General features: G+C 36.1%; 1 long non-coding RNA gene across 2 annotated transcripts; it reads left to right on the top strand.

Annotated features, from left to right (window-relative positions):
- Positions 1-15,858: 15,858 nt before the first annotated feature.
- On the top strand, positions 15,859-25,586 carry LOC137476081 (uncharacterized). Of its 2 annotated transcripts, none has more exons than XR_011000240.1 (3): positions 15,859-15,934; positions 18,792-18,878; positions 24,576-25,586. It is a non-coding gene; the product is annotated as an uncharacterized lncRNA (long non-coding RNA). The 2 variants fall into 2 exon arrangements; XR_011000239.1 differs by lacking the exon at positions 24,576-25,586 and adding an exon at positions 21,473-21,820.
- The last annotated feature ends 41,723 nt before the right edge of the window (positions 25,587-67,309 follow it).

Below are 67,309 nucleotides of genomic sequence, written 5' to 3'. Positions count from 1 at the left end.
TTCTACTTCAAATCAAGGAGGAGTAATATTTTACAAAGCCTTCATTTCCCAGGAAAGGGTTAAAAGTTCAGACTCTCTGGATGGCTGAAATCTCTGCCCAGCAGCCGATTCCCAAGGCCAAGGCTGGGCACCTTCCCCCCCCTCCTTCTCCTCCACACCGGCAAAGTTACAGGTGCCGTCCGGACTTTCTGTCTCATCCCTCTCGGGGTGGGGGGACGACAAAGGCATCTCCGCTTCTCTCCACCCTTCCGTCCGCAGGAGCTAGCTCGGTTCCAGTCCTTCAGCCCCCTCAGCTCACCTCGACCAGGCCACATGGCTTCCCCTCCCCCACCCAGCCCGTGGCTGGGCAGGGGATATCTTTGGTCCCTGACCAGAACCAAAGAGAGCGAGCTCTTGGGAGTTCTTGCTTTTAACCCCCTGTTGTTCTCAGAGGCGTATCCACACCTTCAGTGGCCACTTTAGGTGCCAATATCCAAACTTGACCACTGATTGGTTTGACCCAACTTCCTGAAATAATTTACTTCCATGTCAAACCACGACAATATGAAAAGTTTAATGAAGTTTTTGTCTTACAGGATCTAGTAGGTCTACAGTGACAACCTGTTGCCAGTCATCTGTTGGCTTTCTCTTTCACTAGTGATTAAAGGTCACCAAATGGATAGCACTAGAAAAGATTTTCAACATCAGGAGTTCAGGCATACTCCCTCCAGTAGAGGGCATTGATACTTGAGCATATAAACCTGAATTTTTTGGGAATAATGTCACTAGCAGGAGATAATCATGGCAACAGATCTTTCCCTCTACTGTACAAATCCAGAAATGAGCGTTGTTGTATTTGTAACCATGTTTTTACTCAATCTTGTTTATCTCCCTGAGAACAGGAGAAACAATTGTTTTCTTTTTCAGCTATCCATGTACAATATAAGGAATCCATATACAATAAGGAATTTACAGCAAGTGCCAATGGTAAGCACAAGAAGACACTTTTGAGGACAACTGCACTTCAGAGACTAGGAGTAAAAGAGAAAACACTGCTTGGTGTCTTTCTATGTGCTCAGTAAAAATTGTGACCTAGCAATGGAGCAACCTGCATGGAAGATGAGAGATATGGGGCATGTCAAGAAATATCTTTAGGGTCATTAAAATAGAAGTGATTCTTTATAAAATTAAAATAATTTCTCTGAATTATTCTAAGTGAGTAGAGTTGTAGGGTCTGGGAGCAAAAAAATGTGTACACCTAACAAACAGAAGCATATTATTAGGAGCTGGCTAGACGATGACCTAATGTGGCAGAGCTGATTAGTGACAGCATTGAAATCCCAGGTCTTGGTCTCACTGTCTACCGTCTTGCTTTTCCTGTATGCCCCTAAAACACAGCTCTTTCAAATGTTGAGTACTGTTTGCAGACCTTCTGGCATAAAGCTAAGGTGAGAGTCAGTCAATTGGTATTTTGGGAGATGCTCACAGTGGAAGATGATGCCAATTCACTCTCTTTCACCCAAGCAGTCTTTTTCCAAAGGTAACAGGGGCAGGAAAATGTCTGTGGGGGTAATATTAGTGATCAGCATACAGTTTTTTTGGTGTCCGCAAGAGAGCTGGGGATATTTTCCTGCAGGAATGTGTTTAGTTTTATAGGCCTGTTTCCTTATGCAAGTAAGTGACTGTGTGATCTAGCAACCTGAGTTGAATAGCCAGTCCTTTAGGTCTTTCACAGGCTATGAATACAGTAAGAGCACTCACCCTTCTGAAGATATGCAAATGTAAGCATTTAAAAGATTTACATTCATCTTTCACAGGCCTCAGAAATATAAATATGAAATATCCAGAACCTTGTCACTTCAGTAATAATTAAGCTGATGGCCTATTATGTTCGATTGCAAATCAATATAGTATCTTTTGGTGCCACTTGAGTTCTTGAGGGTTGGCTTGGGGCCAGCACTAGTTATACAATTGAAGAGCTGCAGCTGCATCGAAAACTTCTCTGCCATTTCCATTCAGAAAGAATAGACTGGTAACAATGGTGGCCAGCCTCTTCATAGTAATTGTGTGCAAGTACACATTTTGAAATAGTGTTTTTGTTCAGCAGGTGCTGTTATTTTAGTTTAATTTGAATTTTGAAATATGGAGGAGAGAAGGGGCCTAATCTTAACAGCATCTAACCTACAGCTGTTCAGAACAGGACAGCAAACAGCATATGTTGCTTAGATGAAAATCATAATTGCTTATTCTTCCTGGCATATTAGCAGACCAGTGCTGAGCCTCTGAAATTATCCAGCATTTTCAGGCTTTTACTTTACAAAGTGATCCACAATACTCTGGAAGAACAATTCTAGAACATCTGACAGTGAGTTTTTCCCACACGCATCTACTTGGTTTTTCTTCAGAAAACACAGACTGGGTAGAGAAAATTTGCCGAAGCAGTGTCAGAAGCACTGATCTCCAGAAATATTAATGCAGTGCAAAGTCTGTTATTTCAGCATACTGCAAAAACTGAAGAAATAGCTTGTAAAAAATGATGATTTCTTGGGAACAAACTGTTTGTTTTCCTCTTCTTTCAGGTTTATATCTATCCCTAAGGTCTGAGGAGGACAGAAAAGTCACAAAGTTTTTGAGTGTCAAAAATATTTACTGGAATTTTTGTCCAGGTTGTTTTTTTTTTTTTTTTTCCTATGGGCTATAGTTTGGAGATTTAAAATCAGATAGATAACTTGCATTTCTTGAAAATTTTCTCCATGTATGTAAGTGTTCGAAAACAGGACATACTAGAAAAAGCAAAAAAAAAAAAGAAAGATGTAGAATAGGTGTGATTAGAGTCAAAGTTCAAAATTTTAAATTCCTATTGTCATAAGTCTGACTCAAAAATCTGAATAAAAGTCTTTAATGAAAAAGGTGTTGGTAATGATGCTTACCTAGAAAAGTAGTGGACATATATTATAAGCATTTCATATCATATGACAAAGCTTGTATAATCTAAACTAAGGTGCATTTCTTTTATGATCAGTGCTTAAATGAGAATTTAATGTGAATGAACATCTTTGGAATTGGAATATTGTCATTTAGATGCCCTCAATTTGATCCTTTTTCCTGCCAGTGCCTATTTATGCCTGAGTTTTCTTAATGGTCATTACAGAATGAATACAGAATGGTCAATACAGAATGAACTTGTAATAAGTCAGGTTTGGCTCAAGCAAATTCATTAAACCTCAATGACCATTCTGTAGATATATTTTCTAGCTGCAATTTTATTTAGACCAAGATCCTGAGGGAAGGAGAGACAAAAATATGTATCATTGTGCTGCTTGTCAGCCCCACTGAAGATGCTGGTTTTGTACTAAACTCAGAGGGAAAAGTAAAATAATGCACTCACAATTCAACATGTAAATAATAACAAAGAATAAAGTTTCTTCGTGAAATATTTCCCTGGAGACCCAGAGGTTTATGTTATTTAAAATATTTTAAATAAAAGTATGATACATAAGACAATCAGTCTGGTTTTGACAAAATCACTTCTCTAAAAATTAGATGCTTTTTTTCTTAATGCTTTTCAAAGGAAGGCAGAAAGTGAAAAAAATTACTGAGTAATGTACAAGTTTGGTGTAGTTTTTTAATACACGTGGGAAGGCTGGCTAGGTGAGGTGCTCTGCTAGGTCTGCCACCCACGAATAAAGGACTAGTTGAAATTTCAGTCTGTTACCACCTACAGAGTTCAGAGTAACACAAATTCTTCTTGTGGACCCTTGGGGCAGATTAGAGAGAAAAGACACTGAATGATGGTGTTTGTAAATATATATATATGTAAGGTTTATTTCAGAAAAATTTGGTTGCAATGGAAAGCAGGTATGTAGCCATGTTGGTTTTTATTATCTACAGTAATATAGCACTTAAGTTGCACTTAAGAAAATGTATAAGGAAAAAGAAGGGAAGAAAGGATGAGAACAGATTTTAACCACCCGTCTACCTCTCAACAAGACTTGGTTGTTGTAATTTTGAAGTAGTTTAAAGCTGAATAGGTTAATGTTTGGTCACCAGATCCACTCAGTTTGACTTTGGAGAAACTGAGACACAAAAATCTTATTCAGATTTTCTAGAGTAATATATGCTAATATGAAATTATATTGATATAATTAATTTGATTCCTATCCAGTACTCCAGTCCTGGAGATTCTTGTGTACCTTCATTAGACTTGTCCAGGCAGTGCAGTAATATATTTCTAATATATGCTGTTTCTACATGGGAACCTGGATCTCATTGAACTTTCCATTTCTTCTCTCCACTGCTGTTAAGGATAACATTGGAAAAGATTCGCAGTATTTCCACATTTAGCATTTCAAATCCACTTCTGAAAACTTCTGGCTCATTAAAGAGATAATCACAAGGTATATTGACTAAATATCCTTCCATAGCAATTATAATTCCTCAGAGACAAGGGACATACTATGGAGAACAGAAGAAATTTTGAAAGTCATGTCATTCATCAACTTAAAAAAAATCAATTCTTCTAGGACATCTAAACAAATTAACCCAAAATTATTTCAGCCAGCAATTAAGAAGCAGTAGACTGCTTAGGCGGCAGATTTCAGCATCAAAGATATAATTTCCTGATGATAAGTTGTTGGGACTTTGTTGTTGTTTCTCTTTAATTTTTTTTTTTTTTTTTTTTTTTTTTTTTTTTTACAAATTAGATCAGAAAATATTTTACAGAATCCTTTTCTCTAATAAAACAGATTCTACTCTTCATTTCCTTTCTCTTCTCCACTAACAGGTCTCCAGCTGGCCTGGGAGGCTTATCACCTCTGTCTAGTTATTAACAGTCCATTTGCTTAAGTACCTACCATAATTACTTTGTATGGTTCCTCCGAGAGATGTTTCATTTAAGGAGCTCTAGGAAAAGTTCTGCTCTGACTGACAGCCACACAGTCACATATCTGCCACCTGCTAGCATCTCTTAAGCCAAAATAAGTTTGTGGGAGAGACATCCTGCACTTGTCTATGTTTTAAAGATTTTATTTTGCATCTCTCTTTGCACATTCTCTAATGCCATTTTAAACTGCCTTTTCCCCCAGCTTTAGCTCTTTATGCAGTATCAGCCCTGAGTTTCCACACTAGTTGCTGCTCTAAATTTTGTAGGTAGGATACTGTGCAACACATGTAAACCAGAGGGATTGCATGAACTGAATTTAGCAGGTGCCTTGTTTCACCTTGACATGTTAACAGAATTTTGTTGTCTCTTCTGACTCCTGCAATTCCATAGTCTGGGGAATAACCTTAAAAGCTATTTTGTAGAACAACTAAAAGTTAGAGTAAAATATACTCTTTAGCATGTCATGTTAGTGATTTTGTTTTCTGGTTGCTTATTTTAGTTTCATTCTCTGTGGGTTCACAGACTCCCATTTTCTTTAAACTTTACCTAAAATATTAAAGTGAAATGAAAGAATGATTTCCTTTATTTTCACACCTTTCACATCACACAGCTTGAATCAAAGCCTTGCATCAACTTCTTTGATTAAGTTAGGACCAGGTTAACTCAACCTCTGTACACTTTTTTCACACATTTGCCCTGGGTTTCAGGTTTGTAACAGATCTTGAGCTACAACTGAGCCAGGATATCTAAGTCAGTGGCAAGATACAAATTGTCCCAAAGTAACATTGACCAGAATTTCAGGCTTTTTTAAGCCCAAATGGATACAACAGAACGGAAGAGACTGAAAACTTTATTTGAATATGTAAATATGCTTATAAGGAAGGACAGGTAGTCTTTTCCTTTATGAATAAGTTAGAGCAGTGAAATAATTTTTATCTCTTGCCAGTCTCTTCTTGAGTGAAAATACTACACTAAGTCTATTGAAGACAATGGAAAGATTCAGTGAATCTGGGTATAAATACTTCATGTGTCCTTTATTTTGTGTCTGTGTACCTAAAAATAATTAGAAAAACCAAATCAACAAACAAATAACAAAAAACCCCAACACAAATTTTAAAAAAGAGCAAAAAACTGAAACCCTATAAATCCAAAGCAAGACACTGCCATGATTTGTTAGATTTAATAGATACACTCAAAGATTTCTGAATGTTATTTAGCCTCTGTTTTCTATAGGAGAAGAGCAGTAGGATATTTATCCCCCAGATGTGACTGTAATCACTACAACCACTAAATAAAAAAAGGCAAATAGTCATTATGCACAGGTTAGCCAATAAAAAAACATGATAAATGCTTTGTTCAGTCATTTTAACGCACCACTGTGTAAGTGCTGTAGATTTTAGTCTTGTGGCCAGCAGAACTGTACCTTCCCATTTATGTCTTAAATTTATCAGTCAAATAAATATAGCACATCGAAAACAAATTTTGGACCCATGGATGAGGCACTAGCACACCTGTCAGAATCCAAAGGTGCCATAAAATGGCCTTCAGCAGTGCCTTATATAATTTGTACTTCTTTTGTAAACCTATTCTTGATAGTTCTAGAAGCAGGAATTTATACGGAAGAATGACAGAAGTTGAACTGGAGAGGTGTGACCAATGTTACTATGGCAACACTGAGTGCTGGGTAAGTGAGGAGGCAGGTAAGACCCCTGTGAATCATCAAATGCCAACCTGGCTATTATAATGAATTGGTTAAATTATTAAGCATTCTATTGCTTATCCCAAAGTAACTAAATGGCCTTGCAGTTGCTATATAATTACTGGTTGACTGATGGTCTGTTTTTTCCTTGTGATTTTTGTAGTTTTTTGTCTGTCATGATAACAAGACAGTCTAAATCTTTCTTACCAATCATAGGTCCTGTAAGGTGCTAAATGCCTTCGATTCATCAATTTTATAATGAAGTTGGCATGCTGAGTTCTCCCGAGGATTGGTTGTCAGGGTACTATAAAACAAAGTGTTGCTGCCACAGGAAACAGGTGTTTTGGTTAGGGTACTGATCTGAGATTTAAACTTTATGTCCTCTGCTACACCCAGCAGAAAGCCAGAGTTTGTACTCTAACTTATCAAGTATTCAGATTACCCAAGCTCACGTTACAGCTTTTACCTGCATGGGTCCCATGGTGAGGGGTAAGTTTGTCCACTTCATTCAGCTCTGTTCTACCCTTTGAACAGCTGCTGAGTTGCAGCCAAGAGTCACGTTTGAGAGAGGCTGTTAATTGCCTCTGAGCCATCAGGTGCCACTTCTCAGCTGGAATCAGAGCCAAGCTCACATATCTCCATTCCTTCATTGCCGGAGTGGCAAATTCCCATCCCCTCTGGGAAAGGGATGCACTTAGCCCTGGCCTCCCAGAGGCATTAGGACAGGAATGCAGTCCTGTGTCCATGCTCAGCTTTGGTTATGAAGTTCCAGCTGACAGCTACAATGTCCCCTCAGAGAATGGGACTGTGGTTTGCCTCCTCCTCTCCATTATGGTTTCAAGCTGCGTCAAGGGAAATATAGGTTGGATATTAGGAAAAAGTGTTTTACAGAAAGGTTGATAAAGTTCTGGAATGGTCTGCCCAGGGAGGTGGTGGAGTCACCATCCCTGGATGCATTTAAAAAATGACTGGATGTGGCACTTAGTGCCATGGTTTAGTTGAGGTATTAGGGCATGGGTTGGACTCAATGATCTTTAAGGTCTCTTCTAAACCTGTGATTCTGTGAATTCTGTGAATGGCGAGGCAAAGTCCAGAAGGAGCTGAGGAGGGTTTCCTTAACTCTCTCTGCTCAATGCAAGCAGAATCTGACTCCCAATAAAGAAAAATAAAAGGAGGATTTTTCACTTATCATTTCAAGTTCCCAAATTAGCTACTGCCTCACTCAACTTACAGGCACCTAAATCTGACTTTGAAAACAAAAGGACATTTGATTTTTTAGGTCAAACTAGCTACAAACATAGAGTGAAGAAAAATGTATTTACTTTTGGGTTTGGCCACTAATTTAGAACACGGACCTGAATAAACCTCTTTATGTGTTTACACATTCTGACTGTAAATCCTGCATAGTCCTTTGGCAAAAGGGCCTAAACACCCTGGGTTCTCTAATAAATGTTAAGTACATATATAGTCCTCTAATGCAAATATAAAGTATCAAGCATCCTTGAAAAAAACTGGCAACAGGACAGAATAGGCCATTTCACAAGAAAAAAGAGGTCAGGGTAAACATGCCCTGAAAAATATTGGCAAAATTCATTGCCTTCCTTTCAAATGGTGCTTCTGATCTTTTAGGACTCTGCATCTCCCAAATATAAGTGCTGAAGGTACCCCTCTATCATGTCTTTTGTACTTGAGTATGAGATTTGGGGATGTATTCTAGAGAATCTGGCAAGTTACACTGAAGGTGATTGGAGTGGGTTTGAATGTCTAATTAAGAAGGGGGATACATCTACTAAATATGTAAGTACTCCAGCTGGGAGTAAGGATTATTGTTAGACAGTTTTGGAAGTGTAGAACATGGGTTTATTCCTCACTTCAACAGTGCTTGAAGATAACTCTGTGCAGATATCAACATTGGGATAACTTATTTCAATGTTTTGGTTAGCCTGGATTGCTATTCCATGCAGAATGATCAAACCTCTGAATTGCTACAGTAATTTGAAGGGTCCTGTGATTTAAATTGAGGCCTTGATATTAGCAGATATGCATGTCTGATTTTTAATTACTATGCAGTGATGAATTCCTAGCTTTATATTTTTGAGGGCAAAGAGATGGGCATTAGGGTGAGGGAGAGTCAGCAATATACCGTGGGGGGTTATTTCTGATTTTTTTAAATCAAACTGAGGTAGTTGCATCAACTGATATAACTTTTCTCCTTCAGTTTTCCAAGGCTAGGACCTGCAGGTTTTTTAGTCAAGCATGGTGATGGAGCTCAGCAAGTTCATGTCCACTGTGCATGTACTGCTGATGACTTCAGCAATATCCAGAACCAGAAAGTGTGAATGGTTATCAATTGATAGGAAACCCCATTTTTAAGTTGCAGGCATCATGGTGTTCACAATCTTTAGGGAAGGCTGGGTTTAAGGAAGGAAGGGCTGTAGAACCAGAGTAATTTGTGTGGTTTGGCAGCTCTGCTAAAGGGAACTTAGAGTTGTCAATAGATATGAACAGTGCCTTTTCCCCCTTGGTACTGTGCTGCAGCCTGGGAAAACTCCGATACAAAGCACAGTCTGTTGTTGATTTCAGGCAAAAACACACACACGAGCTTGGAGTGGCTAACAACAGTTTTTGACCAAATTAATTGTCTTGGGAAATGCTAAGTTTAATTATGAGATTTGGCCTTCTGGACCACAAGTGTCTCCCAATTGAAACTGTAGCTAAATTTTTGAAGGGGCTGTGAAGTGAGTGATACTTTGTTTAGATGTGTTTCTTTTTCAGGCATTTGTGGGTGCCTATTTTATATTTAAGGAGCATCTTTCAGTTAGGGTTAGGATCTTAGACAAGGAGAGCAAGAGTAAAAATCTGAGATTCATAGTAAAATTCAGAAGGTCCTGTAAGAGATGTCAGTACTTTTTCTAGAAGTAGTGGATTCCCCCCCACGGAGTTTAAGCTTAGAATATAGCTTAGCTTACCGCAAGCAGAAGAGGAGAGGTGTGGATTGGAACCTGTTATAAGGCAAGCAAGGAGACTGAAGCTAAAGTCCACAGTAAACTTCAAGATTCTGTTCTTGCATTTCACTCTAGTCTTGTGTCCCTCGTGTCTAGTAGTGCAGTTGGGGGACAGGATAATGTCAGGGAATAGGGTTGTTTCAAACAAAGCCCTGTGTAGATTCCTGTAGGTCTAAATATCCCCTCACTGTTGTTAGAGCAACAAGGCTTCCTGTTCTTTGGAGGTAGCTAATGTTGGAGTGATATTGTTTAGAATGATTACTGTATTCTTTTTTTTTCATGTGGTTTTGGTTTGTGGGTTTTTTAAGAACTAATAATGTTAAATCAGAGAAAAGAATTTAAAAATAGTACCAGGATTTGTAGACCTGCACTTCTAAAATCAAGGTTAAGGCTCATAAGCTTATACTTGATGTTCATGGATTTTAGTGGATTACCATCAGTACATCTAACATAAACTGAGCTAAGCATCAGTATTTTTGAGTATTTTATCTTCTTTATTTTCTTGTTCTAATTGGACATTAGGAGTGTGTTGTTCACCTTTGAATAAGCCTGGGAGGACTGTAGTTATTGTAGAGAATCAAGTTATAGTTCAGGTAGATTATTTCCCGTCTTGCTGTTCCAATAAAACATTATTTTCAGGTCTGAGCCTGAGCAAAATCTAAGGTTGTGAAAACTTTACCATGAATCATTTTGATCACACTGACAGACAAAAACTAAGTAATCTCTCATGAATCTGAAATCTCCTATTTCTGATGATAATTAAATATAAAGAAGTATAGGTTTTCAAATGGAGTTGCCAGTTTAGTTTTAGAAAATTTGAACTTTCAGTGTATGATTTCTCCTTATTTTCATTAGATCTGCAGATTTTACCTGAGATGGCTGTGACTTAGCTTATTCTTGATGTTTCTTTTAGAAGTGCCTTCCTAAAGTTTTTCATTTTAGAGGTGGTATAAGATTTTAGAGAGAAAATACTATAGTAAGGGCATTATTTATTTTTTTCTTCTTTTTCTTTAGTCCATCATTAATACATGTGAATAGTTAATTTTTAATTTTGGGAAGCATTTGGTTGTACAGGCACTAACAACACAAGGTGTATGTGATGCGGTGATGTATATACTACTTCCTGATGGAGTTTGGCTCCTTCACTTTTGTCTGATGTGAGAGCTCTAAGAAGCAGTTTGCAAGTTCTGTTACCATGACAAAATTAAATATTCATTCAAGCAAAAAAGTAAACAAGAGTGAAATTCATGATCCGTAGGTTGGGATAATAATGTGGAATGTAAGGTGGATGAATGCTCTACCTGTTGCTTCCATGAATAGTTAATATAGAATACTCAGATATTTTGGGAAGCAGGAGCTCTTCCTCTGCCTTCCATTATGAACTTTCTAACCAGAGGACCATGGAATATACTTTCTTTTGCCTATTATTTCATGGAAATGGGAAGTAAATTGAAGTAATCATGTCACATAATCTATATCTTCATACATTGAGAAATATCCCATGATTTGGACTTCAAGATTACATCTGCTGAGATAGAGATGTAATTATTAGACTAAGAAACCCTAAGGCTCCTACATCCTGAGGATTATTGCCAACACTGTTTTGTTCAGGCAGAAACAGTTATTTGGATATGGTAGGGTTTTGGAAAGTTTAAGTAGGTTTGGAGAATGCCCACCATGAGAGAGCCTACAGACAGAATATTTAGAGGAATATCTAGTTCATGAATCCTTGCCAGACATGTTAGACATGTTAGACCTTTGGTTGTTACAACAGTGCAAGTAGTGTTAACATGCCCAGGAGAAGGTTATTTTTAGAGCCTTAGTTACAGAATTATAAGGATCTATAATTCTAGAGCACTGAGGTGGCAGCTAGATAGATAGAATTTTTTTTAAAAAAAACTATCTTCCTCTACTCCTTATACCCTTCTCTATAATAGTAATTGTCACAGAACCATAGAATTCTGAAGATATATGCACATCACCACAGCCCTAACTATATTTCATAGAACAGTGGAATGGTTTGGTTTGAAAGGGACTTTAAAGACCATCTAGTTCCAAACCCCTGCTGTTGGCAGAGACACCTTTCACTAGATCAGGTTTCTCAGAACTCCAATTAACCTGTCCTTGAGTGCTTCCAGGGATGGGGCATCCATAGCTTCTCTGGCTAACCTATTCTAGTGCCTCACCATCCTCCCTGTAAAAATCTTTTCCTCATATATAATCTAATCCTTCTCTCAGTTTGAAGCTATTCCCCCTTGTCCTGATGCTGCATGCTCTTGTAAATAGTCTCTCTTCATCTCTCTTGTAACTCCCTTCAGGTACTGGAAGGACACAATTAGGAAATCTCAGAGCTTTTTCTCTTCCAGGCTGAACAAACACAAATTTCTCAGCCTTTCCCTGTAGGTGCTCCATCCCTCTGATCTTCTTGGTGGCCTCCTCTGGACTCACCCCAACAGGTCCCTGTCCTTCCTGTGCTGGGAGGCCAGAGCTGATGCAGCTCTGCAGGTGGGCTCTCACCAGAGCAGAGCAGAGGGGCAGAACCCCCTCCCTCCCTGCCCTGCTGCCCACGGGGCTCTGGATGCAGCCCAGGACACGTTTGGCTCTCGGGGCTGGGAGTGCCATGGCTGGGTCATTCCCAGCCTCTCACCCACAGCACCCCAAATCCTTCCGGGCAGGGCTGCTCTGGATCTGTTCATCCCCAGCCTGTGTTGGTACCAGGGGCTGTCCTGACCCAGCTGCAGCCCCAGCACTTGGTCTTGTTAAACCTCATGAGGTTCCCTTGGGCCCATCTCTTGAGGTCATCCAGGTCCCTCTGGATGAATTCCCACTAGTCCTAGATTAGGCTGATGTTTCAAACTGTGTCAGGGTTTGTTTCTTAAAGGAAAAAAAAAAGTCAAATTAATAGTAAGAACTACAGTATAATTTAAAATTACTGGGGAAAATAGGTTGTTTTGGTGGGCTTGGTTTGTTTTTTCTTAAGCAAACCTAAAAGAGTTGCCATACTTTTTTTGTGTTAAACTTTTCTCAGCCTCTAGGGAATCTACCAAAAATGCTTATAACATAACCAGCTGTTAGGATATTTAGGGGATGCTAGTAAAGGACCTCAGTATCAACATTGCTAGCTTTTATCCTGTTAAGGTAATTATGGAGATGTCTTCAAACTGTGATTATGCACTGAAAGGTGAGTCAACCAAATTAACAAACAAGTTAAAAAGGCATAGCAAAACAACACACTGAACCTGTTTTCTTCATTTCTACCTCAGTTTCTGGCCATTTGTTTGATGTGTTGAATAAGAATATGTTTTCTCCTTTCTATACTGATTAAATGTAGATTTAACAAAGGTATTTCTGGTGTTCCATGCAAATCTAGCATGATATCATTTGGCATGCTATCAATGGAAGAAGAAAATATCAAATGACTGAAGTAATAATGCTTCAGTATTAGATAAAGAATACATATGCTCATGATGGGGCTTGTTTTTAGAAAGTGGTGAAGTATTTGAATTAAGTTCTTGATATAGAGATGTTTCTGAAAAAAGCGTACCCTGAAAGAGACTTTTTCATGCAGCAAAAGGCATGTTCTGACCTATTTGAAGTCAAAAACTGCCATTTGGCACCTATTAGTAAGCATGTAAGATGTCCTGGTGTTAAAGTCCATTCTAAAAAAGAAAAAAAATGTTTTTAAAAAGCATTTTTAATTAAAACTAAAATCTGTATAATAGAATCCTCTTGTCTTCAACATAAAAATTTGCAATGATAATGATTAAATGAGTCTGCTGTTTAGTAGTAACTAAACAAAAAAAAGGTATTAAAATATCTGGTTTATGCATTAACTCAGAACAAGATTTCTTTAACTTAATTTTAAAAATATTTTCATATATATACATATATACACCTAAATATATAAAATTAGCTGCTATGAATTATATTTTATATTTCTGTACAGATATTATTTCATTTCTGTAAAGATCTATAAGTCTGAAAATTTAAAATTGTTAACCTTCAGAAGCTGAAAATACATTACATTCTAAGCAAGTGTCCACCTAAGAAATAAGAGATTGAACATTTTAAATTTCATAAGATGCAGGCAAAATCTACAAAGAAACTCCGCAAGATCTTGTTTGTTTATGGTGTTGGGTTTTTCTTTTTTTTTTTAAGCAGATACATTTATGGAATGGAGATGGCAAAAGTTTTGCTCACAGATTTGTATTTTTGAAAAAGAAACCAACTTTTTCTCACTGTCAATATTGTGCATTGCAGACTGTGAAAATCAAAAGATCTGATTTTCCAGAGCGATTCAATTGACATTTCCTTTCCACACTCTAGACTTCCAAAATGTTAAGAGTATTGATTAAACATCTGGTATTTTGGTAGGTTTCCCATATCTTTAAAAGAACAGCTCTCAAATGATTTGGAGACTCCAAAGGCTCAAAAGAGAAGCGTGCTGTTTCTCATTTTAGTGTAATTGAACAGATTTTGGAGGGAGAAAAACTTACTTAAAGTTTTATATATTATGTGTTCTGTAGATGTATGCATATAAATGGAATAAATACTCCAAGTGGCATTTCCTTTCATTTTGGATTTTCATCCTTGTATTAATTTGCTATAACTAAAAAGGGAGGCTGTCTTTCTCATCTATTTGAGGAAACAGCAATAATTAAAAATATGCCCATATTTTGGGTTTAAGAGATTAGGTTCATGGCTGGGCAACCATTCCTAAGTCTCTAAGCACGACCAAGAGTAGACACCTACAAAATATTTAAGGTAAAGGGTCACTGTGGAGTCATCCTTCTGTTGCTACAGCATCCCAGTTGCATCAAGCGGATACCCTGTCCCACAATTCCTGCCTGATTTATCAGTGGACTTATCCTCCATGAACTTGTCCAATCTTTTTTTATCTGTGTGACCTCCATAGCATCCTGTGGCAATGAGGTTTGTAGCATGGTAATGTGCTCCATGGAAATGTACCCTGACTTATTTTAAATCTCCCACTTGGTTATTTTCTGGGCTGTTCCCTTATTCCTGTATTTTTTCAAAGAGTAGTCAACTGTTTCTTCTTCACTTTCTCCTCATAATTCCTGTTTCTAAACCTTTCTCATGTCTTTTTCAAACTAAGAATTTTTTTTACCCTTATATAGTATGGAAACTGCTTTAATCTGTCTTGTAGACAACCTTAGTGACCCCCTGATTCTACAGAACCTTCAATTTTCTATGCATCTATGTCTATTTTTAATTTGTGCTTTTGAATAAGAATTCAGGAGAAAAGTGAGAAAATGAGTGGAGCAAAAAAGGAAAAACTCTCCCAACTTCCATTTTCCTACTTTTCACTCACTCATGGAACTTTTTATTTTTTAATTTTTGGAAGGTAATATATTTGCTTAACCTAAACATATCCAAATTTTCTGGAATTTTATGCCATGAGCAGACTGAATTATATCGCTAAATCAGAGAAATTTTTTTTCCAAGTTAAAATAATGCTGTATTTCAAATTGGCTTCAATGGGACCAGATCTCACTCTCAGAAATAAATAAATGGGAAATATATAAAACATTTCAGTTTCCAGCATTGCAAATTGGTTGAGTAAAATTTGGGCAACATTTAAGATGCTGTTGTGCTACTGCTGCTTTCTTGTCATCACTCAGATTTATCTGTTTTATTTCTTGGTTTGGACTTGTTTGAATGATGCAATCTAAGCATAAAACTTCACAGAAAGAAAAATTGAATTTTTTAATTGATTTTATTTTGAAAGGAGAAAAGTTCTTGTCAGAATAGAAGACTTCAGAGTTTAGATTATACTCTAATAAATTCTAAGCTTCTGACCAGAGTCTTATGTTCTCAGGAACATAAGATTCCCCTCTGTAAAAATTCCCTCTCCCCTTTAAGGTTTAGCATTCACTTAGCATGCTTTCCCAACTGTTAAATGTGTAACTTTATTTATGGATGAAAGGCACCACTGCAATGTTCTTCAGCTGCTCTTAAAGTCTGAGGGCTGAATGAATTTCAAAAATGATACATCCCACGTGCCTGAGTGCCAAGTCACAATTTTTAACTTGAGATTCATTTCTCAACAAAGCTCTTCCCACTCAGCTATCTGGTTTCTGTCTCAGCAGACAGGTCAGGAAGTAGGAAAAGGACAGGTCAGGTACACGAGCTGGACTGCTCCAAATACAAACTTTCTCCCTTTTTTCAGCTACTGTAGCTCAGTGCCCAGCAGTGGAAACAGCTTCCAAGATGGGCAACGAAGGCATGGGATTTTTATTCACACTTTTTATTCAATAGGATTTTTTTTTACTGTCTTTCTAGATCGACACCATGAAGTGTGTGAGACAGGGAGCTGGCAGGAGCTAGAAGGAATTTGGTAACAGCAAGGTAATTGTTATATTCTTAATGATCCTAGTATGGCTTATGGGATCAGTTATATTAATAAAAGCCAGTTTAAAATGTTTCCTCTTATAATTTTTCATCCAAAATTATATTTTTATTGAAATAAAATTTGCTAAAAGAGAAATATCTCAGTTCAGCCAATAATAAAAGGTTGAAGTAATTAATTTTTGGTTTCTTTTTTCCTGATGAAAACACATTGTTATGATTTTGCACCTCATTTCACATCACTGTTCATGTATTTTTTTAAATCTTTATTCCCACAATTATAACATTCTCTCCATTGCTATTATTTAATAGTTGAACTGCAGTTGCTATTGCAGTGGCAACATCATCACATGGATAAAGGTGTCTTGCTGAAAAATGGATGATCCAAAACACAAAAAGTATTCCCAGAAAGTCAGGTGTGTCTTTTTAAACTCTGTGTTTTTATTGCTGATTTGTTACATTTTGACATGATCCTGACTTCTGGTGAGTGGAAGAGAATCAGAGATTTTATTAGCAGAAGCAAACATATACCTTATACTCTAATGTTGCTACACATATTTCTAGAATGCTGCACACAGCTCACTGCAAAACTCAAGGATAATCTGCAGCCAAAACCAACATGAAACCAAAGTTTGAAACATTTTGAAGAAAACATTGGTAAAATGTAGGTAATTTATGCAGGGTAAAATAAGCGTGTAATTTAAAGAAGGATAAATTCCTTCTGACAGAGCTGAGCAGTGATAACAGTGCTGAAATTGCTCAGGTTGAACAGCCATGTCCCACTTTTTCAGGCTGATTCCAAAGCTCATTATTTTTTTTTTCCTCTATTGTCTCCAAAGAGGTTTGGATGGAGTTATTCCCAAAAAGGGACTGTAAATAAGAGCTCTGGGATAGCAAAGAACTTCAAGTGGAGTTTTGATATTTTGCTTGCTCTAGTCCAACTAATTTTTCTCTTCTAGATCCTGCATTCAGAAAAGGTAATAGAAAACTACCATGACTCAGCTTAATAGGGAAAGTGAGAGTGGTTAAGGCAGCTAAGAGAAATGTGGAGTATTATTACTGTTCTCTTGTTCTTTCAATTTCACTCCAAGAACTAAATGGATCCTTCAAAGCCTGGCTAACTACCAAGGACACAATCAAACATCTGTGCACCAGATGCACAGAGTATTATATCCAGCTGTGTTACTGCAGCTACATCTGCAGAACACAGCATTTGTCAACTTCCATGGCCAGCAGGCTTTGGAAATCCTATCTATAGGAATTAAAGCTTGCAGTAGAAGTAAAAGTGTGGGTTTTGCTTGTGACATTTTTATGTCTTCTTTTACCTGTCTGCATTTCTCAGCTGAGTTGCCTGTAAGTTTGAAATATTGGAGGGAAATAGCAGGTGAGTTTTCAGCCCTGGAGACTTGATTTCAGGTTAGGATAAAGAAAAGAAAATGAGTTTCATCTCATTCAGTATTTTCATTTTAAATTTTTACTTTTCTCTTAAGAAATATCATAATCAAAATGTATAGGAAAATAGCCTTTTCTTTTTATGGAGTTGATGAAGTCCTGTATTGTAGCTGAGGAAAGTTGAGGAGATCATTTCTCCTAGAGGCCACTAGAGCAAACTTCCAGAAGAATTTGAGAATTTCTGTTTAACTTGCTGAAGTAATGAGTTTTTATCAGGAGGATATACTGTAGGTTTCCCCTACCAAATACTCAGAAGCATATGGAGGTTCTCTTGTTACGTAAATTAGCAAAGTTCTGACATTTACTGCAATATTTATTTTACATATTACTCTCTCCTTTTCTATTCCCCTCAAGGATCTGTTGCAGTCATCATAAAAACATGGGGAAAATATTATATTTGTATACCTTCATTGCTCTTTCCTAACCATATAACTCTGCCTTGTTAGGGTTGTCCATTAGCAACTTAGTAAAAGGAAATGAAAATTTTCTTCTTCTGCACAAAAAGGAGAAAAACCAGCATTTGGTGGATGCAGATTGGTAACAGCGGCCACTCTATTGAACTGGCAGCATTCCTAGAGGTTTTCAGGCAAGTGGTTTTAAATTATAAATATAATTTCTTACAAAGTGTTCATTTCGCAGTACTGAATGCATAAAACATTTTTCATGCTGGTATGTTTGCATATCTAAACTTGGTGTTCTTTTATTTTAAAATGTCTCTTATATTTTTAAGTTATTGATTTGTGTTTCAATTTTACCTTGCTGAATCATTCTATTCAAAGTTCATCTTCAGTAAATATTCATACTTGATCAGTTGCATTCAAACTTGTGATTTTATTGAAACACTATACATCTTCCAAATTTGACCACATGCAAATGTATATTTCATTTGTATATTGAAATTAAAAACAAAATAAGATAATTATTTTATACATATAGAGAAAATGTTTAATCAAAACCACCTAAAACAATTCAATCATGTTTTGAAAAAAGAACTGACATTTGCAAGGAAAATTTAATATAAAACCAGAATGTGTCAATTTATTAATGTTTACTAGTACCAGAGCCCTTATGAAGCTGCAAATGCTAATTATTGACCATGTCTTACATAGAATTCTCTTTAGTTTTGATTCAGTATTCTCTCTCTTTATTTTTGAACCTTCTTCCCCTCTGTGTCCTGTTCTTCCAATAGTAATAGCTGGGTTTTGGACACATCTTACCCTGCATATTTGCCTCTTATGACACTGTCAAGAGCAGAACAGAGTTGTGGTAGCAGAAGACATAAACAAGATGAAGAACATTAATTTTCCCTTGCTTAAATCATAGGCAGTGTTATCTAGGCTCTGAATTTAGTTTGTATCCAGATAATCATGGGAAGCAGGATGAAACATTTTTGTTTCCATTCCAGGCCTTTTAATAGCAAATATTCCTCCTTGGAAGAAATGTTTTCCTAACTGGACATTTTTTCTCCAAAAATGGAAGTTCCACTCTACTAGTAAGTAACACATATGAAAGCTAATGGCTGTTTTTCTGCTGCTTGTAACTGGAACCAGAATAAAGGTTACAAATTGTGATTCACAGCATGGGTCTGCTGATGTGGTTAAAATGACTCATAAATAAAGGCGATGGCAAAATCAACTGCATTAATGTGATCTAGAAAAAATTAAGTAGTTGTCTGATGTTCTTGATTAAATGGCATAAAGTTGTTAAGGTAACTGAATTTAAGGAGAAGGGGAACTGATACTGTTAGTCATAGATATTTCCACTTGTTTTACTGTAGTGAATGTTTAATTTTTGAATTTTGTTTTCTGTGATGCTAAAAAAACCCACAAAAAATACTTTGCTGATTAAAACATACTCCACATTTTATGCAAAACACATCTGAGATGAAATTACTCCAGTCGGAATGTGGGAGAACAGAATTTTATTCCAAGATTACAGTGTTCTCACTAACATTCTCAACTACCTATACACTTCCAGAATATTTTGTAATGCCTTAAAATATCCTCATTGCACTTTTGAAGTCAACTATATCAGTCAGAGTTATGTTTTGTCTAGGGTAGGGTTTTTTACTTCATTTCCTCATTACCTTTGTCTTCTACTGCAAGGAAAAGGGTGGAATTATGTGTTTTCTTTTATTGCTGGCAGATGCTGCTCCTTTGACATGACAGGTGTCTAGGACCTGTGCAATCCCATGGTGTAAATAAAAACATATTTACAAAGCTCTGGAATTTATGTCCTCTCTCACATGTGAAGAGATACTAATGAAAGAATAAGTGGGAAGATTTTAAGTAAACAGAGAAAATAAGGTTGAGGTAGAAAGTTATAAAAAGTAAATAATATCAAATACTCATGTCTGGAAAGTAGAATCTTTCCTGAAAATATATAAACATGGAAAGAATAAGGAAGAAATAAACGGACAGCTGCAACGGAATGTTGAAGCTCATAGAGAGCACTAACCTTGCTAGTTAGTGCAAGGTTAGTTCTTGCTTTCTAAGGAAGAAATAAACGGACAGCTTCAACGGAATGTTGAAGCTCATAAAGAGCACTAACCTTGCTAGGTACATCTGGAGAGACATAGAAAACAAAAGTAGTAAAAAGGATTGTTTTGATAGATTGTAAAGTAGATAAAAGAAAGCCAGAAACAGTTGAATGTTCAGAGGAGGTTTCAATTGTTATTATTATTAAGGTATTATTGTTCTCTATTCTAAATTAAAAACTATTGTCATTAATGTTTTGAAAAAAAATTCTTGCTTATCCAAAATTTATCAAATCTAACATCTGTTTTAAAGTATTTAATAGATGTCAGATGTTTAATAGATGTCAGAAATGTTTGTGTGTGACTTGCTCATCGTAAATAAAAAGTGCCTTGGAAGCAAAACTGAGCTCCTGAAAATAATTTTGATTATTTCATGCTGAAATGGTCAGGAGTGAAAAATGTTCAGTTCTGTGATTTTTTTTTTGGTAGCACAGCCTTGCCTGGTGATGTTACTATTCGTTGGTGGCATTTTTTACCATTGTAATGTCCTCAGATAGGCCACCCAGGACTTTATTGACAGGAAAAGGGGTCTATGAAAGGTGTCTTAAAGTCTTTGGGCATGGTGCCTTGAGTACCTATTATAAGAAAACCTTATCTTAATATATTTTTTTATTATTCTGCTTGTAGATGGTCAAATCTGAATCCATTCAGAAAGCTAGGCAATATTTTTTATTAAAATTTTTGTATTTAGTGATAAGAAACAGATGGAAAGAGGATGGGCTCCTGTATCAGTACTATCACAGAGGGCAATAAAGTATTCACTGATACATGATGTGCTAGCCAGTTTCCTACAAGGAACCGTTATGAGCTCTACTGTCATCTTACACTGAGAGAGAAGGCAGGGGTTTAGGAAAGCATCATTAACTTTCTTGCAGAGCAATTGTGAACAGTTCCAGAATATTTGATTGCATTTTTATGCAGAAGCTCTGTTGGGCCACCTAGAACAGCTGTAGCTGGTTTTTTTTTTTTTTTTTTTTTTTTGTTTTTCCTCCTCATTACCTACTTTTCTTTTGAAGCACTGATGTTGCCAAGTTTTCAACTACCAAGTTATTTTTCATCTTTCCTTGAAAGATTTGGAAACAATGATTTTCCACAAGTCAGTACCTTGTTACAACTTGGCAACTGGCCACAGTCTTAAAATTTTCAAATCCAAAATACTTATACTACTAATAGTTATACTACTCATACTATACTATACTACAAAAAAACACCCCTTTTTTTTAAATTTTATAACAATTTTTTTTAAGTGTATGGATGCTGCCACTTGTATAGGGAAGTCCAGGACACATTTCCTCTGAAGGGAGATACAAAGAGATGATTTAAAGTCAAAACAGGGAATCAGAAAGAATCTCACCTAGAAGAGTTCCATCAGGATATGGCAGCAATTTTGCTGTGAGTTTGGGTGAGGAGGGATTCTCAACCAGGATTCTTACTTAGCTATTGCTTAAAAATATTTTTTAGCCATTGTTAGGAAGCTAACTTGTGGTACTGTAAATCCTCTTTGTTTTCTGTATCCATAGTTATCTGTGCTATGTTTTCTTCTCCTTCAGATTTGCAGCCATCTTAACTAATTTGGTCAAGACTGGAAAAGCATTCTTGGTGTCTCACATAATTTTTATTCTTTCTCTTCATGTGTGAGATATCTATGCCTAAGGAAGGAAGCAGTCATAAATTTAATATGTTGACAGGATTACTTTTCAGAGGAAGAAAATATCTAGCTCATCTTAGTCCTAAACTTTGTAATAACCCTTTTTCATAAGTAGAACTACTATACCATTGTCATTTACTTTTTTTTTTTTTCCTGGTATAATAGCTAAGAGGAGATGTGCTATTTTCAGGTGTGAAGATAAGGAATTTGAAACCAAAGGTCACAGAGAATTTGTAGTGTTTACATTTACTGACCCTTAACTTTCCATATCTTTTTGTATAATAAGTTTTATTATATTTTTGTTTTGTTTCGCAAGGTAAGCGTCATGTGACCAAGCACAGAATTAATTTATTACTTGTAGAAGTAGTTATAGTCTATACTTTTCAAAATAAACCTAAATTAAAATTTAATTAAGATATTAAATAATTTGTTTTTCATTATTACACTTTTCCAGTTCTAGAATGATTAGTCAGACTGCTGAGTTGTGAGTAATGCTTCTCTGCTTTTCCTTTCCTACTTGTAACTTGTTCACATTACCATTAATATTTCTGAGCTATTGTTAAAGATAGTCATTCTGCCACAGATTTTTAAAAAGGGACTAATTTTCATATTAAATAACTTAATTTGCCAACAGTCTTTGTACAGTGTTTCATGTAATAAGTGTTAGAGGTCACTTGCCAGAAGTTCTTTGTGTCTAACACATCAATCTCATGCTGCTGTAAGCGTGGGAGTTCTATTTTAAATCATGGTACATGTTTCTCCTTGTCTTTGCTGCTTTTATTTTTGTCTCTGCCATAGCACTGTGATCTGCTATGATTAACATCATGCCCTTGAAATCCAACATTCTCGCTATATGCATGATATTTTCCTTTAACACATTTCATTGAAGGGCAAGTTCTACTTTGTAGCAAGCATCACTTATTCAGAGCTGGAAAAAATTAATTTATTTGGTCGAAGGTTCCAAGGTCTTCAATCAAGGGCAGATAATTTCCTAGCATCCAAATCCTTTTGTTGCAAAGATTTAAAGTATTGGATTATTGTTATTCTTTGCTCTATTTTATTTATGTATTTAGCATTGTGTCCATGTTGATTGTTTCAATGCAGCTCCTCACAGATTGAAAAAGGCAAAGTCACAATGGTACTCATAGCAAAGCCATGACTCAACCTTTCAGCTTAAGTCTTTCCTCATTCTCCTCAGTTACCTCAGCTCTTTGTTTTTTCTTCCTTTTTCTAACTTAGATCAATTCCCTGATCTACCTCAGAACAGTTCCAAAAAGAGTTTTAGCACCTCAACTCAGAAGTGGTATGGTTGTATAAAAAATGGTGCCTAGGAACCATTTCAGTTGGTATTGTTCCCATAAGCTTTTTATTTTCAAACCGTGTCCTTAGACATGATGACTACATAAGAAAATAGCAAATAAATCGGATATATTGGAAATGGGAAAAATATAGGACCAATCTTTTCAGGAAATCAAGCAATATCACTCTTTTTTTTGGAGATTGAATGTAATTTTAATATAAATTAAATAAATTAGGAAATTTTTAAAAAACCTTACATTGTTGTTCAAGTGCTATATGAATGGGCCTTCTAACATTGCTAGCATATGTTATTCTAACAGTAATTCAAAATTAAGCTTGCAATGAATGATCAACACGGAAGCAAATGTGGTCTAGAGAAAAACAATACTTATCAAGCAAAATGACCGGGTGCTGTGGTGGAAAATGCAGCACTACTGTAACCAGCAAGGTAGAGGAATTGCATTCTGAGCAAATTTCAACATTTTTCTTCTCTTTTAGCTAGTATTTTGAAGTGTTCCAGTATTGAAAATTATTTTGGTTGAGTAATATCTGCATATTTTATTTCACTGTTATTCCAATTTATGTCACTGTACTATATCAAAATAGCATTAACATCCAATTTATATCTGTTGGCCCTATAACTCAGTAAAGGTATCAGAGAAACTATTTCTGTTACTGGATAATTTTTTGTGAATCACATAATCTTGATGTTTGTCCCCTAAGCCATGTTTTAATGTGAGTGATCTGAAAGGAGCCCACTTTCCCAAGCATATTTTCACAAATGAAAATCTGCCATCTTGATAGCTTTGCCAAACTGCTTCAATTCTGATGTTGAGCAAAACATTAATGACCAAAATGCTCTCTTCCTCAACTCTTTGATTCACACATATTTCCAAAACTATGATTCAAAATGGAGCTCTTCTTCTTCAAAATAAGTGATGGGTATAAACATCAGTTATTTACGGGACTCAAAGCTCAGGTCTCTCATATACATAGATTTGAAAAAAAATTGCCTGTATTTTCAGTTGCTGTCCAGGTTTTTTACTGTAGCTGCTAACTTGATTGTTATGAATCTTTGCTATGAATTAGAATTTTGTTTCAGCGTCCAGCATAATGTTTCTGATGCACCATAACAAGGTGCACTGGTTTTACTACATGTTGATCACTTTTCCCAACACACTCTTCAGAGGTAATACTAACTTTCTTTCTGCAATTTGTTTTCCTACCTGACCCAAACTATCCAATTAACTTGTTCTGTCTTGTGGTACTTTCTCATATGTCAAACTGGATGTTTCATGGTTCTAAGAACATATTACATCATTGTGGGGGCTGGAGTAAGTTAGAGTTGCCTGCCCAATCTGTTTAAAGTTTTCTAAACGAAGTCCCTTTTCTCACTGTTTTGACCTTTTTACCCTTCTCTAACGAAAGTAGATCTGCAACTGGAAATTACCAATATTTCAGGAGAATTGGCGAGTATACTCTTAGAAAATCTTGATGATCTTGCTACTTGTTTTTGTCAAAAGAGCTGCATGCCAGCACTGTTTTTTTTTAAATCTTAGACTTATTTAATATTTTTTTGTTTAGACTTTCTAATTTCTCTCTTGATTTTCTGAAGAGTGCTCTTGTGTTTGCTTTGTACTAAGGACTGGTCTTAAGGAATCTTGATGTTGCATGATTATTTGTGGCTTGGCTTTCTCTCTCTCTAGGCTTGTGTTCCATTCAAGCCACTAAACCAACTGGCAGCAAGCTTCTCTCTGGCTTTTCACATACTGCTGGGAGGCAGAAAAACCAGTTTTATCCAGACAGCACTGTGAGGATGAGTTGTATGAAATTACTTATCCAGTCTGCTTGCAAAAAATTTACATTTCCTGTCAGCATATGCATTGTCTGCTATTAAAGACATTTCTAGGACTTAAAAATGCCATACCATATGAGAGTATGGTTTGCTATGTGGCACAGCAAACTGTAGGTCTATTCAAAAAAGTCAGGTTTGAATGTGTTATAATTTTAAAGTACATTCTTTAGTGGATGAAGTGGCATATATCTTCCTACAGGAAATCAGAATAAATAGGTTATATTGAGCAGTCATCATCATCTAGAAATGGCAAGTAAAATGTTTTCTATGGATTTTCTTCAGAGTCTTCATGTGGATTTTTCTTTACTTCACACCAAATATCATCAAGCTGCTAGTAGCTGAAAATCTTGTGTGTGAGAACAGAAGATAGCTTTTCCCCGTCAGTGAAGGCATTTTTGTTTAATGACAACTTTGATCCTTCTACTGTTGGCAATGGTCATTGAGAAATCCTGACATAAAGAAGGTATCTGCAAGATAAAGTTCTACAAGGGATGATTAGCAGCACTTAAGTTTTCTTTCTGTTGAAAGGAAGAATCCCTGATTGAACAGTGCATTCAATGATATGACAAGCAAGTACTTGATCCCTGTCCAGCTGGAAAGGAATTGTATTCATCAGCAGCTTTTTAGCTAAGGATGTCTTTATATTTTCACTCTTTGTTTGAGTCTCTCCAGATCCTCCCTTTACTTCATGTCAGCACTATATAGTAGGTATGCCAAGTGGTTTTGAAATTTAAATTACAGTCTCTTTTTCAGATGTTATTGGAAAGAACATGTAATTTATAACCACGTGTTAGGAGTACAGGATGTTCATGGTTGACTGCCAATTCTTCTTTTGTAAAGTTAATAAAACTTTCATAAAACACTTATACACTTGTATATTTCATGGTAAAGATTTTTTTATCTCATAGGCTAATGTAAAGATTTATTAAAAACATTTTTTTTTGTTAAGAGGAGTGTCAATAGTTTGCAGCTGAGTGTAATTTTGAATTCCCAGTAGATGACAGTCTGACTGAAAATGACACTAACAGCTTTGTTGATTTAGCACTAAAAATAAAGGATTCTTTCAAATGATATAAAGCTCTAATACCCTGAGTGTGCTGAAATACACTTGAGACCCTTAAGTAGAGTTTCAGCGCAGTGTTCGCCAGCACTCTGGATTCCGGTGAACAAGCATTAGCGTGCTTCCTGGCACTGACCCACTGGGCTCCCACCTAGAAATTCATGGGAAGGATCAGGATACTGCACTAAGAACAGAAACTGATATGTCTAAATATGGGAGCCATCAGAGCTTTGGAAAATGTCATGGAATGGACTGCTAGTAAGACCTTGTGACATCATTGTGACTAAGTTTTTCTTTTCTTTTTCATCAAAAAATTGAGCATTTGAAGTATTTAATTCAGTAGCAACCCAAAACTACTACCATCTGATAGCTATGAAGAGGTATGTGAAAAGAGCTGATGGTTTCATGCCAGCTTGTGCAGGATGGTTGTTCACTCTCTTTTTGTGATGTGATAATTGATAGCTTTGCTGGCGATCTTGGCAAAGATGCTGAGGATTAAATAGCCCAAGAGATGGAACTTTCCTACTCTCCTAAGTGAGAAACAGACATGTTGGCCAGGCAGCAGGGAAGAGTCTACAGTGCTCCTGCTGTACTGTACTGTACTAAATAGAAATACTGCAAAAGGGTTTCCTCCATCTTTGAACAGGTTTTATTCAAACTAAGAGTATTTAGAGCTATATTCTTATCTTTATCTGATTCAAACCTATTTTCTCATTGCAGTCTGGAACAGGTCAGGTAATACAGTGACAAAAATATTTTCCACAACTTTACAGCCTCCTACCCTAAGCATCTGCATCAGTGTAACTAGAATAGAAAGCTCTACACTTCCTTAAATGATTGCATAAAGAAAAGTGATGAGGTGTAGAAAGTGACTTTGGTGTAGAGTTGGTAACAAGTGCTAGAGGGCGCTGATAAATTTGTCATATATAGGATCCAATTTTAAAATAAGAAATCTACAAAGTACCTCTTTCAGTCTGGTAAAAAAAAAAAAAAAAAATCACTATTTACTTTGAGCCTGCCAACTTTTGTTATTTCATCCATATGTTGTGACTACTGGAGTACATTTTTACTTTCTTTAGTGTTTTTCCTAAAACAATTCACTCCTGATAGACAAGTGACTAAACTTGGAGAACAGAAGGGCTACATTTACAGATCCATAAATGGTAGTAATAATAATATCCACAAATGGCAGTTTGTGCTGTGAAAACAGTAGCACTGAATACTTAGGAAGCAGAGAGAGATCTACAAAAAACTAAGGATTTGTTGTATTTTTCCATTTTATTTTGCCTATGTGATAAAATAGAAATTTAGATCCTTAGAGAATAAATTAGTGTGCATAGAAATAAGGAGGAGGTAATTATATAGATGGAGTTAAAGACAAAATGGTTCAAAACTTAATGTGTTTATAAGAAAATGTTGAGTGGCTGCTGATTCTTGACCTAGATCATGCAGTGATCACAAATTTGACTCAAGTAAAATTACTTTTTTAATGCAAATTAAAGTTCATATAATGGAGCAGCTTTTGACTCAGATTGACCTCCCAATAAAATGTGTGGGATGTATACACACAAATTATGAGAACATAAGTTGCCTTTCTGTGTATAAGTTTGCAAAGTGACTGTTTTGTGCTATTTGCTCTACATGCATTGCTTTCCAGATTCAGAGAAAAAAATTGGAGACAATCTTCTCACTTGTTGTAAGTGTCCTTTCAAAGTTCACATCACTAGTCAAAGAGCATCTAAGCCATTTTAGTCCTATGTAAATGTAGCATGATAAAGTCAAAATTCTGGGGTTTTTGAGAAGCAATAGCATTTATATATAAAACAGATTAAGAAAAGGGTGGCTATTCTCTGCAAGGAGCTCTGCTGTGCCAATTGTGTTATCTAAATGAAGTAATTTTGAATGTCAAATAAAAAGCCTGGTGAGGTTCAAGATATTTCTGCATAGGCCATGACTGAGGTGCAAGGCTAATTTGGCACCATTCCTTAGTGATGCTTGTGGGAAAAGAAAATAAATACCCTTTATTATATTACCTGAGAAAGCCTGAAGATAAGAGAGCAGGTTTTATGCTCGTCCTTCAAAACACTTGTTTTAAATGAATCTTTCCAGATCTGACAGAGCTGACCACCATGTTTTTTAATTTTCACAGTAAATTCTCTTCTCCTAAATTGCTAATAGGCTAAATTTGTTTGGGGTAATTTCTGAGTTTTTGATCCCATCCCATCAGCCTTACTGAAACACATTTTCTAGAGAAATATTCTGTATTGTGTGAAGATGAATCTGCAGAGGAAATATAATCACACTGGTACAACTACTATTAATCTTCCTTAAGATTATTAGAAAGCAGGCAAAACATATGTTAAACAGCTTGGGAAAGATGAACAATGCATATAGAGGTCTTTAACACCTTCCAATTGGAAAGAAATAGTTTTTTTTTATTTACAGTTGTTTTATTCAATGTTAAATTTACAAACATTTAACTTATTTGACCATAATTTTAATATAATGTTCTTGAAATAAGAAAGTCCTCTAGATGACTACAGTCAATATATTTGTCTTGGAATGTTCTTCTTCTGTAGATAAGAGAAAAATGAGAAGAAAAAAGAATATGATTATAAAGTAGTAATTAGAACTAAGTGAAAAAAAAAGTAATTTGTATTTTCCTCTGTTTCTCACTCCATTATTATTATCAAAGATTAAAAGATGGGAAAAATTTGGATCAGCTGGTTGTGGGTGGGATAGAGCTGCTTCAGTAGTGTCCCGTGAATGATGAAGTGTAAGTTATATCAAATATTTCATGACTATTTTATTAAACTCTGTGGGCCTTACAGTGACAGGGAAAGGTGGCACATGGTTTTTTCTCTGTGGCGTGACTCAGCCCCTTGCCCAGCACCCTGTGACAAACCTGCACTCCTGCAGAAGTCTGGAGTCTGCTGCTTTCTTAAAAGCTGCTTTCACTCCTCAGGGGGCTGAGCCAAGCCGGTGCTGCTCTCCTGAATCCACAGTGGAGGCTCCCTCGTTTTCTTCAGCTCGCTCCATTTTCCTTGACTGCTGGAGCTCCTCAGGAAGGAGTCTGCCCCTGGCAGAGAGTTGGTGCTTCTCTTCCCTGACACTGCCTTTTGCAGCACCCACTCGGACCCAGCTCTGGAGAAAGCTGCATCCTATATTATTTTCATGCTGGTGTGGCCACTTCCCAACTGACATATTTTTTCCTAAATAAATACTAGACCATTGTCTGCTAACAAAACCATTAGCATCTATAAAAACTAGAGGATAAAGCAAAGATATGAGGCATAATGCTTTCAGTGGTGCAAACTTGTTTGTGCTAGTACAGACTTAGTTAAATATTCACCAAATATATCTTAAGGTGTTTTGAATTTTTTTTGTTATAAAATATATGTTAGAAGATTAAAGAATGTACAGAACATTCCTCCTTCTCATTCATGTCAAAATGAAATTGATAATTGCCAGTTTTTAACCAGCTCAAAAGATGCTTTCACAGCCTTCCCTTTTCAGGAGATTACTTATTGTTGCCTTTGATGTTGACATTATTTAATAGAGATCTTTTTTTCTTTATGAATTGTTTCAACTTGCTCATGCTGTCTTCAATTTAATGAAGCTGTTGAGAAGAAAACTGTAAACAAATGAGATAGGATGGTTTAGGAAGAATGTGAATTGTATTCTTTAGCAAGAATTGTTTATGGGGATGGTTTCATAATATCTAAAACATATGGACCACCAGAAATTTAAATGTCAGGCTTTAGGTCTTTGATTTATTATTTCATGTAATTTACATTTTATCCACTCTCTTCCCCTCTCTTTTTCATTGTAACATTTCATTTTTGTGACAATGAAGCTGAACAAGATATGCTCCTGTTCCAGGACTATACCATTCATTGGAACACATCAAAAATGCTGAATGTCATGAATATCACAATTTTAAAGCTTACTAAGGATCTGGAGGTGTTACACTTGAAAGAGACAATAAAATTTATCTTGCTTTTCTAATGATTTCCTTTTATAAGTGTTTTATTAGGTCCATCCACAGTACAGATTTCCTGAGTCAGTTTTCAGTGCTTGTTTATACTTGCATTACCTCCATAAAAGCTGCTTTCTCACCTAATGGCCATCCAGAGCCACCAGATTTTGTTGCAAGAGAACCAGAACCAAATCAGTTTTCAATATTTTTTTTCCTAACTGAAACAATAAATCCATTTTTCTGCACTTTAATTGTGAGTGCACAAACATGTAAAAATAAAGACTATATCACTGTAAAGTGACTGCTTATAACTAACTTCATTTAACCTAGATATTTTGCATTCTAGTAAACAGTACACAACCAGCACAAACTATAGCCATGTGAGATAAAGCCTATTTTAACAATGCCATCACGAAATAGTGGAATTCAGATTAATAGGATTCATTTGCCTTTGAGAACTTAATTTCTTGGGAGTTTACTTGAGTTTTAACATTCTTGGGAAATTAAAGCATGCTGCTTAGTTTGCTCTACACCTACACCTGTAGATGTTTTGCTAATCATCACCACAAATTCAAATTCAGATCAGGTGTTGCCTAGTACAAAATAATTTGCTGCCCAACAGGGAAAAAAAAAAAAAAAAAAAAAGCTGGTGTGGAATTGTCATCAGGGAAAACAGGAAGAGGGGAAAAAAAAGGTGAGTAATCTTTGATCCTGCTTTCAGCCAACCTCTGCTGTACTAGTGAACAGGAGATCAAACATGAACAGATTTTTGTGCTGTACTCTGCTATAGGAATCCAATACTCCAAGAATCCAATGCAAGTAAAAATATAAACTCTGCCAAAAACATCATAATTACTTAGAAATTATTACTGAGAAATACAAAAATATGGTTTGTATATATTCCTGAACTGATGGGATTCAGCTGAAAGTGGCACTTGACTGTTGTCAGTCAATTACATCTACTCAGGAGGTTAGACTTTTGAGGTACATGGTATACAATAAAGTATTGCTAGTGTTGGATAATATTTTGTTTTTCTGGGTGTAGGTTTGTGAAATTTACCTCTTCCTGAGTATTTCATAGGCAGTGTGATTACTGGTCTCTCTAGATCTGTGTTTTAACTTTTTAAGTTATTCCTTTGTAGGAGACTTCTGTAAAATAAAAAAGTCACAATGGCTGTTATTGTTTTCCTATATTATTTTCTAACAGAATTTAATTAACCCCTCATCTTTAACTAAACTTTTCCTGGAAAATGGCATTTTGTTGGATTTAGGACACATATCTTCCTACACATAACTTTATTTGCATTAGGGCAGTCTGTATACATTGTATTCTGTTATAGCTAGTTAGGGTAACAGTAGGATGCTTCAGGTTTTATTCTTTTTGGTGATATCAAATGTAATAATACATATCTATAAATGTAGATATGTCACTGACAGGTGTTTTTTCCCATTTGGCATGAAGCTGGACTGATAAAAGTATGTATACAGAGGAAGTGTGTCTATATGTTCAGGAAGAGGGAGTTTGCACATTTTTATTAGATCAGAATCGCTAAGGAATACAGTTTTTGTGTGTAGAAAAAGCCTTAAACAAAGATCTTCAAGGCACACTGTGTCTTAAAGTGAGTAGCTGATAAATGAGAAAGTGACTGAAAACAGTAAGAAGATGTTTTAGCTGAAACCCTGGAGCAGATGAACCTGTAATGCTGCTTTTTGGTGTTATATTTTGACTGTGATTTCATTTTGCTCGGGCTAGAGAAGCTTTGTTGATTTGAGTATAATAGCTGGCAAAAAGGTAGTGATTTTGCTCCTCAGCTCAGGCAGCTTGCTCACAAAGCTCTCAGTAGGGTCCTTCAGTATGTTTTGGAATAACACCTGTGCCAGCAGCTTTTTTACAGCCTCCCGGGCATGTTGTACATTGTCTGAGAGTGTTTGTGTGTGTCTGTCAGCTGGGCCAGGGTGGAGAGGGGTAATTCCAATAAAATGGAACAAAGTCTAAATGCTTGGTTTAGGTGGCATCCACCCAATGACTGCTTCTACTCCTTTTCTTGCTCTCTCCATCCCACTCCTTCAATAAAAATTACATTTTCTTTTAAAACCTTCTATACATTTGAAAGAAATCTAAATGTTGAAGCATCTGGATATGAACTATTTAGGGACCTAGTGAGCTCCCTTCTTCCTTGTATAATTCTTCATCATTGTCACTCCACCCTACTAAGGCTACCCACCCAGGCTTAATGTTGCTCCTTTCACTTGTTCCATGCTGCAAATATTCATTTTTATGCCTCCTGCGATTTGAAATCGTGCGTTAAATATATTTTGCAGGGATTTAAAAATAATAATTTACTCTGTCATTTTAATTTACAAGTTTATGGGAGTTATTCTCTTTTTTCCCCCTCTCTACAGTGAACTATGTTGCTGTAACAGATATTCTTATATGCAAAGTTGGAATGCATAATCTCTTTGATATTATGAAATTTGTTCATAAGATGCTATAGCAGATTGCTTAATGGTACCAATCTTATTTTTAAGTCAAAGCAGAACTCTTGATTCCTTTTTTCTTTTTCTAGGTATTTACCTATCTTGTTCTTTCAGGCTATTGCTCTTCAGTGTTTTTTTTTTTTTTTTTCCAGTATTATCTCTTTAATCCCTGTTCTCCCTCCTATGATAATTAGCTCTCTTCTGTGTGACTCAGCCCACCAGGCAGCAATAGAGCCTAGATCAGTATTAGGTCAGATAATAATATTTGTCAGCATACTCAAGAAAACAGGCCCATGCAAGAGGCTCTGGCTGATTTTGGGTAACAAGAGAAAGGAAAATCTTTTAAGGACTAAAGAGTAGGTTTTGTTCTTGTGTGATAACTTAGGTAGTTTCACTTTTTAAAACCAGCTACACCAGGATTGGAGGCTCTACACATGCTGTATTTGAAGTGCCTCCTATGGTAGTAAGAGAATAACATTTGTAGAAGGCTCAGCTGCTGTCAAGAAAGATAAAGCAGGCTGCTACATGCTTAACTCTCATTCCTGCAGCCTGTGCTGGCTAAAATGTGATCTCTGCTGCTCAGAGGTGTCATGTTAGACCATCATCTGTCATATTGTAGTAAGAAAAAAGCAAAGTATTTCTCATTCCAAATGATGGTGGCACTGTTTTCCAATATTTTTACAGTAGTTCAACATAATGGAATCACTTTAGAATATGAACCATCCATTCAGTCCTGAATTGCTACTGAATATAACCAGGCTCTCACAATGTCCTGCTTTGTTATGTGGGTCAGGATAAGTCTTTTGGTCCTCTTTTGAAACTGTGCATTGGTGTCTCTCAGCATGAACCTTGGCATATGAAAATTTCTTTGTGGTTTTAAAAGTTATAAAGTTGGGGTTTTTTCAGCACCAGTGACCAAGAGAAGAAGCAATTATATGTGGCTTGGACTTCAATTCAGAAATAAACATGTAATTAGGAGATAATTACAGTTACGAGATAATTTGATATAAGGGAGATGTAAATGTAGATTTTGGATAACTTTTGCTACATAAAAAAATTTTATTTACCTGTGGTTTTGTTAGCATTTTAAGAACAGCTCTTTCAGTTCAGGGCTTTTGATAGGAGCAACTAATAAATTGCAGAGATATCCTTCCTGATGATTCAAAGCTTTTTAATTACTTGCTAAAGTTTCTTTGACAGATCTGCATAGTCTGCCCTTGTTGCTAAAATGTCCATACAATATTTACTTGAGTTAGAAGCAGTTGGATTGATGCCTTGTGAAGGTTGACCTAGAACAGAGACTAGGTGGAGTTGAAGAATAAAGTAGGGATTTATTAGAAGGCCTCAATGGATCCACCTTGGGCAGCACAAGAGCCCAGCCAGGGCTACACCCAAGATGAACCAAAATGGTCACAAACGGGACGATCAGCCATGAGGTCTCTCACTTTTATAAGTTCTGGTCCACTTGCATATTGGAGTTAATTGTCCAATTACAGCTTTAGATTATGAAATTCCATCCTTGTTTGTCTCTCTTTATTCTGCTGCTGTTTATGCTTCTGGCCTGAAATTTGGATCATTTATCCTTGGTCCCCAGCTAGAGAAGGAATTGTTTTGTCCACCTACTCTGTGAAGAGAGCTTACCATCCCCTAATACGAAGCTCAGAACTACACACTAAAGCAGTACAGAATCTGAAAAATATAAAAGCTAAAACCTGAGGCATCAGGATCAGTCCTCCATAACAGCAGAAAGCTTAGTAAAAATGCTTGAGTCTGGAGCCATAGGAATTGATATCTGTATCAAAGAAAGACACAGACTGTTCTCTGGAGCTTTCAAAGGAAATGTGAGGCTCACCTTCCTGGGCAACAAGGCCTTGGGGGCTGCCAGGAGAAGAACTGGAGAGCAGGGGTTTCTGGATAATAGCCTCTGATCCAGAGGCTATGGGTAGACAATATCTCACTTTCTGAGTTGTTCTTGCCCCTGGCAACTCCTGAAACAGAGGGACTGGACAATCTAAGTTGTCTGCTGAAGATATTTAGGCACCTTGCTGTCAGCTGATTGAAATGGCTGTAACAACCTTAAGCTGTGTGTTGCTGCCAGCTGTGCTGTAACTGTTTGTGTCTGTCCTTGGAGGGCCACCCCTGTAAGCAAGCTCATTCAAGCTATTTTCAGAAAATGGTATTTAAGGAGCAGAAGGGAAGACAGACTTTTTATGTTACCTCTTACTGTCAAAGTATTTCTGCAGCTGTTAGACCCTATGTTCACTACAGCATTTGTGCTATGAAATACTTTAGCTCTTAAATAGTTCAAAACACTGGTTAGAAAGAAAAATCAGCAGTCTTAGAATACAAATGGTGTTCTATGTATAATTTAATGTCTCTATTTTATTTCAGACATGCCAAATCGAATGAAACCAATAATATTGATAGAAGACAGTGCTGGAAATTTTGTACTAAACAGTTCACAGCTTTTGGGGAAATGGGCTGGGAAAGCTGAAAGACTGGTTCAGAAAACCAAAGTTTACTTCCAGACAAAACCTGACTTTTGCAGTTATAGAGACATCTTTATACTCAGGGCAAACCAGTAGAAAATAAGACCAATAAGAGGGAGCTCCTAACTCATTGTTGTGGTCACTATGTATTGGCTTTCACAAGCTCACAGACGCACCTTGGTCATGCCAGTCTGGAACCTATTTCAGCATAAACTACTGTAGCTCTTAAGATCTTTTGGACTGTGAAAATTCCATTTCTACAAAGTAAAATAACATATCCACCTGCAAAATATTTTCCCTGGTGAATGACATCTTGTGATTTCATGTCATTGGATTATTACAGCCCCTGGATGATCTTGGGAGGAATAATCCAACTTTTACCAATTTCATTTTGTCTGCACAAGGTTGTGGGGGTTTTTGGTGTGGGCTTTTTCTTTTTTTTTTTTTTTTTTTTTTTTCACAGCACTATTTTGTGTGTGTGCGTGCATGCCAAGATTTATGACTGAATAAACCAAATATAGAACAGACCTCTTACATAATATTTAACATATGTTATAATGTCAGATGTGAGTTAATTTTAGAAAGAGTAATGGAGCGAACCAGACAAAATGGATCATCACTTTTCCCTGAATGTGATTAAGCAAAGAGGAAGGATTCTATGCCACCCCACCCATGTATTCGGTATAAATTTCCTGCAAATCCTTTAGCAGAGGAATATAAAACTGACTTCCAAGTGAATATAGACAGATGTTGGGTGGTCCTATTTTACACATGATTATTCAATGCTCTTCTATAGGAACATACTGGTTCCCATCCAAGTAAAAAGCTTGAAAAAATAGATTCTTCATCACATTGTCCAATCTAAAGGTAATGTATTCTCTTAAGGAACAAAATTCAGATAAAAAATGCCTCAGTCATTAATGGACCAATAAAAAATTGGATTAAAACCTAATTGTTACTGAATCCTGAAGCAGTGTGGGTGTTTCACTGAAAACTATTAAGGCTCTTACTTTGCATGAGTAATATGTGTTATCGTAATGTCTTTAAATTTCTATTCAAGCTGAAGAAAATTTGTTTCAAAAATATGCACAATTTATGTCTGTAAAGAAGTAACTAAGAGTCAGACTCTGATCCATCCACTCCCTACACGTGTGAATGGTAACTGATGTGTGTTATGTCGTGTTAATAGATACTCAACACCATTGTGTGTCTGGAGCTAAAATGCCAAGGCCTGGTGTTTGGCAGCTTGGACTGAATCTGAAATCCACCATTCTGTGCAAAATTGTGAGAGGAGGATAATTTTGATTGTTTCCCTTTGGTTGGCAAGGAGCAAACTGGGTACGCTTGACGATATCTGATCAAAGATGGATGGAAAATAAAATACTCTAAATGAGATCCTTCTGGACCCAGGGAATTTTGTAGTATTCTGTAGGAAGAAGTGAGAATCCCAGAAAATTCTCCTTTTATTCCACCTAATATTTTTCTTGCTCATATATTACCATTTTTTACTGGTTATTTCATGTTGCTTCTTCACCTCACACTAATTCTTATAATATCGGCTATTTCTTCACTTAAATTACTTTTAGACCTATAATTAGTTAGTTCTGCAGCTGTTTGTTTTAAGACAAATCTTCTTAGGTTCATGTGCATGTTTCAGTTCATTAAGACAGCCAATATGGCTATGGAAAATCTAGGGATGTTAAGAAAAATATGACATGACTTCTGGTATGACATAATTTTAGTTTGAAAGTTCTATTGTAGCCAATTTTATTTAAGATATAACAGCATAAGAGAAGTTAGAGCACTGAAAATATGTGGATATGCTTCAGGCAATACCAGAGTCCTTGTTCAGCTGGCTAAGGTTTTAGTTTTGATTGTTGCAAATTAATTTAGTGGTAAATCTTCAGCAATGATAAATGTATTTTAGATTTACATAGAAATCCAAATATTCTTTTTCACCTTAATTTCCTTCTTTTGGAAACAAAATCAAATAAAACCCCCTAAGACTTCAGAGAATGTTGGGACTTCATCTATGAGAGATTAAAAGAAAATTTCTTTCCCAAACTCTGACAGCTGAAAATTTCCAGGACTTCTGGCCTATCTACAGATAAACAGAAATTGTATTCTGAAAGATGTTACTATAATTGCAGCGCTCTCTCTCTGCTACTCATACTTTACTGGCAATATTGTATACAAGCTGAATTTCTTTGTAGAACAGTACTCCTCCAGAAAAGTGTCACAAGTCCATCCTCTGCGCAGCTTTCAGGAAAAGTGTCAGAAGTGAAAGCCAGTGCTACCAACTGTAGGAAAACAACATTTTTCTACCTCAGTGAAGCTGAGTTCTGTGTCTGCTGACCTCCTGGAATGTTTGTGGCCAGCATTCATCATGACCTAGCTCTGTGGTGGGCCAAGTCCTGCAGAGTGGCTGCAGAACCCAGACGGAAATGCTGGCTCACTGTAGGATAATTTATTTTGGTTAAATGAGGTTGCAGACTACAAGCTTAATTTTAGGTTATCCTGATGGTAAAATTATATGTCATAAACCAGAGGGAGGAGTTTTGTTTGACCTTTCTTAATAAAGGATTGGGGAGTGACAGGAGATGTGCAGGGAGAATGTATTAGCTAGAAAACCCAATTGGAAGCAATTTTGTATTATAAATTCTATCAGATTCCACAGTGCAAATAACAAAGCCCAAACAAAATAATAAAATGAGATTTAAAAATCACTGGTATTTTAGGTTAAATTTAGGTTATCATGTCACCTGGGCAGAGATCTAAGAAAGTAGTAGTAGTAGAGTAGTATTGTACTCTGGGTTCTAATTTGATTAATGGATTTGTTATATTTAAAATATCTTCTTTTTTATATTGCTGATAATGAATGAAAGTGAACAGGAAAACCCTAGCTGCTTTTTATTTATATTCATAGTATCTGAACAAAGAGCACAACTGTATTTTATATACACATAGCATATGTAGCTGAACAGGTAAACTTAGTTGAAAGTTTTTAATAAATAATGGGTAAGTAAGTTCCCTGAACCCAAACACAGTTTTCTGCATATTCTTCAGCCTAAAATTTTGCTTTGGATGATTTAGCAGTAGTTTTCTAGACAGCATAAAAGTGCACTGAAGTTCTTAGAAAAACTTCAACAAAAACTCCAGTAAAAGTTTCATCCTGTATCCTGTATTTAGTACTGGCTGATCTGGGGCTTAAAGCTTAAGCTTTGCATGCAGAGGTAACTCTTTCTTAATCATAATAAAACTCTGACCACTTCACACTATTGAAGCAAAAGTAATCAAAGCCTTTCCTTAGTTGTATCCAGATTCATTAATAATAGCTGAAGAAAAATTAGGCATAGAGTCCATTGTCAATTCTCACTACAGTATTCATGCAAAGTTTGAAGGTAAAATTCTCCTTGGATTGTGTTTTTGGAATGGTTTTAAAAGTCTGAACATAGAGCTTCCTGACTGGCTGTCAGTGATGTCATAGCTGTGTCAATAATGCCCTCTAAGTGCAGGACTCAGACTCTTTCTCCTTTTTGATTTAAAAATTCCATTTCATAATAGCAAAAAGACTCTTAAATGAAAGTCTTCAGCTTCTTGCCTTATCACACTACCCAAAGCATATAATAATTCTCAGAAAATGCATTACCTGTCATGTCTTACTGCTTAAATATAGGTCAGAAAATCTGCCATACAGACAGGATGGTGTAAGCATTGCACTGGAATGGCAGGGAAAAGTCTAACTCCATCCTCTACTTCCACAACAGCAGAATCCAGAACAGCTCCAGTTAGAGTTCACAAGCATGGGTGCAGGGAAAGAATGATCTCTTCTCTCAATATTGATCAAGCCACACAAATGACATTAGTCCTGGGAGAAGCTCATGTGGCAGCAAAGCAGATGCTCTGGATCAAACTCTCAGATCAGTAGAAATGATTGTAGTTTATGTCCAAGGCTGCAGAGAGCTTTTATTTGCAACATATTCTTGCAAATACCAAAACAGAGAAGTGCTTGGGCCAAATTTTCCTGTGGTGAACTATCACTAATAGCCTCAGCCTTACCTTTTTGATTTGTCAGTTATGATTTTAGTTTGCTACATAATAATAAAAATAAAAAAAGTTTTTAAATAAACAGCTAAATCAAGGGAGAAGTGGACAGCCTTTCATTTTCTTTTAAGAGGCCATATTGCTTATTTCAAGCAAAGCTGGTAACATTCCAATGTTCTTTTGATAAGCATATTAACCAAGACCAAAGACCATGGGAACAAAAAGAAAATGGCATTGTGGGTTATGCAAGAAAGCATTTTTGTTTTCATTTCTGTGCAAGATGAGTGGTGTTGCAGGATGATACAGAGCAGAACTCATTGTTAATGCATTTTTGCTAGGAAGTTCTCAGAAGACAAGGGGTCTCTGGAAACTGAGCTTTCAGACAAGGTCAAGGGTAACAAAATGCTTCTGGACACTATTCTTCAGGCTAGCAGTCTAGTCTGTATTTTTCTCATTTACTGGCTGGAAACATTAAAAATAACAGTTTAATTATCTCAGTTGAAATTTACTGCAACATGAAAAGAATACTGTCAACTTTGTTAAAAGAACTTACAGGTAGTCTCTCTGCCCTTTAGTCTGTGTGGCACTTTTTTCTGATTTATGGTGATTTTTCTAGTGAATAAAGGGTTCTCACATTGTTAATTTTTGGGAGCTCAACCAGAAGATGAGAAATGGAGAGCACACTTGTGCAGTGCTACACAGAGAGTAGCTGGTGAAATTAATTTACACCAAACAGCTGTCAAATATACAAAGTAAACAAAATACATACACCGTGGTTTCCCACGAAAACCTTTAATTTATATTTACAAAAATGCTGCTTAGGACAACAGATAAACAATCTATTATACATCTATGTACAAACTGTTCTAAGTTGATAATATTCCTTTAATTAAGGCATCTATGATCTGGGCCACTCTCATCATAACAAATCTTCCATTCTTTTCTTAGTCAGAATCTTTTGGAAGATAGGAGAGCCTAAGAAAAATGGAAGCTATTAAGATTAGCATATTAATATCTAACAAATGGGTCTTTTGACAGAAGCAATAAATCTAGAATATATCACATGTTATTTCCTGCAAGTGGTCCTATGAAATAGACTTTTTCTTTTTGTTCTTCCTTTAATATGACTGCATTCAGCTACATCTGGGAAGTCCTGCTCACTGTTCCCCTATCAGTGAGCTGACTTTTTAATTTAAAGGCAAAACTCCTGTCTTTTAGATATGAAGAAGTATATCTACAGCAAAATTAGTGTTCTCTCTCTGATTATAGAATGGTGTATTTGTGGTGTGAAAGATATAGGATTAACTACTACAAATGAAATTAGAAATGGATCCTCTGATGTATGTTTTAGACATTTTTGTTGTGTTCTCAGTAAATGAATGTTGTAGTTCAAACTTTTAAAGTAAAAACTTCTTCTGTCTTAAACTTGGAAATAAAACCTACCCCCCTCTCTGTAATAGGTAATAATTACCCCACCTTTTACACAGGCATTTTTGTTTTGCCAGTGCATGCCAATAAATAGTGTTCTCCTGATGGATAATTTTGTCCACAGTTGTCCTTCAAAGTTGCTGCCAGTTACTTTTAATTGAAAGAAAACTTTCTATTGTAATGATGCTCTCCTGCAAGGTGCAAGAGATGCTCTCTTCCATTTTTTTCCACATAAAACTGCAGCCAGTAGCCTAAGAGTTGGTAGTTGTGACAGTTTAGAAATCTTTATTCCACTTTTTATTGACCCTCTGAGGAAATGAGAAACAAGAAAAGGGAATGCACAGTTGAGGTTAGCCTCATCTGAACCTTTAGCTGTGAGTACTCATGAATCATTCTTATGTGACTATTTCATACAGAAGCTGTAAAGAATGAAACAGATTTATATCAGTCTCTAATATAACAGTTTTGTAAGTCTATGACAATCATCTTCATCAAAGGTGCATAAATGCTTTATTTTCACTGCCTTGAAGATCCATTGCGTGTTAAAACAGTCTTCCAACATCATGACACTTGCATTTTTTCAGGCCAGAATGCACTTTTTTATTAGGCACCTTCTGCAGGGACTCCCACTTAAATTGCCATTAATCTTCTTCATTAATCTTCTGTTATGATTCAAAGCATAACCAGGGTAATTCATACAGCTGTCTCTGTGTTTTGTTTGGGCTGAGACACTGCTCCTGGGAATGATCTTGATAACAATGTCACAAAGGTTCCTACTCGAATCACTAGACTGCAGTACAATTCTATCCTTACTCTCCACACAACTCTCCTCTACTTTTCACCTTCTGATGTAAACCCCAGGGGACATGTTCTGCTAGGACACTTGGGTCTCTGAGGGTCCTCTCTCATCTGTTGCTCACAAAAATTGCTGCATAAATGCAAAAAACAGCTTCCTCAAGATCTGGTTACAGATGAGTACAGGGAATAAAAGAGGTGGTGCCTGTAATATTCAAGAGTGTGAGCAGTGCCTTTTTATCTCTTCTGTCAGAAATTTGTAGTGCTGGTTGAATCTTTACCTCCTCCTGTTCTAGTGGACTCTCCAAAATAATTCCTAATGTTCTTTATGTGGTTCATCTCATGCCATCTCGTTTTGGTGACAGCTAAAGATGTTCTTTCCCTTCCCCTTTGAAAGAGCTGCAGGAGATGGAAAAGCCTGGCCATTGTATCTCTGTGGAGAGACTATGGGGCAATATTTGCTTGCTAAAGTAGGTGTCATGTTTTGTTTGGGGGTGTGGCAATGCCTGCTCTCAGGAGGTATTGTCTGCTATTATCATGCTGTTTCTTCAGGCTGATATTGTATGAAGTGGGAGAGGGCATGATATCTGTGTCGGTCCCATAACTAAAAGCCCTTTGGGGATTGAGGGTGCTACAATGAAGACTTGCTTCCCATTTTCTGTCTCTTGCAGGAAGTCAGAGTGCATAACTTATGAGCTAAAAAAAATCTGGGGAAAAAAGAAAGAGGGAGGGAGTTGTTTTTTCAGGTTCTATGAAATGTTCACAGCACAGCTCCATGAGTTGTCAACACAATGAGACTGACAGCAAACTTTGCCAAGAGGCAAGAAAAAGCCTTGAAGTTTTAAACTAGCATTGCTACTGAGCTCCCTGTCATTGAACCATGATGTAAATTTTATTGTGTTCTTTGGAGAGAAGGACACACTACTGCTAACCTCTCTATAGATTGAACTTTGCATGGATCCTTCTTCTACTGAAATACCTGTGAAATCCAGTTCTGAATATTTCTTCTATCTGTGGCTTGTTCACAAAGACAGCAATTCTTTTTTTTCAAAATGCCAGCCTTCGTTTTAGCTCTAGAAAGCTGCTCATATATGAATCTCACTCATTCAGAAATGGTGTGGTTATGGGCACTTTCTCAAGAAGTTTCCCCTGCTAAAAAATTCAGGAAGTCAAGAAGTAAAAGTTAACACAGCATATGAATTTTGGTTAGCAGCAATACACCCCTAACTTTTCTTCCTTTAAACTGCCAACAGTTTAAAAAAAGACATTTGCATGTAATCATTATCATTTTTGTTTTCAATTACCACTGAAAAGGATTCAGGCAAGAAATTGAGGTAGATCTGACCAGAGGATGAAAATCAAATTTTGTGGCAACATCTGAAGTTTCAGCACATATGTTCTTTGATGGAGTGAAAATAAATCCCCCAAACACTTTCTGAAAAAAATTTAATTGAGTTAAAGTAGAAAGGTGCTTGAGTAGGTTGGGATGTCTTAGGACCCGTTTCTTACTTGCCACATAAAATTTTCTTATCAAACCAGCAGCATCCCTGCATTCTAGATTTGATACAACAGCCTTTTCAAAATCTACTTTCTCAAAAGCTGGAAATGTTTTTATGACTTTTAATACTAGGGCACCGTGAGTAATTCTTCTAATTCAGGCTATAATTTATTGCAGTTTTCATTGCAGCTAAATTGCATAAAGTTTTGGTTTTGTTCCCACAACAGTTTTCACATCACATTCTAGTCTGAGGACATCATATGTATTTAGCATATATACATAGCAACATGCATATATTCCACACAAAGTGTCTCTGGTTTTAAGACCTGATATAGGACAGAACATCTGCAATAGCATCGTTGTTGCTATTTCTACATGTCATGTTTATTCTAAGTACAGAAATACAGATTGAAGGACTCCCTGATTTAGTTATTTTTTCTTTTTTTTTTCTTTGTAAAAATAGGAATAATAATGCTCTTCATTAATTGAGGAGCAGACTACATTACTTCATGAAAATTTGTTGGTTTTAACATGGTGGCTGGTAGCATTTAACTCATGAATAGAAGTTGGTATGCATGAACAGCCATGAAACAAGTGGAAAATGAAAGAAAAAGGATCTAATAGTCCAAATATGACAACTGTCTTTGCTACTCAGGGTGATGACTGTTAAAGGTGCAAGATTTTCATAAAAGACTTTCCCAGAGATTTCTGAAAAGTGTTCTTCTTAAATCTAGCTAAAGAAAGCAGAGTAGTTTTAGAAAAACTAAATAATGGTGCATATATCTATTGCTCCAAATACTGATATGCAGTATGGTTTTCAGTAAATGCAGTATGCCTTTACTGAAAGCTGGAGACAGCTTTCAGTAAATGCACAAACAATGGAGAAGTGGGGCTGAGGGTGTGTCCTGAAGCTGTCCTGTCACTAGATATTAAGAATATTAAGGTTGATCTTTTATTAAGAGAAATTGTTTTGGACATGCAGAATAACTTTTGGAAACTAAAGTTATAGTGACATTTTCTTTTTAAGACCTATTAGGCCCATTCTTGTCTGGAATTCAGGACAATTGCATCCATTCTGTTATGCCTGTTTCCTGTGATTGTTCTTTTTGGAAAGTAAAATTATTATCCTAGTAAAATAAGCTTCTTCCAGGAATATTTGTGGTATCCTCTGCTACCAAGTAGCTACTGATGTCCACTCCTGAGGCCAATTTGGAGTCTGTGAAGAGCTTCTGGCTCACAGAACCCATTAAACAGCCCTTGTTATACTGACTCAGTGGAAGGTGACATACAATTTTAAAGTTCCACTTCCTTACAATTAGCAGCTGATTACATTTGATGAATCAGATTGTTTCCTGTGTGCCAATTTTCAGTCAACAGAGTTTATGAGTTGTTAAACATTCCCATGTACGGAAACAATAGGAAGTGATTAAAGTGGAGCCAATCTGGTCATGGTCATTACAAAGGAAACTGCCTTATCCTTAGAAAGTAAGAAAAATAAATACCTTGGTGTTACCTAGACTAGATAGAAAGTTCACTTCAACAACCTCATGTAACAGTAGCCATTTTCCTGAAAACAGATCTATCTTGAAGGCTGACGAAAAAATATAATGCACAAGTTTGGTATTGGTAAAAGGTATTTTTTGTCTCTTTTTTAACAGTATAATTAATTCCATATGTTACTATAAGTATTTAATATATGTTTTGTTGTAAAAATATTGAAGTGGGACTATGATATTTAAAGGATTTGAATTTGTGTCTGAAGGAGTCTTTTCCCTGGTATTATAGATTTGCTCTTGCAAAAGGTATTACCAATAATATTTCTTGCTCCATCATGAGATCATTTCAGCGATACCTTGTTTGGGCAAATGAGTTCTGCTCTGACCAAGCCATTATTATCACCTAACTAAACCTTTTTAAATCTTGATAAGGAGGATTTCCCTGTAATTTAGGCACAGGCCAGGGCTTAAGGAAATTTATCTTCAGAATTCCTGTCTCGGAATAATATATTTTTTGGTGATGATCCCTTCTTAGACTTTTGGCTTTTGAGATTTTAGGATCAGTGGTGCTTTATTTCACTGAATGCCATTGTGAGGAAGGCTGGGGTCAGACCACAACACTGAAGAAATATAGGCACCCAGAAGGGAAGAATAAAGCAATATTTTTGTCCCTTTATTGCTCAGAGAGATAAAAGATAGAACAGTTGTATTTTCAGATGGGAAAGGAGTTGCTCTTAGGTGTCCTAGAGTTATGATTTTGCTGTGGTTATTTTTTAATTAATTGCTTAGATTTGGAGTTACCTAGTTTTCCAATCAATAAGCAAAGAATGAGCAATGGAAAGGAGGTGATTTCACAGTTCAAGTTCCTCTTGAGTCATAGTCTCTGGCTTAGGGAAAGCAAAGTGCTATATTTTGCATTTAAAGGATGAAATGTGTGATGGAAAAACAGAGTATCATGGTGAGTAGTCTGTCACAGGGAGGTGAGCAATGTGACATAATTTCCATCCTATTCCACACTGTGAAAACTGTCTGTGCAGCCCTGTGTGCTCAGAAGCATGAGGCTGGGCTGGGGTGGCTGTGGTTAGAACGCTGTGTTTTGGAACAGTCCCTCCCTTTTATCCCCCAGGAAAAAATTCATGCAGTGATCTTGTTGTTGCACACTCTCCTCAAAGTGTTCAGCTCCCTTTGCAGCCACCATACTTTACAGGGGAATTGTCCCCCAGCCATCATTTTACTTCTCGTAATAATGTGTTCCTCGGGAAAGATGAACAGCTCTTAAAAAAAAAACTTGGCTCAGAATGATTAGATTAGATTTCCTCTCTTCTGACTCTTTTGTTTGAATTTTTAGAATTATTTGCTTTAATTCCACATCTGGGGAAAATTCTATGGTTTATTTATAAAAATGTCAGATGAAACAAACAGTGTGATTCTTTCTGACTTTTGGAGTCTAGAGATATATAGAGACTGACTAGAATTTACTCTAAGTGTTTCCTTGTTTAGGTTGTCTGCTAACAGAAAATACAACAACCAGGATGATTCCACTTCAAAAACATATTCTACATGCCCAGCTTAAGATTGCTAGGCAGATAGTAGTGGTAGAAGAGAAAATTAAGGAAAATTTGCTTTTCCAACAACCAAGAATCTCATTGTACAAAATTCTGTGTTTCTCCCAGACTAGAAAAATGCTTGTCTGTTTTCATGACAATTTTAAGTCCAGATACAGCTGGAGACTTGTGCTCTTCCTTAGTATCCATTTCCACTTAGCCAAGTGCTTGCATAGGATCTCAAATCCATCAGAATATGTCTTTAAAGGTTAACTGTACTGATTAGCTGGGACTGAAAATATGCTTAAAATTAAGCACATGCTTAATTATTTGTGACCTAAGATTTTGCATTAGATTTTTTTCTGAGCTTTATGTCAAAGTCTAAACTCCAAAGCTCTGATTTTGAGGGGTTTTAAATGAAAGTTTAACATCAGGCAATTCTTTCGTCTTTTGTTATGTTTCTAAGAACTCAGACATGGAATAAATCTCATGAAAAAGTCACTTGCTGCTAGTGTTTTTAATGGAAATGATTGATAAAAAGTGTCTGTTCAGCCATCAACTCCATATTTCTACTAGTACACACTTGCCTTTGGTTTGCATACATATTCTTTCCCATAGAATGAAAGTCAAATAACAGGTACTTTTACTTTTTTTTTTTAAGAGCAGCCTAACACATCTAATTTCTGCAATTTCTACCTATGGTTTTCCTCTTAAAGGTAATTTGTTTCCTTTCAAGTAATTACAAATTGTACATTTCCAGTCACATTATGCCAACATCAAGACTGATAGCTAACTAGTTTGATTTCACTCTTATCAACATTTTATGAAAATTAGAAGTGAAAACATCACACTGGGACCTTTAGAGTTGCTTTAAGTTGTTTTGAATAAATAGCAGGGTCTCTTATAGCTCTAATGATTAGAACAGCTAAAAAGATGCCACTACAAGTTGTAATGCATCTCTCTTTATAAGAACCCTGGAAACAGGTTCATCCTGTTTATTTTACTTCTACTCTGTAGTGGCATTCTTAGAAATGCATAAATGCTATTTTAGGTTCTTGCATAGTTTAAGCTTTACTGAATTGGAATAACATTTCTCTAGCTGGTCTTTTAAAGCAATCCCATCCAGGCAGAAACATTTCTGGTGCATTTCGCAAATATTGTCTATTCACAGTTGTTATTTAGCAAAATAATTTTTATTGACTTTTTTTCTTCATATGACTTGGATACTTAGTATTAAATTGAGCACATTTTGCAACTTGGTTTTGTTGTTGTATTGGGAGTTTTTTGATCGATTTGTTGTTTTGTTTTTGGTTTCTTTAAGAAAAAGAAGATCCATGGTATGTCTTCATCAGAAACCCATAGGTTAGTTTGACCTAACTTTTATATTGTATGAAGATTCCTAGGTCCCTCTGTTCAAAAGCAACTTCTAAGATCATTCCTGAAGCAATCAACATTTCAATTTTTTTTTTTTGTCTGAGATAAGGTGGAGAAAGCAGTGGTAAATGTCTAAATTATGTTTTGAAATTAATAAAAAAAGAAAAAGCCAAGACCCCAACAGCAACTTGTCTTTCACTCAGATTTGTTCTAGCTGTCCTCTAGAGCATCTTCCTTCTAGAGTCTTAAAAGCCAAAATCCAAAATTCTCGTTTTGAATATTTGTCTCATGATATTCATCTGCCCTTTTACCAGATATTAGGTCAATAAATTCCCAAAAGAAAGCCTGATATACAGTAGCAGCTCTGTGATTTCCAAAGATCTAAACTGTACAGTTCCCTGTTATGAGTGTAATAAGCTTTTCTTGTACATCTCTTCTAAGGCTGTCTCAAAGCACTTTCTAAACTGCAAAGAAATAAGTGCAACTGCTGTCTTCAGCAAGACTAAGATTTTTGTTTTTCCTTTTGAACCATAAACCCAGAAATCTAGCACCCATTTGCCAGACCTCTAGGAACTTCAGTGGGCCTCAGGAAAATTGTCTAGAAATTCCAGACAATTGACTGTTTAGAACAGGTGAAAAAGGTTGCGTTTGATTCTTTTATTTGTGTCTGAAAACAGTGCCAGGCTTTCCTCCAGTGTCAGACTTTTTTGCTTGGATAGTCACTAAATAGTTTTTTATATTTCTTTGGTGGCATGCTGGCTTTGTATGAATGTATACAAATAAGGCATGTGAAAGAGGCAAACATAGAAAGAAGATAATTAGAATTAACAGATGAAGAGTGAGGCTCAAAGAGATGCACAAATGTAGTATCTTTGCCAATAAATCACCAATGGGAATGATTAAACAAGAAAATATAGTATATACCTATTTTTCAGTTCTCTGATAAGCAATATGGTGGGAATAATTCTTTGGCTCTCGAGTTACATTCCATGTTAGTGGGTTAGTAATGGGTCACACATGACTGATTTAACAGAATAAAGGCTAAGATTAGATTACTCTTTTTAATAAAGTGAGCATACTTCAGATGAGAATGTTTTGTCTATTCATCAAAATTATGCATGTGGTGCCAGGCGTCCTATGTACCTCATTGAAAATACAGCAAGTTAAACACAAACCATCTTAAGCATGTGGAAGCATATTGTAGCTACTGTGGTTTTTTTAATATGTCATGAGGGAAGCAGCAGTGCTGCACATGAAGCTAGCTTCTAAATACCAGTTTCAAATACCAAACTAGTGCCTGCAGTACTTTCCTATATATATACATATACATATACATATACATATACATATACATATATATATATATATATATATATAATTGGAATGTACTATATATATGTATAAATATATATATACAAATAGGCAGTAGAGAGGAAGAAAAGATTTTTTTCAAGCATAATAGATGAGGTTTGAGGCAAAAACCTGGTTGCCATAAGATGTGATTTCCGATTTTCTGTGTGGATTTTTGTTTGCTTGTTTTTCTCAATCCGTCAAGTTACTTCTGGCCAGCTGCTAATTGTACCTAAATGTTCTCATGCAGTTGTCAATTGCATTCCATTATCCATACAAAAGGTCAATAATTCCTCAGGAATTCTAACTACTATGATAATGTATGAATTTTGAGTTTCTCAGATGCTGGGGAAAGCATAAAATTGAGAATGGCAGCTTGTCTGTGAGGCCATGTATGTATTTTGCCACTTAACACCCAATTCATGTTTGCACTCAAAATTACAGAGGAGTTGAGGCTGGAAGAAACATCTGAAGGTCATCTTGCCCCCTGCTCCAACCTTATCCAGACATCTTTTGCATATCCCCAAGGATGAAGACTACACAGCCTCCCTGGCAGCCTGTGCTAATGTTCATTCATCTTCACATAGAGAACCTAAACCTATTTCCTGGTGCCCATTTGCAAAGTGAAATTTAGAAGTGTTGTTTGAAATCTATGGGTAAGGAAGTTTTGAAAATACTGCCTGTGGGAAACAATATTTAGTTCTCGTATTGCTTTCTTGAGATAGGAAATCCTCATTAATTCACCTTCTGTGACCTGTTGTACATAATGTGCTGTTTGCTGCTTCCCATGAGGTTCAGGGTGAAGGAACAACAAACCTAACTCCTTGACACACTTTGATCAAAACCAGTGGTTTGGAGTCTCTGTCTACCTGTTTAAAGGTCACAGTGGGCTATGCAGGTAGCACCCTTGAGGGTACAGATGAGGAGATGATGAGGCCCCAGCAACAGCTGGAATTACTCTAGAAGGGGGAAAGTTGACAGCAACGTTCAAGATAAGTTGGAACAATCGGTGAAAGAGCGTTGACCTGCTCTGTATGACATATTGCTGGGTAATGCTGCCAGATGAGTTAATAAAGCCATTGCCTAATTAAACCACATCCTTTGTATCCTGCGCAGTCAAGCTGTGTGCTTTCTGGCTTGTATGGTATCATCAATAATACAGATCCGACATCTAGATCATCTGGCGGTGGTTCAGGAGTTAGAATGCAGCTCACTTCCTCTTAGCTGTATTTGGCTGTGCAGAACTAACAGGAGTAAAAATTGGTAACAATTTATTTTTATCACTTAAGTGAGTACATTTGGACTGACTGCATATGGAGAACAGATCTACTGAATAAGACTTTTGCCTAGTGACTTTTCTGACTGTAGCCACATTTAATAATTGTGGTTGAAATGCTGGCTTTACATTTAAAAAAATGTTGACAGAGTATCTTTCACAAATTTGAACATGCTCACATGATTCTAAACATATGTTATAGTCTTTTCCCACATCTACATCTGTTTCTTTAATTGATATTATATTTTAATTATTTTAGCTTATAAATACACACTAGGGCTGATAAACACGTTTTCTATCAGATGTTTTTGGAAAGAAAACTGTCGCCAGAGTTTCTTTTTTTTTCATTTGTTTCCTGTGGCATTTTTTCAATATTTCAAAACTGTAACAGAGCTTTTTTTACTAACTTCTGTTGGATAAAAAGATAGGGAAAGGTGCAGACTGCTCAAATCTTAAACAGTGACATAAACCTCAGACTATAAAAGAAAGCTCATAATAGGAGAGTATGTTCTACTGTGCAGTGCATTCATTTTTGCTCAGGAAGAGGGAAATGCTGGTATTATGAAGCAGTTAAGTCACAAATTACTTTCAGTGAATTGCAGAAGGAGCAGCAATGACACATGCCACAGTATTCTAGCATTTCTTTATCTCGAGACATATTTGAAACAATCTGGAATTAGAAAAAGCAATCACTAAACCCACTAAACCCCTGCCAGAACTTACAGGTGAGTGTCCCTATCTGAGGATCTCTATTTCATAAGGTTATTTGTTTGCATAGTACCCAGTTCCTTTCTTTCCTCAGTTAAATTCATGGTAGATGGATGAGAGCTGAGTTTTTCAAACAGAGGGAAAGGATTAGCTGTTATACCAAATATGGGTCAGAATTGTAAGTGATGTTCCACTGGTGCTGATATTCCCAAAGGATTTTTTTCAGTGTTGGCCTTATCAGTCAACTCTTCACTTTTATTTACTTTAGCAGTTGCTTTAAAAATTCATTCTAACATCTGACTAAAATCAAGAGAGGGAAGTAAAAGTATCTGCTCTATCTCATTAGTTAAAAGAGACATACAAAGGTTTGATTTCGGTTTATGTCAGACAATATTCTATAATTAAGCACAGACCATCATCAATTCTCTACCAGAGTGACCTGGGAGGTTGAAATAGGTTTGGTGTTTAAAGGAACATAATTCAGATAAGACAAACATTTTGGACCTAATTTTTTTCAGGTGTCTCCACTAGAATCAGTGGATTCTCACAGCAGCAGCAGCAAATATTCCTATTCATGCAGATATCTTCTATATTTTAGTTTTAAAAGCTGCTGCTTCTTTATCCTCAGTTGTTGTTTTAATATTAATACTGAAAGCCGTGGAATTTTTTGTTTGAACTTTTTTAATGACTGATTAGTGTTGGCATCTTAAAGGAAACAAAATACCCTAACTTTGACCAAAGTCACAAATATCTGTTGAGAATAGCAGCTTGCTTGCATTCCCACACTGGATGAGAAAGACTGGCATATCATGATGAAAACACATGAATAAAGAAACAACCTATGTTATAAATTATATTTTATGGATTAAGAAACAGCTAATGGCATAAATTATAACTATGGAATCTAAATGGGGAATGTCAAATAAATGTACTTTTTAAGGCCCCGAGTCAGGCTCACAGCCGATCTCAGTTCCCTTGGGAATCAGAGCCTTCATCTCTGCTGGAAATAGGTGACTCCAGGCATTCTTTTGTGAATTGATCCTATCTTGCTCCTTCCTTTTAAAGTGAAAACAGTGATGCTGATGATGCCCTCCTTTTTACAGCAGTGCATAGTGTTTAGAATACTCACTCAGAAAGTGGGTAACAGTTCTCTTTTTCAACAGAAGCTCTTTGAGGCTTCATCTCCTTCAACATCTTATGCCAGGGTAGTTTGTGTATGGCAGCATTTTGCTTTCCTTTTGGACAAGAATCACTTTGGAGGAATGAACTCCTAATTCATTGGGAGAGGCAGGGTAGAAAGTGTCATGTGCCATGGTTCAGGGATTAATGCAATTGGTGAGAGAATGGTGCCTGCAATTCCAGTCCTCTGTAAATGATTTCTGTAATTCACATCAAGTGGTTGCCCTGTCAAAAATCCCCAAAACTAAACAACAACTACAAAACCCACACCACAAACACAGAGTAGAATTACTATGAATTAGGAAACTAACTGAACCATCTGTTGATCTACAGGAGTAATTTAAATTCTGAATAGAATTATCAGTCTCTGAGTCTGATACTGAAATCTTAAAAAACAGGGAAAATTAGGAAACAGTGATCTATGCACTTCTATTTTCTATCAGATAGCTCCAAACCCTCTATTCTTATCTTGCTACTTCTTATCTCGATGTGCCTAATTTTCACTGGGCATTTAATGGAATGACTAGATCCTGAAAGGGGTTTTTGAATTTCCAGTCCATTAGGTCCTTAACTACATCTAGAGACTATAGATTGGACTCTATATGACATAAAGACACACTTTGTGACTACATATTTAAGCAGGCACTGTTTGATGCAGTGGGCATAATGACCTAGGTCTAGGCTATAATTTCTAGCTCTTTTACAGGTTAGAGTCCTACGGAGGCAGATTTCAACAAGGCCTAACATCTCTCAGATATTACCCAGATCACTGAAGTGCTTTTGGAAGTTTGACTTATTGTATGAAAATGGCTTTGGCTCACCTGCCAGTATATTTTCTTGTTGCACTATTGTTTAGCAGCACAATGGCAGCATCCTCTGAAAGAATTACTGCTAGCACAACTAGATTAATATTTATGGGAAAACAGCAAATCTTTGGACCCTGCGAGAATTTAACCTAATTGAGCTGAATTGATAACAGACTACTTCTACAGGCAACCTCAAACTATATTGGAAAGGCAAGACTGAACTTAGCTGAACTGTGGTGCAAAATTTTGTATTAATATGTCAACAGGGAGCTCTGAATGTCAGGTTGTTACTCGGATCTTTTCTTTCAGAGAGCCCACCTGCCATATAAAAGTGGAAATGCAGTATTCTACACCTCTAAGAGAGATTATTTGGATTAAGATACATTTCCTTTCCTTAATATGAAATAAGATAGGACCTTCTCATACAAATATACCACCTTGGCCATGTCTCAATTCATAGTATGTCTGCTGGTAATCTGCATTTCTTACTGTCACTAGAGAGTTAAAGCATCAATTTCTTAGACTATCTATACATTTAATTTTCCCTTAAATCTTGTGTAATGTTGGAATGACAGCAGGAAGTTGTGAAAAACACTATGTACTCCATTCTGTGGAGTATTCAGGGAATTAGAGTTAGCTAGGTTGTCACTCTTCAGCGCAGGTGTGGGCATTCCCATAAAACAGTAAGGTGCTTTTCCAGCTAGGTGTGTGAGCTTTTCTTTGGGCTGACAAATTGTCTCAGGTGGACAGAGCTCTCTAATGAAGTGTTAAGCAGTGCCTCCCTGACAAAACAACAGGAGAGTCAGGTTACGGGCTGAGGTATCAGGGCTGCATTTGAGCCTGTCACATAAATCAGATTCCATCACTGAAATATTGCTATCTCCTGCAGAATGGGGGTAGGATTAGATATCTTTTGAATTACAGACATCATTTGATTTCAAGCAGTTGACTTAAAAAGATGAATTTATTTTAAAACCATATTGTAGTGATATTTTTTCATAAATCAATGAAAGACCCAAGCACAGGCATGATTTTCTTTGCATAGTGAGCCCAGTATCCTGTTTTCTCCTTGCATATAGCAATTATGACTGTCAATTAATCTTTCCCTTTTTAACCTTTGTCCAATATAAATATATAATTTGTTGATTTGCATATAAATACTTTCATATATAAATTTCTGTACTTTTTGTCTTTTACTTTACATGGGTTTTTTTTCTTATTCTGAAGATTTTGTTATGGAAAATGCAGTTGACCCATGTGAAACTTAAGACCTTGTCTGCTCCCTTCCCATAGCTGCTGGGGAGTATGATAAATAGCTGTAGATAAAAAGGTTATGGCAACTTGTTTCCTTCTCCTCTATTGTGAAACCATTTTAGCATCTGTCTCTTTTGTCTTTGCATATCTTAAGTCATATCCAAGAAAGGGAGTATTAAGCATGCACCACATTTGCATCCTGGTTACATGACAAAAGCAAAGAGAAGGGTTTCCAGCTTCATTTTCTGGAGGAATTGCTCACATTTGTGACTAACCTGAGTGGCATTTCACCTTTAACTAGTATTAATTTTTATTAGCTAATATTTATTATCCATTGTACCTGAATTATCCGCAGAAATAAGACTTTCTGATGCACAGAGAAGACTTCTGGAGATATGAAAGAATATTGCAGTTTTCTAGCTTTCTGCTCTGAATGGCTCATGCTTCTGCTAGAAAAACATGAGCAGAAGCATCTCACAGAATGCTGTTCCCAACAAGCCCTAGCACTTCAGCAAGTACCACTTAGCTTATTCTTAATGAAAGTGCTGTGAACCTAAGCCATGGGTGCTTCAAGTGTTAAACTACATATATTTTAAGAGCTTAATCACATTTGATGTAAGGATAGTCAAAGAAGAGAAGTAGGTTCTACTAGAGGATGATTGAGACCTTGAGCTGTAGTTCCTTGAACAAAATTTTTTGTAAAGGGTCACAGTTTAAGCAGCTTCCATTATCAACCACTTGTTCCATTTCTCTTCCTTTTGTACCTGTACAGTTGAGTGTGATGCTACTGTGAACCTAAAATAAACATACAATGAATAGTGTATTCTGGTGTGCAGGGAGGAATGCGCTTTTTCTGTGACCTGTCTCTAGCTTTTCAGTGGTTTTCTTCAATGTACTTGATTTTAACTTTGAGTTTTGAAATTGTCAAAAGGAATATTAATCTATTCCTGTTTAAATAACAGGATATAATATCCAGATATAAATATTTATCAATGCAAAATCAATTCTAATTGCTCTCATTGAATTGTCTATAGTTTGCCCATAAGAAAGAGCAAGAGGAAATTAAAATATTAAACAGTTTTTCCAATATCACATCTGTAACCCCTTGCTGAAGATCTGAACAGAGTTATCCTTCATCTCAGGGCCAGAGATCATCTTTGATTACACATTTAAGTTTTTCATTGGACTTTGCATTATATTTTCAAAGAAAAATCTGGTCAATCTGATGAGCTTGGTGAATTTCATTTTCACCATCTAATTGTAGTAGAATTACAACAGTAGTTTTCATTTCTGTTCGGAGTCACAGACTCACAGAATGTTTGAGAATGAGAGGGACTTCTGGAGTTTACCTTGTCCTACCCCACTGCTCAAGCAGGCCCACCTAGAGCAATCTGCCCAGGATCATGTCCAGATGTTTTTCTAATATCTCCAAGGGTGTAGACTCCACAACCTCTATTGATAACTTATTCTGGTGCTCAGTCACCCTCACAGTAAAGAATTGTTTCCTGATGTTCAGATGGAAGCTCTTATGCTTCAGTGTGTGCCTTTTGCCTCTTGTCTGTCACTGGACACCACAAAAAAAGGGCCTGGCTGCATCTTCTTTACATCCTTGCGTAGAGAATCCAGCCCTTATCCTTTTTAAAAATTCTTATGGTTAGTGATTGCCCAGTTCTCTAGTCTATCCAGATCTCTTTGTAAGGCGTCTCCCTTCTCCCAGAGGAGTACACAGCTCCTCCTGCTTTAGTGTCATTGCTAAACTCACTTAATGTCCACTCAGTTCCTGCATCCAGACCATTTATAAAAACATTCAAGAGCACTAGCCCTGAAATTGAGCCTGGCGGAGCCCACTACCAGCCTGACATAATCCTACTTACTAAAACATTTTGAGCCTGACTTGTTAGACCATTTGTTCGCCCAGCACATCTTGGACTTGCCTGAGTGCTAAACATTTTGTCCAGAAGGTTACTCTGAGAGACAGCATCAAAAGCTTTACTGAAATCCAAACCCACCACATCTACTGACTTCTCTTGGTCAATTCAACTGGTGACCCAGTCATAAAAGGAAATTAGGTTGATTAAGCAGGACTTTCCCCTCATGAACACGTGTTGGCTTATATCAGTGATTGCATTGGATCTCAAGTCCTGGAATAACTTTCTCAAAAATTTCAGCAGACAGGCCTGTAATTATCAGGGTTTTCCTTCCTAATCTTACTGAAGACTGGGAAAACATTTTCCAGCTTCCAGTTGACTGGGACCACTTCAGACTCCCAAGGCTGGTGAAAAGTAATGGAGAGAGGTTCCACAAAGGCATCTCTTCCAGTACTCTGTGATATATCCCATTGGGCCCCATAAATTGACACATCCAGCTGGAGCAGCAGGCCTTGAACAAGTTCAGGGTAGTTTTGGTTTTTGTTTGATTTGTTTTGGCTATTAAGTCAGCCAAAATGCTGAGAAGTTATGATGCTTTTCTTATACAGTTTTACCATCTAGAGCTGAAGCTAGTTTCTAGTTAGAATGATGAGAAGACTATTTCAGGAAGAATTTTACAGTAATTTTCTTTTAAAATACTTGTTGTTTCTAAGATTATGTGGTAATTACTTTCCCTGTTCTGTTATTAAAATATCATAAGTATTAGTAAAGAGTAGATATGACCACAAAAATAGCTCATTCCTTGCTCAACAATCACTGGATTTTGTGCACTAGAAAAATTAAAAATAAGTATATGCGACTTAAGAGTTCTCAATATTCAAAGGTATGACAACAAGGCAAAGGGAAATAATTTATACCACTGTGACTATGACAGGTGTGTATACGAATAAGTTTAGGTGTTAGCAAATAGTGATTATACAAATCCACTCCTTATAAGTGACCTTGCTATTCATCATATCTAGTACCAAAAAGAACTTGTTAAAAATAGTTATTTAATATTTTTCTTTATTATTTTGTGAGTTTTAAACCCATTTAATTTACTCACATAATTTTACTTGTGATTTTTACATTTTCTCACTTTGATAAAGAATGCAAAATATGAAAAAATAGAACAAAATAATTGAGGTTGGAAAAGAACCCCAAGATCATCAAGTCTAACCTTTCACTGATCACTGCCATGTCAACCAGACCACACTGACTTGTTTCTTGGATACCTTCAGGGATGGTGATTCCAAAACTTCCCTGGGCAGCCCATTCCAGTGCTTGGCAACCCTTTCAGTGAAGAAATTCTTCCTGATGTCCCATCTGAATGTCCATTGGCACATCTTGAGGCTGTGTCCTCTTGTCTCCTGGGAGAAGGGGCCAACCCCCACCTTGCTTCATTCTCCTTTTAGGCAGCTGTAGAGTGATAAGGTCACCCCTGGGACTCTTTTCCAGGCAAAACACCCCCAGCTCCTTCAGCAGCTTCTCACTGACTCACTCTATAAACCCTTCACCAGCTATTTCCTTCTCTGGACTCGCTCCAGCCCCTCAATGTCTCTCCTATAGTAAGAGGCCCAAAACTGGACACAGAACCCGAGGTGTGGCCTCACCAGTGGCGAGTACAGGGGGACAATCACTGCCCTGATCTTACTTACTGTACTATTACAAAAATGCCTATAAAAGTAGACTTTAAACACTAGTTAATAGGATCAGTGTCAGATGAAAAATTAAAGAAAATTGAAAATACAACTTGTATATAATTTCAAGAGATTGCTTTCACATGCAAGGGTAATAATACTTTGACCAGGATTTATCTGTGCAGTCTACAGAAAATAATTCCTTCTCTTGTGTTAACATTCAGTGAACCTCATATTCACTTAATGTGAGCACAATGGGATCAGCTGTCTTGTGAAGTTAATCTATAATATTAATGCAGTGTTTTATCCTTCTTTCTCAGACTCCATGCACATAAAACATTAATATATATAGTTTTCAGCAGAATGTTCTTGTGTCCATCAGTTAAAAATGCATGGTTTTATCCCTGGGCCAGGGAAGTGCCTCTGTACCTTGCTGCTCCTGTGTATGTACTGTGATTCCCAAATCTGTTACAAAAGAGTATGCAAATTAAAATGTCTCCTATATGTACTCTAAGATCAGTGTATAGGATATGCTTCAGTACATACTGTCACTTATGTTGTATTTTTGGTTGGTTTTTATCCGGTTTGATGGAATATAAAACATTGGAAAGGTCCTTTCTGAAAGCTGCTACAAAGGAACTGGTACTTTGGTTTGTAGATAGAGACCATTACTACATATAATCCAGAATTTTCATATCCTGTTTAAATTCCATTGTTACTTGTGGGCAGATCTGTAAAGAGGAACAATGACCTCATGGAAAAGGCAATAGAGGAGAAAACCTAGTTCTGGCTCTCTTGTTGATTTACTTTTTTATTGTCAGTAAGATATTGCTCTTTGTGAATGATGATTATAAAGGCTGCTAGTTGCTCACCATGGTACCTCTATGTACAGCACTCCATATTCTGGGCATCATTTACCACTTCCAGCTCCTGCTGTACTATCTGGAAGTAGTAGGAAGTGTTTACATTTTTGCTTCTTCTCTTTCTGCATTGAAGAACTTGAACATATATTTCAGAGAGAAAATTGCACCTTAGATGAACAGATTCGAAAATAGGGTGCTAGGCTCTACTCTCCATATGCCAAGGTAAATGAATGCAGTAGCATTAACACAGGATAGGGAGAAAAAAGGCATTAAATTTTTATTTCTCTGTTGGTAAATCTCTGCAGAACAACATGTTGAATTCATAATTTGATCAAACATTTTGTCTTAGAAAATATTTTTTATTTTGCATTTACTAAACAAAAAAAGAATTTGAATGTCATGATCAGGTTCAGGCCTTTAATTGCCTGTAAGTGCAAGAAGTGCAAGGAATGATTGGTTTGCTCTTCAAGACACTGCTCTTGTAGTACTTGGCTTTACAAATGTGCAGTTACATTGTTCAGGGCTCAAGTACTATTTGAAGTCTTGTATAGCTCTTTTTTCAGGCCCTTTGTACAGGGCTTGAGTTTCATCTTTAATCAACAGCCAGCTGTTAGGACTGCCACTGATTCCTGACCTGTAATTACCCCAGAACCTCGTCCTGCTGGCTGGCTTCTCAGAGTCTCCTGATATGCATGCTGCAAGATTGAAAGTGGCAAAAAATCCTTTGCCAAGGTACCAAGAGATTTGTGTCTTTGCACTACAAATCAATCCAAACACTGAAGGCACAAGTCCTGTTCTCCCCTACCCCCCCACTCATTTCCCCCTTTATCTCTGTCCTGCATTTCAGGTTGTAATTAAGACTAGCAATGTGAAATCAAGCAAGTTTGCTTGAACCTGCCTCTAGGAAAAGATCAATTGGCAAACCAAATGCATGCTGTCCTTGCTGATGAGATTCATGTTTTTTTGCTGGACCATCTGATTATGTTTTAGTATGAACTGAGTAAGCTTTCTGATGCAATGTTCTGTGTGAGTAAGCTGCAACCATACACACACTTTAAGTATTATAGATTCCAGTTGTCATGAAACATTTACTTCATTGTCAGCTCTATCTACTGTATTCTTGAATTTTGAACTACAAAGTACTGCCAACCAGCAAACACGCATTTTTATTCCAGGATGAATGATGATTGCAAGCCATGAATTGGTTTCAGTTCTCTCTCCCTTTCATCTGAGAGGAGAAGCTTGTTTTTTAAAAAACATGTTATGTCCCTCAGATACGTGTTTTACTAAATATATATGCAAAGGAAAGGCTAGAATAATTGCAAGTTTTCATTGATGCTATTGCTAATTGTATACCTAGCTCCTTTTAGAGCTGGCCACCATAACTAGCTAAATCTAGATTAATCTTTCTTTAGCTGAGGGAAATAGCCTCACATGTGTTAAAAGATTATCACCTGTTGAGTACATCTGAGATCAGAAACACTTTGCATCAAGCTCAGGTCTCAGAAATGCATACACTCGGGGTTACTGTCGTGATAGAGGCAGGATGCTCACTGGAAGGGGCTGACACATTCTGAACACCTACATTTTAAATGCTTTGTGAACAGGTGACAAGGATTATGGATTGCAGGAGACGCGAGAGACCTGGGAGCAAAGATGATCTTCTGTGCATGTATGTGTTTCTCTGTTCACTGGAGAATGAAAAGCAGATCCAAGGGTTTTTAGAAATTTCCTGATTTTTCACAAGTAAGCTATATGCTTATGCCTTTTTAATGCCTTGATTTTTTTTTTTTTTTTTTTTTTTTTTTTTTTTGCCAAACAGCTATACTCAACATTTACTTGCTGAGAGATGTTAGTGGGAATAAATTGTTGCTAGGTTATGGAATGTATCTTTCAGTATTTCCATAGTCAATGGTTTTGATTTTATCTGATAAACTCAAGTATTGCACAGGGGAAAAAGTAAGCTGTATTATTAACACAGGCAGTTGAGAAAATCTTCTTTTAAAAAAGCAGAACTCCAGGATGTAATATTAAGAATTTTTCTGTATAATTACATTAAATATGAAAATTTATATTCAGCTCAGATCCACAGCAGCGTGGCAGAGACTAAGACAGAAGTCAAACTTGGACCTGATTAAGGGTTTTTGTGGTTTGCTTTGTATTTTTTTATTTTCTTACAGCTCTCACCTTTCACAATCATATTAATTGTATTTTTCTAGCCTTCTTTCCAGTCTGTACCTGATATTCAACTACACACTGTAAAAGTAACTAAAGCATAACAATTTTCTCTTCATTGATTAACAGAAAGAAAGGCTACTATACAGAAAGCTTCCTACATTGATTGAAGAAGGCAGTTAATAATCAGTAGGAAAAAAGTTTCTTCTATACAGCTCCTGAGAAATCTTTATCCTTATTACAGAAGAATGCTGAGGCTGTTATTAGTATTTGCACTTTGACTCAGAGTTCTTGATATTTTCCCTGTGCCATGACCTGGACAAAGAGGAATCTGAAATACAGTGTTGAGTTTGCACTTTCTGAAACCAAGTTGTTTTCTGGTCAATTCAGTTACTCTGATCAAGGCTGTGGTGGGGATGTTCAAAGAGGAAAGGATAGACCTGACATGTGATCCCCACTGATCACAGTGATTACATGCGTCTGTGGAAAGTCAGAGGGAAATTTTAGCTGCACTAGAAAGTATAATACATCTGCATTAATACAGCCAACCATGCTGCAGTCAATCTTTAAATAAGTGAAACACAAAAAAATTATGAGTCTTTATTTCCTACCACTGCAATTTATAGTTATGTGGTGTATGCTTTTAAAATACCAATTTTTATTGCAAAATACAAAATAACAATAATAATAATAATAATAAATAATGTTTTCTAGGTAACACTAGCCTATGGGTAGAGAGAAAAAAAATAAAACCTAAGAAAGGATATATTGTAAAATGAGAGATTTACAAAATAAGATATCTGAAGTTAAAAGCTAAGACTATTAAAGCTTTTTTCATCTAAAATAACACTGCAAAAGATAGGACATTTCACTATGTCTATATGCTTACATATTTTCAAGTATTAGTGTTCAACAAAATGTGTTATTCTCTACAAGAGAAGGAGACACAGCCCCAGAGATTTTTGATAAAACTATTGTTTGTCTTTCTGGAAGCTTTGCAGAAACTGAGGGGAGCTCAATCTTAAACTCCATTTGCCAATCAAGAGCACCTGAACTTAGCTTCTCAGCTTCCCATTCAGTGAGATATGAGATGTTATCTAACCCCAAAGGGCAGAGCAGCTTCTCTCTTGTCTGAGTCCCAGATAGGCCAAGTACACAAGACAAGTATGGAGGAGAAGGGAGGCATTAACTATTAAAAATTGTGGTTTGCCTTTTCTAAGAAATCTATGTCAAAAGATAAAATGGAATTATAAATTTTGTTCTCTGAATTGAAAAAGAGGCCCCCGATAGAACAGTGTTGCAGTGTTCAGGGATGGCCACGTCTTCTACAAAATTAAGTTTTTCAAATAATGGGGGGACAAATTCAGTGGAATGCCAAAACCTTTGTAAACAAGAATCAGAATAAATTAAATGGAACTTATTGCTATCTGGTTGTTAGACACGACTTGGTAGTTTGTACTAGCTTGTTTCCTAAAAGTTTTTGTTTCTTGTGTTTGTACCTTAATTTTTAATTTAAAGCTTTCTATGAGCACAATCATTGAACATTTGAGACTCCACTATATTTTTAAGGTATTCTTGCATGGATTATATTTAAAAGGTTATGTACTTTGATGTCTTTATTGTGTAGTTTGTATCCATTGAGCACATTACCTTTTTTTTAAAGTAATTTTATGAAAATACTGTTTTTAAACATCTGTCAAGGGATGAAGATTAGCTGGATAGATGTAGGATGCCAGTATATTATGTACTGTGCTAATCTGTATACCATAATACTCTTGATCATCAAAATCTCTGCAGTTTTGCAGACTTGTTACTGCAAATTCAAAATATAATTCATGTGAATCTAAATTAAACTAGAATGCACCAAGACATTTTATTTTAACATTTTTATCCGTAGATGATTAAAAAGGAGTAAAACACAAATTCAAACTTTATTTAAAAAGCAAACACAGGAAAAAAAAACCCCAGTTTTGAGTCAGGGTAGGAATTTGTTTCAAAATTACTCCTTTCTTGAAAAAATAGATGAACTAAATATCCAAACTGGGGAGAAATGGATGCCACAGACAGGAGATGTGCTTGGGAGTAGGATGTACATTTAAATTGGAGTTATAAAACTATGAAATGGTTTGTGTTGGAAGGGGTTTTAAAGATCATCTCATTGCAACCCCCCTGCCATGGTCAGGGTCACCTTCCACTAGACCAGGTTGCTCAGACCCCCATCCAACCTGGCCTTGAACACTTACCACCCTCACAGTAAAGAGTTTCTTCCTACTATTTAATCTAAATCCAACCTTTTTCAGCTTAAAATCATTACTCCTTGTTCCATTGCTGCACTCCCTCATAAAGGTCCCTCCACGTCTTTCCAGTAGGCCCCATTTAGGTAATGGAATGTGCAATTTTTAAAAGAAAGGGAGAAAGAGCCTTTGACCCACATTTATTAAAGTGGTCTTTAATTTCCCCAGTTATTTTTCACAACCACTAACTCTGACTACTCAGGAGGTGTAAAACACTGGGCATAGTCTATGGCAGCAACTAGGGGAAAAAAATTAGGCATGTCAGATTTTACTGAAGGTAAGCAGCCAGAAAGTGATCCACAAGAGGAAGGTACCCATTCACAGGGTGAGGGTTAGAATTCTTCCCTCATCTGCCCCTACAACAGTGCTCATCCTGGAGTTATTCAGTTACCAAGGTGCTGTGTAATAGAATCCAGTGGATGCAATTAAAAGCCTGACAGGTGAGTGGGAATAAGCCAAAGTCTCCAGAGATTAAGTCTTAGCTTCTGGACTGGGGCAAATGTCTGAGGGAATGGGAAGCAGAAAAGGAGGAAGACAGTCTTGAGTTCTGGCCCTTCTGGTCACATTTCATGAAAAGAGCAGTAGAATTAGATTAGATTAGATATTAAGAAGAAATTCTTTGTAGTGAGGGTGGTGAAGCACTGGGGCAGATTGCCCAGAGAAGTTGTGGATGTCCCATGAGAATTGTGGTCACATATTTCTGCAAATTTAGACTCAGTATTATGTTCATGTTGCTTCACATGAAGTGTTGTGAAAATTATAATAAATTAATAGTTAAATTTTTTAAAGGAAAACTGTTTTGATGCATTCAGTAAAAACAAAATAATCCATCCTTCTGCATGATCCTTACAATTTTCTCACACGTGAAGCCCAAAAACGTATACAGTTACCACATACATTCAGCAGAAGTACTGCTTTGTGCCAAGTCCAGTGGGAAAGATGAGGTACAGGGGTTAATGTTGACATAAAGGCCAAATCCTGATTTCTTTGATGTTAAGAGGAAAGTTTTCATTGAGCCCAGTGGGATTAAGATTTAGTGTACATGTTCTTGTTTCTTTGAAGTTAGTGTAGTCTAACATTGCTCAAATCTATTAAGTAGTCTTTACTAGTTCTGTGCTGGTGAATTAAAGAAAATTTTATGTTTAGAGCAAACTCTTTTCCTTCTTTCTAAAAAAAAAAAATTACCAAGAGGAAAATTCAACTAGAATAAATAGATATTTGGTTTAAAATCTGTAATAAAAATATAGATAAGAATATAAGATATATGAAGTGTTTTTATTACTTGCTTTTTAAGCTAAAGGCATCTATAATGTTAGCAAACATAAAATTATGAACTCTCAAAAAAAGGTTTTTACAACATATTTCTTTTTGTCCCTTCAAGAATTGTTTCAAAATCTATTAAGTTTTGGAAGCAAAAAAAAAAAAATTTTCTTCTGTGTTGAAAGAATTTTTAGTATAAGTTTATAGTTAAGAAGCTTTGGTCTACAGCTATTTCTTACTCAAGGTACTGGTGATGTAGCCATGTAGGCGTTAAACAGAAGCAGCGTCTTTAATGCAGATATTCTGTATGTGATTGACAATTATTCTGCCAGTGTTATGTCTGAGCATATCATTTGCTTAAATGTGCAAGATAAAATCTCCCTTAAAATTTTTACACTGAAAAAGTAGCTAAAAACAAAAAAACAATTTTGCAGAAAGTCAAAACTGATGTGTATTCTAACATGAAGACCAGAAATAAAAAAAGTAATCTGTCAGGTCTTTGTACCTTTGGAAGAACACACCTCTTATAGAAAATCACTGACTTAGAAAGCAGTTAATTTTTCATGGTTTTGAAGAGTAAATAAAATGCAGAATGTAATGCAACTTATAGGTTTGAGGACTAGGGACATCCATTTTGCCATGTAATCTCAATTTAATATAATGTATTTAAAAAATTTCAAGAAAAATAAGCTTATATTATTACCATAGATAAGTGTGCTTAATTCATTGCTATGCTTCTAAAAGCTTATCATTGGTATATTGACAAAGAAAAATTGCATTTTAAATTGCTATCTAACTCCCAGCAAATTTGATTTTTATTTCTTTGATATGAAAAATAAGCCTAAATCAATATATATGGTTACATAACCTATGACATTTAGTATTAAGGCCTAGGAAGTAAGTCACCTGATGAAAAGATGGAGCTGAAGTAGTTTTACAAGCCCTTTGTCTTAGCTGGGGTGGTTTCATATTTGCAATTGCATTTTAGAGATCAAATGCATTAAATCCTAAAGAGGCACGAAAAGGTTGACTACTTCAAAGAACTTTTAAATTGAATAATAAACATAAAACAAAACCCAATAATTTATACAAATGTTGCAGAAACAGTACAACTAATTATTTATGGAAAAAAGTGACACCTCTTCAGAGAAACAATTTAGCTTTTACATTTAAGCTAACACTGCTTAACCATTTGTTATTCTAACTACTCTACCGAGTTCAGGTCTAAAATAGTCCATAATGCATATATATCACTGCATATATCTGCATAGATTATACACTAAGCATTTAAGTTTATATTTACAATTCAACTTCAGAATTTTTCAAAAGTAGGTCTATTTGCATTGCTCCTAATTCTGCAGTAGGTGGCAGTGGGTAGTGGAGAATATACAAGAATATACAGTTTAGATGTCATCACATTTTTAAGGGAAGCTTAAAAATGGCCAAGCGTTTTATGCTTTTGAGTTATGCATATATCAAACAGAAATGAACTGTCAAACAGAATTTCTAAATTGTTTGTTTAAATAGTAGCTTTGGCAAAGCATTATGAAAATAAATTAAAATGATAATGGAGTCAAATGAAGATGGAAATACACACTTTCCTGTAAATAAGTGTGGAGGTGAGTCCATGTAAGAAAACTAAATCAAAGGTTTAAAACTCAGGAGAAGGTTCTGCAGGGCAGCTCTGCAAGTTAGGATAATATGGTGAACTCAATTTAAAAATAGAAAAAGAAAACTGCCAGTTCATTTTTATCTGCATTTCTTTGGAAATTGTTTATACTAATTTTCAATATTGCACTCGCTTTTGAAAATACCTTTGTAATTAATGAAATAAAAAATGCTTGGGAGAGGATTTGGGCACGATATTGTCAGTGTGGAATATTAAAAGGGTTTCAATAGGTTGATTGTGTGGGAGGATGATTTGTGAAGTTTACAACAGAGATCTGATTTTACATTCCTTGCACACATGAAATATGGGAGCTTGAGAGTATACAGAATGTGAAATTGGATGAAAAATCTGCCCAAGAAGAACATTCTAGGTCTTGTTTATTATTGATTCCTGATTCTTGCTTATCTGAAAAACTGGATTGGTAGATTTATATAGAAAGTGCTTGGTCAGCACTGCTGACTTTCACATTTTCACCACTGTATTTTGTCCCCCAAACAGACCAAGTAAGATTTTTAGAAGTGCAAGGCATCCAGTAGCTCACATCTCAGATACTTTGAAGTGACCAATAATTAGGAGTCCTTGTTTTAATTAGTTTCCTGTTTTAATCTCCAACTTTTCAACCATGCAGCTGGAAGCTGTTTAGTGCTCAATGTTTTGAAAACCCTGGTCATGCATATTGCTGGACCTGGACTAGCTGAGGTAAAACTCCCACTGAAACTGTTTATGATTTTGGGGCCAAACTCTCCCTCCCAATACTTCGCATGGTTAAGCAGTACAAAAACTTTAAGTTAAAGTATATGGTTGTACTTAATGTTAACTCTCTAATCATAAATATTATGCAATAGTAGATATTATCTTTTATGTGAGTTAATAGTTTATACTAAAAATAGGTATAAGCAAATCCATAGAAACAGGGAAAATGATGACTCAAAGTTAGTTGGATTTTTGCCATTGACTCAGTAGCAGTAAATTTATTGTAATCTCATTGTGTTACCCATCAGCTAAGTTTCTGTGAAATTAAAAATAACACTAGTGTTTTAATAAAACTGATAGTGATCAAATGCTCATAGGGTATTTAAAAATTAAAATTTGGAAAATATGAAAGAAATGGACACACTTTATTGAGTCTTTAGTTAAAGTAAAAGCTCCAGAATTAAACCCCAGGTATCAATAATTTCACAAAAAGACCCATTGCACATTTAAACTAAAATTATTTCTAATTGCCCCTGTTGAACCATGAATTTTCTTGATTTACTTCTGCATTATCTAATTTTACGCTAGCAATGTGAATGCGGCCAATGAAATTTAGTTACTTTAATTTGAAATCATGCATTCTTAACTTTAATTTTGTGTGCTCTATCTTGTTCTTTGATATTGTTTTGTGTTAAGATGCATCAAGTATTGTGTTGCTCTCTAGGAAACTGAATAACAGTTGCGATAAACTTTGAGCAGCATTTCCCAAGATATGTCAAAATTCTCTTTGAAACATATCTAGATTTTCTATTTTCTGTGTTGATGTTTATGGCTTTACTATACTTCTAAAAATATTGAAGTCTTGTTGTCTGATTATATTTGGGGTTCTTTTTCTTTTGTATAATTGTTTACCTTTCAGTATTGTACATTTAATTTCAATTCATATGGTTTAACCGTCAGTATTTTTATGTTATAAATCTTTTAATGACTATTCTTGCTGCAAGTAATTGTAGTTGTTTATCTTTTTTTAAATCAGAAAGTTACTATTTTTAGGTGTCTGGGAGTTCCTCATTCATTCATGGGCAATGCCATAAATATCTCCAAATTTTTATAATATAGAAGGAATCGTATAGAACTTTAGACTGTAAATCAAAGAATGAAGTATGAAATTCAGATGTAAAAAAAAGATAAAATTAGGGGAAAAAAGAGATATTCTGTAATACAATGTGGTTTAGTTATTAAAAAAAAGTTGTAATTGATTTATATATGTTTTTAGTAGATTAAGATAAACAAATAAACTAGGGAATTGGGATTTTTCTTTTTTTT

This window comes from Anomalospiza imberbis, chromosome 6 (assembly GCF_031753505.1).
Source record: "Anomalospiza imberbis isolate Cuckoo-Finch-1a 21T00152 chromosome 6, ASM3175350v1, whole genome shotgun sequence".
NCBI lineage: Eukaryota > Metazoa > Chordata > Aves > Passeriformes > Viduidae > Anomalospiza > Anomalospiza imberbis.
This window is presented reverse-complemented; position numbering and strand designations above follow the sequence as displayed.